Consider the following 72,089-nt stretch of genomic DNA (forward strand, 5'->3'; position numbering starts at 1 on the left):
AACAAATGAAAGAAAGGGATGTTTAAGAGATGTGTGCCATTAAGCCAGCGTTTCAAGTTGCTAAATAATAGGCAGCATTGTGAAGCTTCTCTAGGGAGGAGGCTTCTGGTGGTAGCTCTCTCTGTGCCTCCCTGCTGTGAGTCATTGTGAACTCAAGTTCAGAGGAATTGGTACCAAGGAAAAAGCATTGAGATAATAACCTTGAAAAATCAGAAGAGACGGGCAAAAGAAATCGGAAGATTTATACACTGAAGAGAGCAGAACTGCCTCACCCTAAAAGCATTCTGTAAATGAACACCCATGCTTCCCAGCTGTATGCCTTTATCAAAGCCACGATCTTCTAAGGACGGAGAGGCATGTGCACCAAGGTTTAAGGACTTTGCATATTGTGCCACACAGCCTAAGCCAGTGGTTGGTATGCTGCCAGTTTGCAACACGACTCATCAAGGCAATCGAAATGCTTTTAAATCTTATGCTTGCAATTATAAGGAACAGTACTTTCTACTGCCTCAGGAGAAATCGTGTGCTATGATTTCCTTTCTCCACGTATGCAGGTCTCTAGCGTTAAGAACACTGACATCTATTCAAGCATGTTTTACCTGTCTAAGAGCCATAGACAATGCCATGCTGTGTGGGAATTTTGTGGTGCTTGCTAGCTGCTGGGCCTTCTTCTTGGAGATAAACATACATTGTGTTATTAACAAGAACCCTTCAAGTTGCTGTTCTGATTTATATTCCCTTCTATGCTGTTGCATGCATTTATTGTTTGTTAAAGGCAGACTGCCCTGGAGACCTAAGCTCTTTATTTCTCCACAGAGTGAAATTCCTCTCTCTGTAGAGGGGATGCCAAAGGCATTAATTGTCAATGACACTGTTGCATGCAGAAAATATCCTTTCTCAATTTTCCAGCCAGAATAATTTTGCCGTGTGAAGGAGAATTTCTGAAATGGAAGCCAATGTAGAGAGTTTATCTGACAGAGGCAATGGGACTCCAGCTTGAGAACATAGACAAGCCCAAGTGGAAGTGAGGGGAAGAATGGTGGTGCTGTCAGATATGGGATTTTTTTTTTTTCTTATGCCTCACCTGTGCTCTGAAGCCAAAAGCTCTTTGCACAGCAATCTTGAGAACTGGGCTGTGTGGTCAGAGGTGACCAATAACATTTATTTGGTCAGTAGGAGCCATACGCTGACAGTGTCCTAGCTGGGTAAGCTCAGAGCAGATTAAGGCAGAAGCTCTGGGCATGCAGACACCTCCACATTAGGCATCATCACCATCAAGGTGCAGCACTCAAATGCCAAAGACTTTTGATTATTTTTTATTAATCTCAATCAGTTTAAAATCATATAATACAATCCGACAGAGCTGCTTTAGCTCTCTGCTTTCCTCAGCTCTGTCTGGTTTATTACATGCTTAGGGAAGAGGGGCTGGAAAGCTGCCTGGCAGAAAAGGGCCTGGGGGGGGGCTGGCCAACAGCCGCTGGGCAGGAGCCGGCCGTGTGCCCGGGTGGCCAAGGTGGCCAGCAGCATCCTGGCTGGTACCCGAACCAGCGTGGCCAGCAGGGCCAGGGCAGTGCCCGTCCCCCTGCACTGGGGGCACTGGTGCGGCCGCCCCTCGAACCCTGGGCTCAGCTGTGGCCCCTCACTGCCAGGGGGGCGTGGAGGGGCTGGAGCGTGTCCAGAGCCGGGCAGGGGCTGGGGAAGGGGCTGGGGCACAAGCCCTGTGGGGAGCGGCTGGGGGAGCTGGGGGGGGTCAGCCTGGAGAGCAGGGGGCTCGGGGGGGACCTGATCGCTCCCTCCAGCTGCCTGACAGGGGCTGTGGGCAGGGGGGGGGTCGGTCTCTGTGCCCAGGGAACAAGCGACAGGGCAAGAGCAAACGGCCTCAGGCTGCGCCAGGGGAGGTTTAGGTTGGAAACTGGGAAAAATGTCTTCACTGAAAGGGCTGTCAAGCACTGGCGCAGGCTGCCCATGGAAGCGGTGGAGTCACCGTCCCTGGAGGATTTAAAAGACCTGAAGATGTGACACTTAGGGCCATGGTTTAGTGGTGGGCTTGGGAGTGTTGGCTTGATGATTGGACTTGATGATCTTAAAAGTCTTTTCCAACCTAAAAGATTCTGCAATTAATAAGCATACCTGGTATCTGCTGGTCCAGAGATAACTCATATCTTCTATCCTTAAGCAGTTCAAAAATGTTGGCAAACCTACTGTTATTATTTTAGGGACACAAATAAAGAGAGGAAGTGAGACCTTATAACAGGAAAATACTTTTCTAACCTTGCATGTTGGTTTTAAATGTGGTCCTAACATATGACTGTATCACATCTTGCAAAATACCTTCTAAAAGCAGAATTCATAGAAGCTACTAGTTAGTTACCAACAGCCTATAAAGAGTAACATTGAAAGGAATTTTTATTTACTCATTTTCTTCTGTAAAAAGAAGGTGATTCTAGGGGGAAAACCTGAATTTAAGAAAAAGCTGAATTTTCATCTCTTTTACATTCCTTTAACAACCATTTAAGTAGGCAGCATCCTCCAACCTTACTCGTCTCTGAAATCCCAGAGAGAAGGAAGCTTCCATTTAATCTGAGGAAAGATAGTAGCTTTGGACCAGTGTTTATTCTGCTATAGTGTTCTACAGGAATGGCTACAGGGCATCTACTTGAGAAATGTGAAAAGCAGATTTATTTTAATTACATCAATTTATGTTCATTAAAAAGCCTCCTCAATAACTAAACCTTGTATTGAATTGTTTTGTATCTCTTCCTAATGCACTCAGACAATGTTTATTTAATTTAATTGACAGTAAGGGTGAATTTATAGGACTGTAATTCACACTTCTAGTGAAAGGCAAAAAACAATGTGAAACTATATTATTTGCTGCAAAAATCAAGTAGGTAAATTCATCAGAGCAAACTGTATATTCAATGTTAATAGTTTTCCTTCATCAGACTCTCTTAATGGGGTTTATTTTGCAATTGCCAACCACCACTGAACTAAATCCAAATGGTAGAGGAGTTTTTAGCAGCATAACCTGTTCACTTCCTTCTCTCTTTGATAGCGCTTTTTCTGAAGTAAAACATACCAAGTTTCCAAAAGATCTCCATTCTCCCCCACCCCCCCCCTTTTTTTTTTTTTATTTAATCAGAACCTTTCCTTCGCCATTTCAGCACAAGTTTTTGTTTTGTTTTTTTTTGAATGGACAATCAGACCACTTGTGTTTCCTGAAGAACCTGTCTGGATCACAAGTAAGAAAGGTGTCCAGAGCTAAGCTGTTGATAATTCTTGCTTAGCCTTTCTATGCTTTAGGTCTATGGGAAATAAAGGCTTTGAATAACTTGATTGAAAAAAAAAAAAAAAGAAAAAGAAAAAAGCCCTATCATACCCCACCAGCCTTCCTATTTTAGGAGGCTTTGATGTGTGAAGGTGGTATGTCCGGGTGATAAAGGAAGACTGGTTTTGTCAGAGCCCACATGGCAGAGTACCTCTGAGAAGCCTTGTGAGGCTGAAACCAGCGCTGCCTGCCTCCCCTGAAGGGCAGCAGCTGTCTTCTCACAGCTCTCTTGCGGGTGGACTCCTGTGAGCCAGGAGGCAACTGGTCCCTGCCCACTTTATTCCTAGGAGCAGCCACCCTCACCTTTCGGTGGGCTCATCCCAAGGTGCCCACCACATGCGTGGTGGGTCTGACAGTGGGTCGAGTGGGACACCTTCCTCCTGCTCCATCCTTGGGGAATGCACAGGCCCTGCCACAACTTCCCATGGTGGACAATTCCCCCAAAACCATCATCTAAAGAAGCTTAGTGAGCATGAGACAGCAGTGTGTAACCTTTCACTTGTTTCTGTTAAACCGCCCCAAATTATGAGATCCTTTTCTGGAGTCCGTGCTTTCGTGGAGTGTGTAGCAGAGTTAAACCTGGAAGTAAGTGTTTCAAAGGGGGTCTGATCTTTACAGGATCCAGCAATCAACTGCCACAAAGTCATAGCAGTTTTTTGGACTTAGGGGATGGAGGTGGGAAGCAGAAGGTGTTTCCATGGGGCAGTGCATTATATTAAGGAGTGCAGTGGGATCTGACCACACCAGCTACCTGCTCATGGGGCAGCAGGCTGTATCTAAGGCTCTGGGGTTTTAAGAAATTGCTCTGTTGCAAGCTGAGTATGATACCTTTGAGATGACAAGATTTATTCTTGGGCTATAATAAATAAAGGTAATTATGATGCTAAGAATTAATAAATGGAGTTTATTTGTCTAGATGATCACCTTTAAGCATAGAAATCAAAGGCACTGATGAACTTTGGCCTTACTGTGTGAAGCTTTTGCAATGCCGTGATTATTATCAAATCTCAATAACTTCCAGTAATGTGTAAGTAGCATCAACAACAGCTGTCGCACAATTTCATTGGGCTTTCAGATAAGTATCTAGAAGTAGAACCAGGTTTTAGAGGTATAAAGAATGCAATTACCATTTTAATATCTCTGCACAGGGAACAGGAAGATTAATTTTTGTAGGTCTATTTTTGTGATTTTTCACAGGTCAGAAGAGATACGCAAAAAGCTGGCAACAACACTAGAAATAAATTAAGGGCTGCTGATAGCTAATTAAAGGAGCACAACTAGATAGCAGAATTATTGGAAAAATCTAAATATCTTGTACTTTAAAATCATGCTGTACTTTTGATGGGGTTTTCAAAAAGAGAAGAGATGTTGAGATTCTTGGCTCTTGCTTCTTAATGAAGTTTAAACCAGCATTTTCAAAGCAAGACTGTGTCTCAGAAGTCCAGAGAATAGAAAAAGTATTTTTCTACGCCTTTAGGATATATTTATTGTTATAACACTCGTGAGTGTATTTATTGTTACCTGACAATTCCTGTATTCTAATACATGGATATAGTGTGTTTTATAGCTTCATTTCCAGCTCGTTCACTGCTTCCTGATGAGACTTTTAGAGTTGGTCCAATAGAAAATGAACTTGGTTTCTAAATGGTGCAGATATGTGACTGCTTTATTGAGATCCAGTTTAAGAAAAGAGGTATGAGCTGGCAAATCTACCAGAGAGCTGGACTTATTCTGGGGAAAAGCAGTAGTGTTTTGGCACAAAATCAGCAGGAGATTTGCTGCAAGCGGCTGGTGACCTTCTCTTTTTCCTTTAAATCTTGATCTCAGCTGAGCATTTGTAGCTGTGCTATGTCTGGAGGGTGGAGGGAGGGATGTTGTACTGTCTACAGTCTGCGCAGCAGTGTGCAGCATCATGTCAAAATCAAGATGGACTTGATAACTCTAATTAGTATTATCTCCCTATAGCATGCTGCCAGGGATGTTGGTAAGATGCTGTGTGGGTTGGCAAGGCGGCAAAATAACAAACGGCAATTGGCAAGAAAAATAGAAACAACCCCTTTAAAGGGCACGTTCCACGTTTTTCCTGTGTCTCAAGCATTAGAGATATTGAGCTTATATTTTAGACTGGAGATAAAGTATGGAAAATCCATGACACTTAGATCTTGCTACAAATTAATCTATTCACCAGGCAGAAAGTTTTAAAGTGAGTTGAGGCTTGAGGTGTCATGCTGATCTCTGCAAGCAAGAACAAAGTCACAGCGGCTGTACTGTCACATGCAGCCCATCATGCCTCTGACAGCTCACTGCAACAGGAACAGATAGGTGGCAAATTTTAATGACCTGTTAATATAACTGGCCACATTTATATAAATGCTAGGAACATTGATGTCTCCTGCAGCATGTTCCTGAGGTGTCTGGGGTTTTTTACCAAGTGTGTTGAGATTGTTAGATGTGTCACATGGTATTTTCTGGTTTGGGTGATGTGCAGAGGGAGGGAAAAGGAAGGATGCAAGATAAATGTACTAGGGAAACTCTAGAATATTTAGCTGTGTTTGCCTGAACTGGACTTGTCTTAGGGGTAACATGAAGACCATAAACTTCTTGCCATAATAACCTTGAAACTATAAAGTCACACAGCTGAATGAAGTCTGTATGCATCTGTATGCAAAAGATCTCTGTGAATTGAAACCAGCCTTACTCCACTGTCTCTCTTTGAGAAGCTACGGTTAGATATATGGCCACTCCATTGACATCTGTTTTAATGGGAAAAGTGTAATTTAATGACATGAAATTAATTTTAGCTCGTGGGAGAAAGGAAGGATTTTTCCCACCTATTTTCCTTTTAGTGAAGAGGGTAGCACCAGGAGGGATCCCCCCCATCCCCCCCCACCAGGTATTGCCAATGACACTTCAGAAATATGATTTCTTTTAAAGGCATGTATCTGAGCTTTCCAGGAGTTTATTCCATAGCAGCTGCATCCAGGGATTAAGAGACCTCCTGTGAGAGACACAGAGAGTCCAGAGTTATGAAACACAAGGTTTCTGAGAAGGGTTAAGGCCCTGGTTGCTCACCACCCACGCCTGCATCACCATCCATATTGCCCCACTGTCCTCTGGCATAAAATCAGTTGGGAGCCCACTTGCCATGCCTCGGCTGTGCCAGCAAGGAGCTTGTTCACCGTCTACCCATCAGGATGACTTGTGTGGGATGCTTTCTCCATGAAATGTCCTAACTCTGCCTGTGGGTTGTCACCCTGCCTTGACATTTTAAAGTGTTTTAGCTCTGCTGTCTCACAGTGAATTCCTCTTTCTGCTGGTGCTGTTGACAAGCTGCCTTCTGCACAGCTCTGCATCTCCATAAATCTTTTTAGGAGTCAGATTTAGCGATCAGTAACAGCTCCCTAGCAAAGCTGACCGCCACTGGCTCCTTGCAGAGCCCACATTTACCCTGTGCACCGGGGGTGGAAGCTGCCACGACACTGCAGGGCAGGGAGGGACCAGTAAGAACCGCAGATGTCTGTGTGACTTCGGGTACGTCCCTTGCCAGCCATTCCTGTCAGCTGGAAAATAGAAATAATACTGCTGCCATACAGAGGTTTTCTGAGAAATGTCTCTTCTTTTCAGAAATTATTTGAGTTTTACTTAGTCTTATTAATAAAATTAGCTAAATTGGATAGACAAAAGCTAACGGGTATCCCTGGCATGAATAGAATTATGTGTTTTGGTGATGCTGAGCACTCAGCAGCTCAGTCCAATCACTTGCATAGAATAAAAAGGGCTGATCTTAACTGCTTACCCCACAGCTAAAGAAACAGATACTGGATATGCTCAGGAAGCCTTTATTAAAGAAAACAAAACAAAAAAACCCCCAGGAAAATTGGGAAAGCTATAAATACAAGAGAAGTTTGCCTGTAATTTCTGTTTAAACAAACTTTTTATTTCCTTCCCATTACTGGGATTAAGGGCTTTAATAATGACACGGATCAGCATTGTAGTCACTGGCGATTTCCAGCTGGCACCTGTCCCATGGGGATCTCAATGTCCTCTCCATCTTCCTAACCTGTGGTACATGGCTGCGGTACCAATACAGCTGGTGGGAGCTGCAGCTGCAGTGCCTGAATTGCTCTGCTAGAAAAGTATACATGGTGGGATCGCAGCTGGACAGCCCTCCACCTACTCTGCCCATATGCTTTTAAGGTGCATTTGCTCCCATTGCGTTTGTAAATCAGGTTGATGGTATTTACAGGGCAGTATCTAACCAGGTACTTTCCAAAGCAGGAACTGAAAGTAAGCATATGGTAACCTGTAAGTATAAATTTATTATCTATTTGGAAAGGGGCAATAGTCTTACTAGACTGATAGAAAGAGAAAGGGGTTTCTTCCAGAAGAAAAGGCCTTGGTTGTTTGGGGTTTTTTTGGAAGGATGAGGACCAAAAGGAAAAGAGTAGATCCTTCTGTTTCATGTGTGTTTCCTTATGGAAGGGGGAAATGCTGACGTTTAACAGAAAAGTCAGAATTTTATACCCAAACCCAGTGCTTTCTTCAGTTTATTTATTTACTGAAAACAATAGCTATACATCAAAAAACATTCTTGGTAGAAATGTGTCTTTGGATATCATCTCACAGGAGACATAGGAGATAGAAATGAAAAATTCTTTTACCAACTGCGTTTTATTTTTTAACTTCATAGGAGGTTGTGCTTTAAAGAGAGCTTTGACTGGTACTAAAACAGAAAATGTTTTCGTTAAAAACAAAAAAAAATGTGAGAGTAAAAGAAAACAAACCTTAGAAAAAGCCTTAAAAATAAAAGATTGCTTTCTTTTTGATGGTTTCTGTGGGCCCATTTCATGTCCGTGTCCTTTGGACATTTCAGCAGAGTGAGGCTGGCATGGAGGCTGGGAAAGATCAGTTTGTGGTTGTATCTTGCATCGCACAGTGCTGTGCTGTGAATCACGTGTGAGTGAGGCTGGCGAGGTTCATCACTGGGCTAATCAGAAGGGAAAAGTGCCACACGGCTGAGATAAATAAGCATGGCAGAGCAAATTTTGACAGTTATGCCAAAGTGATTTGAATTAGGCAAACCTTTGATGTCTACAAAGCTGTACTTGATATCCTGGTGGGAGCAGGTTTTCCCATTATACGTTCATTTAATAATTTTATACTCTAGGTTGGGCAGAAAAAACACCAAAATGGCTTTTTGACAGACTCATATGCTTGCTTCTGAATTCCCAGGGAATACAGAGATCTAACCAGACAGAACCCTGAAGAATAATTGACACTGAACGGTGACTCTTCCTTGCTTACTTCTTTATTACTTAGGTGTGGGTTTGTGTGAAAAAGGTTCATGTTTGAAAAGTTATTCCAAATCCTTACTCAAGTTGCAATCCGTAATAAATACAAAATATAAAATGCGGTGTAATCTTCAAATGGTACAAGGCATTTACTGCTTTGAACGGATGGAAGAGATGTAAGTGCAAATAATAATCTGTGAGGAAGGTCAACACAGAGGAGGCAAAGTACATTTTTAATTTACACGCTTATGTAGCTTGTGGCAGGTGTTGAAACCGGCATCACTGGTGAAGGGAAAACACAAAAGATACAGGAAGATGTCTGGCTTTATCAGTTTTAAGTCACGCACTTGAAAACAATACCATGTGAAATGAAGAGACATAATGTAGAGAATTTCATACTTCAGCAAGAATGCTCCTACCCTGCTGATTAGCTGACATTTGCGGTCAATTATTTCCCAAAGGTAATGGCAGCTTTATAATTAGGCCCTCAGCGATGCCTTTCTGCTCATGCCTCACCCCGTACAGATTTGCAGCGTGGAGGTTTTCAGTTGTGGGTGTGCTGTTTGACGCGCACCGACCACAAGGAACTGGAGTAAAGGCAGAACTGGGATTAGTCCCAGTGTGTTTGTTTAGCACCGAGGAGTTTTTGAATCAAGCTTCCACTTCAGTGAATTCTTCAGGGTCATGAAGTGTTCATTAGATGAATGGGAATATGTATATCTGCAAGAAGACCTTTGTCACCCTGGGATAAAGCATGATCGTGTTGCCTGGGGACACAACAGGAATGGCCTCGTGCCTCCTGGCCCTCCCACTGTGCCGAGTGCTCACTGGGAGCAGCAAGAAGTGCTGGCCAAGAAAGGCTTTTCTCATCAGTCAACATTTTCATAATTTCAGATATTTTCCTGACAGCAAATTACTTTTGCGGAGCAAAACCTTGCTTTCCAGTGCCACCGAACAGAAATGGGTTGGGAGGTCTTAGAGTGCAGGGTGCCTGGCACCGCGGTGCTCCTCTCTGGCATGGAGTTAGTAGTGGCAGCGTAACGTGAGGCTCATCAAAGTGACCTTTCCCTCTGGTCGCCCTTACAAATGCTGTTGCCTGCCAGAGTCCCAATATCAGTATCTTCTTCAACGAAAGTAGGAATAGCTTAGTGAAGTTTTCTGCGGGGTATTTCTCACTGTGCCCAAATAAGACCCTTTCCCCTAGCTGGGGCATGCCATTCCTGCACAGCGGGAGGTCTGTGTGTCATAAACTGCAGTGGCAGGGAAGCTGCTGGGACTTCACTGACCAACATCAGAAGTAAGGTCTTAAATGCACTATCATGCAATGCCATCCTGGTGAAGCTCATGGTAAGTGGAAAAACATAAAAGCGGTAAATAGTGAATGATTTCCTTTGTTTTCATCCCATAGCAGATTTTCAGAAAAACTCAAAAATATGGTTGGTTTTTTTTTTCTCAAATGGTTTGTCAAAGTATGGCAAAAATATGAGTGCGCAGAGATAATTTATTGGGACATTTTCTCTACATTTGCATGTATAGATATACATATAAATGTGTATAACTATTTCTGCACAAGCATGCAAATATATAGATACATATGCATGTGCTTGTGTGGATATATACACACATATGTATATTCATGCATACACCCAAGAAAATAAATTCCCATTGCCTTTCTCTTGTTTAATAATAATACTGAAATACTGGCATTCAACAATCTAAATCCTCAAACGTGTTGAAGAAAGGTAGATTTTAATGGTGTTAAATGAGCCATTTAGCATAGAGGGCCTCTCACCTTCAGTGGCACACTTCTCAAAATGAAATCCAATGTTCAGATACAATAATAAAAAGAAGAAAAACAATATTACCTGTTTAAAGAGAATATAAAAATCCAATTAAGTTCTGAATTTTAATTTTCTTGCAAGCATGGGTTTGTTGCTCTGTGAAAAGAATGAAAATGTGTATGACATTCTGTGTGTTATCTACATAATCCAGAGGCTAGAATATCCTATCATGCTTATTTTGTCTAGTGATGATAAAACTAAACAGTTTTAACTGAATTTCCTGTAAATGAGCAAATAATCAAAAATGAACATCTTTATATTCTGATCTTTCATTAATTTATGTATAAATGCTGTTATAAAGAGATTAGCTTTTATGAAAGAGAATGAATTTTGCCTGGATTCTGACAGCAGTGACGGGCTGTAGCAGATGAAGTGCTGTGGGTGGAAGAAAGCTGAGGCGGTCACTCACTTCTGAATTGTGAATTCAACAAAAGAGAAGAAAGGAAGCTCTGCAATCAAGAGGCCCATATGGCACCAGCCATTGATATGCAGACGCAGAGCATTGTGCCCAAGTGTCACTACCCTCTTGTCCCTAAATGCGGCGGATCAGTCATGGCCATTTGCTAAGCTGTGTGTTGAACATGAATTGGTGGCACATGTTGAGGGGTGGCAGAATGAAAAGGTGGCAACCTGCGAGTGCAGGAGAGAGCCAGTGGGGCAGGAGGAATTTGCTTCTCTTCCAGCCATGGCTGGGGCAATAATGTCAGTGCAGTAAACTCTTTCTTCCCTTTGCCACTGACTAATCCTGCCTTTCTTTCTTTCCTTAGATTTGCTTTATTTGGACTAAACAACAGAGAAAAACACCTGTACCTGGACTGTAAGTATCCAAATCAGCAATTATATTTGTACCTACATAAGACTGTCACCCACCAGTCTTGCTTAGCCAAGAGAATGTCCTAGGGATAAAGCAACAGCAAAATATACCTCACTGCCATTGTGCCTCTGCAGCCTGGCATTGTTCAGCCGTGCCACACTCTGTATCTGTGCTCTTGCCCTCCAAGAAGCATTGCCTTTTCCAGAGTGAACCAGCAGATATTTGACCAAATTGGTAACTGGGTAGAACACAATGTGCCTGGGTAAGTGCAGAGGAGTAGGCAGTATATCCAGGCTGGTATAAATCAGGTTACTCTCAGACAGTAACTTTTTGTATGGTTTATAAAGATAATTTAAAACAGGCAAAGGCAAAATGTCCAAACCCACATTATTTTAACAGACCTTTGTGCCTAATGGTGCAATTAAGGACTCAGACAAAGGAGTCTATTGGGTATTGAGAAAGACTGGAAATTCTTGGTGTCTGATTTTTTTAATACCAGTCTTTGTAATGGTGGGTACCCAGTCTGAAGAGTATCCAGCCTTCCAATGTCTGGGAAATCTGTTCCTTCTGAAATAGTCAAAGAGGCTGTTTACACAGTCTCCAGGTTTTGATATTAGATCCAGAAGAAATTATTAAATTGTTCATGTGACCTAAAATTCTACAGAAAACAGGGCTGTAAAGTGCCAGATTTGCCTGTTGACAGGAAGCAGCTTTATCTGTTTTCCCATGTTTTTACAAGCTATGTGTACTGCTCCTGGCCTTTAATCTCACCACAGATTGGCATAGAATCATAGAATCATGTAGGTTGGAAAAGGCCTTTGAGACCATCAGGTCCAACGATTAACCCAGCACTGCCAAGCTGAACCATGTCCCTAAACGTTTCCTCAACACCTCCAGGGATGGTGACTCCACTGCCTCCCTGGTGGCTTATTCCAATGTTTGATCATTTGAACTGTTTGTTATGTTGCAGCGCTACAGCAGGGATGGGAACAGCATTGCCGACATCCAGATTCTTCTGTGCTTCACAAAGTCACGCACCCTGTTCTGCATTTCTGCAAGTTCAGAAAGGTGGCAACTTCTATGCCTCTTCATGTCCTGTAAAGTAATTAAAGGACAGCCATGTAAGTTTTAGATGGAAGTAAAAAACTAATCTTGTAGTTATTTTTCTGTATCCAGGATTATTTTTATATTATTAAAATTGTCACTATGGTGGTCCTACAGCAGGTTTCTTGTTGAAGGTTATGTTGCCTGTAAAAATAAAAACAATTAATTGTAAGTGTTTGCAGACATATAATACAAAACACTTTCAACATGACAAAGTTAACACTTTATGATTTTAACCTTGTTTCATTCAAAGCCTCAAAAACAATCTCAGGGCCCCATCTCAGTTTCTCACAATCAGTTTGTTATGCCAGAAACGTCACCTTCACTGTCTTATATTAAGCCACCAGGTGTTGTTCAGCCCTTTTATATTAACCTTCTTCATGTCTCTTCAAATTTGGCCCAGTGTCCGCCTCAAGGCAGCATGTGAAAATTAGCCACACATGTTTATAAACATACTACAAATCTGTTTTCTTATTCATAAAAATAAAGATAAAGGAATTCTGAAAAGCTGTGATGAAACGGATACCATTTCCCCCAATACTTCAGGGCTTTTCTTTCCTGCAAACACTCTTGTCCCTCAGAGTGATGCATCGCAGCAAACCCAACTGGTGCAGTCAGTAAGCAGAGCTGCTTTGCAAGCACTTCCCTGCTATTTATGCTGCTGGAATTTAAGGGCTTGATCATGCCCACATTTTAAAAGCCAAACACTGAATTCAATCAGCAAAAGATTAAGCAGTGCCAGTGCTTTCCAATACTGCTAAAAAAAATAAGAAATAATCAATCATAGTGTATGAGTTATTTGTGTTTGAATATTGAATCCCAAAGGGGTGGTAGGTATTTTTTGTAATCCTGTGGAGATGGAGTAAATGGTTATGAATAGCACAGTGGCAGAACAGGATTGATTACTAAGCTCCAGTCTGTTAAAAACACCTCAGTTTGCCAAAAGGTCTTGCAGCAGGACTCGTCTATGTAGTCTCTTTCTTCTAAGCCCAAACTCAAGTACGGCACAGAAACAAAAAGGCCTGGAAGGATTTCAGAAGAGCTGTTTGCTGTGTGCTGCCTCACATACTGTTTTTGCTACAGAAACTGCAAGTCCCTCCACTGTTTGTGACACAGTTTGTACAAATGGCATCTCATCCCGAGCCCTTGCTCTGCAATCTTAATGGTCCTTTCCAAGAAAGAGCTCTAATAGTTCATTGAAATTGTGTTTAGTCTGCAGGCCCCCTGGAGCTATTATGAATGCAATTAACGTCTGCAGATCAGGACAAAAATGGGAAGGACTCTATGCTGTATTGACTTAATATATCATAATGGCTCTGTCTGGGCCTGAACGGGCTATTATTCATCCAAAGGGCTTGGTGCATGCCACAGTTGCACAGTGCAGCTTTTGACATGGCTGGAGGTCCTGCGGGAAGGACAGGCCTGCGACGTGCCTCCTAGAACAATAAACAGGAGGCTGACCCCAGCTAACGGTGCTGGAAGCTGTGGTCCATTTCCCCATAAACCTTTGTGGGCTCCTGGTTTTAAAAGCTATATGAGAGGTCAGTGGGCAAAACCAGCTTCTAGTGCATCGCTAGCTCCTGGTCTACCCATTCCTTGCTGGCTCCTGGACCCATCGCTGCCCACAGGGAGAGATTTCTGTTGCTTCTACAGATGCTCACAGATGCCATGCAGAAGGCAAAGACCCCAGGGTGAGGCAGACCTGCTGGCATCTCAGCCCTCCTGGCACGGGCCAAGGCTAGTTGTCTGGGATCTCTCTCTAATAGTCTGGCACCTCTGGAGTGCTTTATCCTCACCTCAGACCCTTGGGACCAGCTGCTGAGATGTACATTTCGCTGCTGATGGAGGAGCCATTTCACTGTGTCCTGGTTGCAGTTGGGATAGAGTTAATTTTCTTCCTAGTAGCTGGTATAATGCTGTGTTTTTCGATTTAGCACAAGGATAATGTTGATAGCACACTGTTGTTTTAGCTGTTACTAAGTAGTGTTTACCCTCAGTCAAGGACTTTCCAGTTTCCCATGTGCTGCCAGTGAGCAGGTGCCCAAGAAGCTGGGAGGGAGCAGAGCCAGGACAGCTGACCCAAACTGGCCAAAGGGGTGTTCCATACCATAGAGCATCATGTGCAGGACATGAACTGGGAGGAGATGACTGGGAGGAGCTGATCACTGCTGGGGGTCTGGCTGGGTATTGGCAGCAGGGGGTGAGCAGTTGTGTTGTGCGTCACTTGTTTTTCTTGGGGTTTATTCTTTTCTCTCTCTCTTTGTTATTTCCATTTTCTTCATAATCTATTATTGTTATTGTTGTTATTTTACTCTATTTAAATTATTAAACTTTCTTATCTCAGCCCGGGGGTCTTGCTTTTTTCTGATTCTCTCCTCAACCTACCGGGGCAGGGGGAGTGGGCCAGCAGCTCCCTGGTACCCAGTTGCCGGCTGGGGTTCAACTACGACACGCTGTCATGTGTTTTGATTTCATGCTGTGCAGTAAATGCAGGGCGCTTCAGGAACTGTGATTATTTTCAACCAGGGAAGCCTGATTTCAATCACGTATTTTCCTGATTTTACACAATGAACACTAAAGCAAACAGATAAGCAAATCTATGTTTTATCTTACAGACTCTCCCAAGCGCCTGAGGCAGTTTCAGGTCCAGTGGCTGAGGTTAGGCTAGATTAAGCACTGCTGAAATGCAGAGTAGGCAGGGAACAGCTTCCCTTCTGAAGTCCTGGCGCTGCAGCTGGCTGTGCAAGTGGAAATCCTTTTAAATGTCAGAGAAATCTTTTCTTTTGGAAGCTCCATCATCTGTGTTATCTGTTCTTTTAACCTCTCTATCCATTCGTTCAGCACTGGAGTTTCAGTGTCACAAAATGTTCTCCCAGTCCAGTTCAGGTGTCAGATTTTAAATATCACCTTCTGAGTTCTGCTATTGATTGTTAGTTGCCTTTTTTTTTTATATATATTTTTTTTAAATCAAACTGGGATTAGATGCATGTAAACTGCAATGTGTTCATATGTAGTACAAACTCAAGAAAAATAAGAGAGGTTCATTCAATGCATTGCCTTTTACAGATGACCTATCTCTAATCATGGTGCTGCTTTTGATATGAAAATGCATATGTAACTCTTAACATTGATACAGCTGCACTTCAAAGAAAAATGAAGGAATCTGAGGTCTTTGGTGCTCTTCAGATTTACACTATTTCAGGACCAAGTGCTATAAACATCTGTTTATATGGGAGTGTGATTACAAAAGAAATCTTTTCCATGTGAGTATATGCTTTTTTAATGTCACTGCAATGTATTTTCACTTTAATGATATCATTCCACTATTTAGGCAGAAATTCTGGAATTTATTTCAAATGGGTCACATAATTCCCTGATCCTAACATACCTAAAAATATATTTGTAACACTCAGCTTTGTGTGCAACTTCAATCTTAGCATTAAGCTAACCTGTCTCAGAGCTCGGCACATCCCTAGGTGAGCGCGTGCTGACACATTTTTAACTTTTGTGAAGAACCCTTATTTTTCCTTACCAAATAGAGGCAGGCTTCCCACAGAAGTTGTGATCAGAAATGGATGTGTCAGCTGTTATCTCCAAACTTGCACAGTTGTAATCACAACTGCTTGTGTGTGCCAGAAGAGATTGGAATATTTACAGCTTTTCAGTGCAGCCGGACGGAAACAATTACAAGTGAATACAAACTTGTATTTGTTTGTATTTGAAAAGTCGCATATACAAATATATGGAAAAAACACAAATAATATGCACATTCTGTCTTACAGATAAACAAGATGCCAACAGGAGCAAGCAGAAAATGTGTTTGCAAGTAGAAAGCATTATCAAAGATGCAGAATATAAAACTGTATAGAAGCAGAGGGCAAGGCAAGTGTCTCGAGCAGAAGCCATGGTAGCAGCTTTTCCGTTCCAGGACTGATGTTTCAAGTTTGTGAGGGTGAGTCCACTCGAACAGTTCTGGCTGCTCTGGGCTGGGAGGAAGCTGTATTTACCCTGTGTGTGTGGCACTTTTTCACTGAGGCAGATGAAGCCAGGAAGAAGGTTTTGTTTTGAAGGAGAAATACACCACATTTTTTTGCAAAGTCTGATAGGAATATGATCAATTAAATTGATGCTGCAAGCAGGATGAATGGGTCTAAATGGAGACCAAATTTTGCTTATAAGGGTATGATACCAGGTGTGGGGGTGATCTTTAGGTTTTGGGACTCCTTGTCACCATCTTTACTGCAAGTTCATATATCCTCTTCTTATTCCTGAAATTGTGCTATTGAGTGCATCATCCTATGGCTGACCAGGTCATATTCCTTCATGAGCAGAGTAAATACCTGCATTTCTTCTTACAATGCTTACAAAGTCTGAATTGTTTAGTTTTATTCTTGCTAGGTTTTCTTTGTCTGTATGCTTCTTGGCAAATCAATGCTCAAAGGAGCAACCTGTGTATCTCTGACTTACACGCAGTTCCAGCTGAATGGCACTAGGCTTCTAGCAGAAGGATTGAAAGAACAAAGAAAAAGGTTCATTTAATTTACCTTGAGGGATAGTTCATTTTTCAAATAGAGACAATTTGAAAAACACAAAGTACTATGCCAATATCTTAGTCACTCTCAAAAATAAAATTAAGTCTTTCTTGGTAGGAAAATAAATGTCAATGCTATGTACATTTGCATCCAGCAGCAATTCTGCAGCTAATTTTGTAGTAATTGATACGCTGCTTTATTGCTTTATTATGAGTGTTGAAGCATTAAATATTCAGGTCCAAGCCAGACTTGGCATAACACCAAAGTGGGCATTTGCCACGTACTAGCAGGCTGACCAGTAGACAACAATAATCAGGGCTGGCACAGAGCTTAAACATTGATGTCCACTGCTGGCCTGAATACAGTTCAGAATATTATGGGCCAGAAATACTAGCTTACATACAGGGCTGCTTAATGAAATGAAGAACTGACCTGAACAATATAAAACAGATTAGAAAAGAAGCTGCCCTCCAACCAAGAGGCCATTAAGTAGTTGATAAATGGATGTTTCTATGAGTAAGATTTCAGGATGCTAAATTCAAACCAATGTCTTTTTTTGGGTGATGCTGATAAGTATCTTTATTATGTATGAAAGTGACTGTGAGAGTAACTTGTGAAAAGTGCATAATAGGTTATCTGTCTATTAAAAGGACATGTCTAGGTAGGCTTCATTCAGACATGTGAGAATTCCTTTTAAAATGCAGAACTACACCATCAGCTGGGGTAAAGAGGATTATTTTCAATGTCTGTCCTAATATACATGCACCGAACATTGCTGTTGTGCTGCAGGGGTGCACAGTAGGCAGTACAGTTGTGGCCACAGCTCCAGGAATCACTCACTCTAAAATGAGAAAAAGCAGCACTACTGGCATGACTCTAAAGAAATTACAGATACCAAAAGTGCAATAGGAAAAGGGAGCAGAAGAGCGTTTGCTGTTCTGGATAAGCTGTATTCAGACGTATTTATATTTAAGCCAACAGCTAGTTGTTACAATGACTCTTTCACGTGTAGAAACTGCCTGCCCTGCATAGACTTTTCCAGACTAGAGCTCCTGGGCACTGCTGCTGTAGTGGCTGGACAGAACATATTTTCTACACACGCTGCTGCTTTAGTGGTTCTTTGTTGGTGTGCTCTGTACCTGTTACCTGGTTGTGCAACGCTCTCTCTGCCTGTAGTATTTGCTCCGTCCACTTATGGCTCCTACAAGGCAATTCGCATGTTTATTCCTGTTTGTACTGCTGGGAATGAGGACTAATTGCTATCAGAGGATCTCATTACTCTTTCCAGAGCACATCAGCTGGACATCCCAGACTCCATTACCTAATGAAACCACCTGCTGATGAACTAATCTTTTTATGTTAACAAGATGGCTTTATAGTGACACTCCTACTGCAATTACAGTGACAGGCTTGGCGTGTTTAATGTCGGGATTGGAAAGGCACTGGGGCACTTGCTGAAGTCTTTCCTCAAGTAAGCACAAAGTGAAGGGCAGTGAGGTATTTTCCTTGCAGGACAGAGAAGGACACAGGAAGGGTGATGTGTGCTTTGGGCACAGGGGGACGCTTGACTCCAGCTAGGCTTGGCAGAGGGGACCACTTGGCCAGGCACCACTGAAAACACTTCCACTTGATTCCTGCTCTGAACTGACCCAGGCTGGAGGCTGTTTCTTCCCCCAGACTGCAGGTGAGCCTTCGACACTGCAAAGCTTTTGGGAACCTTCCTTGTGATCTCTGGCTTCAGCAACAGGGACTCTGTAGCTAAAAAATTACATCCATGGAACCTCCCTGAAACCTGGACCAACATAAGGATGGCCCATGGCGTTTTTCTTCACTTGAAATGTGTTCTTCACCAATTCACGTAATTTCCCTTTTTTTTAAGTTAGCAGAGCCTCTTCAGCTTTCTGCAGCAAGCAGGTATTTCTCCATATTTCCAGTCTGTGAACTTAAAGAAATTCTAAAATAATTTGTCATTTTATAAATAAGTTAGACAAGCTGTCATCACAAATCTGTCACCGTGCAGACAGGTGCAAACATGCGCAGTATGCAGAGAGAGACACTGACACCGAGATCAGAATAAAGGCCATCTAAAAGCAATTACATTCCCAGGTATTAAGCAAACACAATTATTTAAATTGCTAGTAAAAAATTGTTGATAAAATAGATAATTAAAAAAGATTGACCTGAAAGCTGATTTTAAATTATTCCGTAACGTGCATATAACTCATAAAATTGCTCTCTCATGACCCAGCCTCCATTAAAAAGAAATTTCACCTAGGCAAAAAATTACATATGCAGCACACGGTGATTAAAATAAATACATTTTCTCTCAAATGCTGGAAATGATGTGAGGAACTGTATTAAAAACTGGGAATGCATTAGAACTACATTGCAAACTAGTGTGGTCTGTCATTTTAATAAATCACACTCAAGAGGCACTGAAATAGAAAGTATGACAATACCTTAGACCACAGAAATAGTAGATGACCTATTGTATGTAGATATATAAAAGCTGTAGATATATATAAGCTGAAAAAAGACTGGAAAAGATCATAGAATCATAGAATTGTGAAGGTTGGAAAAGACTTTTAAGATCATCAAGTCCAATCATCAAGCCAACACTCCCAAGCCCACCACTAAACCATGGCCCTAAGTGTCACATCTTCAGGTCTTTTAAATCCTCCAGGGACGGTGACTCCACCGCTTCCATGGGCAGCCTGCGCCAGTGCTTGACAGCCCTTTCAGTGAAGACATTTTTCCCAATTTCCAACCTAAACCTCCCCTGGCACAGCCCGAGGCCGTTTGCTCTTGCCCTGTCGCTTGTTCCCTGGGCACAGAGACCGACCCCCCCCTGCCCACAGCCCCTGTCAGGCAGCTGGAGGGAGCGATCAGGTCCCCCCCCGAGCCCCCTGCTCTCCAGGCTGACCCCCCCCAGCTCCCCCAGCCGCTCCCCACAGGGCTTGTGCCCCAGCCCCTTCCCCAGCCCCTGCCCAGCTCTGGACACGCTCCAGCCCCTCCACGTCCCCCTGGCAGTGAGGGGCCACAGCTGAGCCCAGGGTTCGAGGGGCGGCCGCACCAGTGCCCCCAGTGCAGGGGGACGGGCACTGCCCTGGCCCTGCTGGCCACGCTGGTTCGGGTACCAGCCAGGATGCTGCGGGCCACCTTGGCCACCCGGGCACACGGCCGGCTCCTGCCCAGCGGCTGTTGGCCAGCCCCCCCCAGGCCCTTTCCCTCTGGGCAGTTCCCAGCCCCCTGTCCCAGCCTGCAGCGCTGCGGGGGCTGCTGTGACCCACGGGCAGGAGCTGATGCTTCTCCTTGTTGAACTTCATACAGTTGGCCTTGTCCCATTGATCCATCCTATCCAAGGTAATGTAGATGCTAATATAATCGGGAAATTTGTGTTTCTCATCCTAATTACAGTGGCTCCTAAATAACAATGAGGGTCCTATCATGCCACGAGCACATAGCTCAAGAGATAGCAGCTGCTGTGGTGAGATTGCATTTACACTAGAGTAGACAGAAAAGAGGCAAAGAGAAAAAGGGCAAGTATTGCAGCACAGACAGATTAAAGGCCAGTTTTCCAAATATGTTTAGTGCATCTTGATGAGGGAGGTGGAAACCTAGAGCAAAGGGTGTCTCAGATGCCCTTTGTGACCTGCCAAGGTCACGGAAGTCTCATGCAAAGATGAGAAGCAGACGTTGGTGACCTGAGGCCAAATTTTGTGTCCTTAGCACTGGGAGACTGGTGGATGTGTGGCCACCTGACTGAGCTGGACACATCTGGTATCAATCGTAATTGCTGGAAAAGAGAAGCAGCTCTTTGGCTTTGCAGTTGGCACTGCTCTCTGCTTCTGTGGCAGGCCAGCTCGTGGATGGCTCACAAGTATGGTTTGTTTGTGCAATGCTCTCCTAAAGAAGATAATCTCTCAGTGCCTCTGTTGTAGGATGTTGCTTCTAAGTTAGTTTTAATGGCTTGATGCTCAGCTGGAGTAAAGCAACTTCACTGCTGAGACAGTGAAACTACGGCCATTTATGCCCAGTTCTATTGCTCCTGATCTTCTTGGTCATGGTTGATGGTTTTTCAGTACCTATGGTCAAATGTATGCATTGGCAACACCAGCACCAAATAAAAACTAAATTAATTTTGACCTGTGGCTATCCATATATACAAAATTCAGAGAAACTGGTTGAAGAGATGGATAGCACCAAAGGACGTTTTTTTAAGCAAATCTTTCAAGACTCCAGTTTTAATAACGTGTAGCTCTGCCAGTCTCATTGCAGAAACATGAGAGCACCCGCTTTCAATTTAAAGTGCTCTTCTCCACACGTAGCACTTCTCTGAACCTGTCACTTCTCAGGAGGCTCTTTCTCAGGCAGTCTGCATTTTAAATCAAGCAGTTATGACACTTTTCACTGCAAAAGGGGACAAATTAGTGAAAGCAGCATATATAGAAACTTGGTTAGGATAACTACTGAACAACAGTAACCAGGGTTCCTGGGAAATAACTAACTGCCTCAGATTTTTGCAGTGACCGTCCATAGAAAAAAGAAAGTCATGTAGGAGTGAAACAGCTCACTGGCTTTGGTGCCTACAGTAATGAGTCACAAAATGGTGCAGAATGAGATCATTAATCCTGGATTTATTGACAAGTTTGAAAGCCCAGGTAGACCTTCTTTAGAAATTCAGCTGAGACTGCAATCTGCTCCCATGTCTCTAATACTCTTGAAGACCTCTGCAATTTCAGACATGTTTGTTTTCTCATGATGTCTTTCAGACAGAGCGATAGGAGTAGTTCCATTTTTGTCAAGGGGATGTTGAAGCTCAGAGGTAGCTATGCTGAATTATGGCTTGAAGCCAAATTTTCATCAATTTACCTGCATGTCCCTTCTTTCCCACATGCAGAAAACTGGACTTGCAGACTGGACACTGCTAATTTTGTGTTGCAGGTTTTTTAGATGCGTTCAGGCAGAACCTGTGACTTAGGGAGCAGCAGTGGAACAAAGTGGTTAGGAAGGAGCTTTTTTACTGATCTGGTCTGAGAGTCCAATTTTCACATCTGAGTCTTATGATAGGAGATCGAAGTCCCTCATTAGGGGACTGTATCCAATATTTAATACGCTTAGTGTCCACTACATATGCCTACAAGATAGCCTGGTTTCTGCAAAAAGCAACATCCAGGCTCCTTTCGGTGCCTAATGAAGGGACAGAATGAGTGTTTTTTAAGACTTCATTTTCTATGCCATTACATGGTAGTGAAGCAGGACTGAGTTCACTAGTTATGCTGTCATACAATCAGCCTGTCAAAAGCAGAATCAGTCTCCTATACTTTACATGAGGGGATACAGGAATATCCTTATTAATGCATCTGTCTTTCAAAGACTATCCTGTGATATCCTGCACTATCATCTTTGAAACATCTTGGACTTGGGGAATGCTAAAACGTAGGATATGAGTGCGCACTATTACTCTGTAAGTTGCATGGGAACTGATTAACCTATCAATCTCTATTATTCAGCTCCTAGAAATGAGACACATACTTCTGGGGATTTACCTGGAGTGAGATCAAAAGGAAACTGCTTTCTCCCTTCCCTGCATGAAGAATCAAAATTTGTTTTGACTAGTGATGTTAAAAATAAATAAATATCTGAAGTGACCTGAATAACTTGAGCAATTCCCTGGTGATTAAGGCGGGAAGCATTTGAAACATGAAAAGTTGCACCCGTGTTCAAATGAGAGAAGTCCTAGTTAATTATTTAGAGCAGCCGAAAGCTCATCAAAAATTTAACCAAGATTTATTTCTCCTTGATTGTGCAGGCACCACAATGTGCAGAAATGGAGGTTTTAACTCTGTTAAATGAAACTCTTGAGTTTTCGCCTCCCAGCGTGGCAGTGCTGGCTCGGTGGGGCCAGCGCAGCCTTTTCTCCTGTCCCCCCTCTTCCCCAAGCACCTACTGAAAATTGCCTTTGAACTGCTGGTGATGCACATTAGTAAGGTGGATTTAAATAGCATATCCAGGCAATTAAATAGCTTACAGCAGCTGGACTGCTGCCGTGGGGGAGCTGCGTTGGCCCACAGCAGACTGGAGCTGTGGCTTTTCAAGGCTACTAGTACCATTATACTGGGATAGGGGCTGCGCCGAGTGGCATCTCCATTTCTCCTCTTGGGACTCTATTTTTTTTTTTTGTTTCTTCCATTGACCCTTAGTTCCCAGACCCGAGAAGTCGGAGCCTTGCAGCACACAGACTATTTAAAATCCCGTGGTGCCTGAAGCATCCCCGGCCCAAGGTGCACAGTGCTGCAGGGGGCTCCGCACCCAGACCCCTGCCTGCACTGGTGAGCACCCACAGACTGCAGGTCTGTGCTCCCTTAAAAAAACAGTGCTGCAAACTGGGAGCTGTTTTTAAGCAATTTAGCTCACATCTCACTGATTTTGTGCATGCTGCTTCAGAGCTAGGTCTGGGCCATTGCCCTTTTCTTTGAAGTCCATTGCGTCTGTGATTTTCTTTGATCATTGCTGTGGAAATGACTGAAGTATTTTTCTCATAGGTTTGTATGCACACAGGCAGAAGAGGGCTGAGAACCTCAGTAGAGGTGAAGCATCTGACCTTATCTTGACTTGTTAGGATTAAAGTAACATTAAATAGGACAAAATTATGTTCTAACTATCTTAAGAGATTAATGAGGAGGGAGCGATATTATTCAACTGCTTTTATCAATATGCTCAATACATTAAATGGCTGTGAAAGAGCTTTGCCAGTAAGCTTAGTGGGTGTGCAGGGATCTAAAAATGCCAGACAGCACCTTAGGATGTCTAAGGCTCCTTCTTCTTTCACTGTGTTTCCAGTGGTGGCATTTCATGCCTAATATCTCAGTCCTTGAAAAAGATAAAAAATTAATCTGCTCTTTTCCCACCATCTCTGAGCAGAAAGGTCACAGAAGAGGGGAAGCTGGGTTTCCTGGAGATGCCATGGTGTTGCTGAATTCTCCCTGATTTCTGGAGCTTCCCAGAACTGCTCTGTGCACTAAGCCACGAGACAGGAAGAAACAACTTTCTGCCCCGTGTTCCTGTGCTGGTTTAGCTGATAGCTCAGTCTACGTGGTTTCATTATAAAAACTTCTTTAGGAAACAGATCTCTGAGTTATTGCATATATTTCTTGCAAAAGCCACTCGAAGTTTAGAGGTGATCAACTAAGTAAACAATGCTAGGAAGAATGAGGAAAGTGCTGAAGAATAAAATAATGGTATTTCTTAGCTTTGATTATATCAGTCTGTGGTGTACAAGCTTGCAAATCCCATTTGTGATCATTTTCTCTGAAAAAGGCTAGAAGGCAACAAGAAAGGATGGAGAGCAGGAAAACAAGGGGGGTCTGGAAGGAAGAAATGGTCCGTATAAGGTGAACTGAAAGACCATTGGACCCATTGGATATCCTACTGGGCTTTCAAATCACAAACGATATTGAGAACATAAACAGGGCATAATTATTCATACTTTCTCACAATATATGAAATACTTCTTATGCTGAAAAGATTTTTGGTGAATAGCTAAAATAAACTCCCAAAATCTAGCTGAATATTTTGATGCTTTGTAAATGGTAACTAGGGAAAGAAACTGTACAAGGCTTACATTTTCATTTGAAGTATTACTGTGTATTTTGATTCATTTGGCTCAGTTCATGATATAATGGAGCATAACTGATGTAACTTGGCTTGATGTGTCTCCTTGTTACACATACTGGAACAATATCTGCAGAAACATTTGAAATTACACATTTTTTCAGACATCTATTTTAAGGATCAGTGACTTCAAACAAGCAGAACACTTAGGCATATTTTAAAGGCTTATTTCCTGCAATCATGCACGGGTCATGGCTTAATCCTCATCAGAAAGCACACACTTTGGGATCCTGATTGCAGGAAGGGGTAGTGAAGGAAGGACATAGAAAGAAAAGGAACATTATCAGAGTTTTCAAAAAAGATTCCAGAGAACTTGCACCCAACTAGTAAATATTTGATGCTTATTTAGAAAAGAGCAGATTTTTATTTTATTTTTTTTTTAATTCTGAAGGAGAAACCCAAGAGGCAAAACAAAACTGATGATTCAAAATATCTGTTAGGAGAATTTGTGTCACTGCTCAGCACTGTGTGTGTCCATGTGTGATACAAAGGACAGGCTTTGGAAGAGTCAGCTGTACCAGCAGGGAACACACAGCCTAATGGGAGAAGCAACTAAATCCAGTATTTCTTACTGAATTTCTTAGTACTCTGTAATAAGGTTTTTAACAGAAAGGCCAGCCTATGAATTATTTTTGAGTGAGAAGGAGTAGGGTGGCTTTGCTTGGCCATATGCACAGCTTCTCTCAAATGAAGTGAGGTGGCAAAAGGATCCTGGTGTTTTACTTGAGAGAGTTAGAAATACAACAGCTTTCTGCAGCAGATAAGAACTGGATTCTGGGCCACTTTGAATAAGTTAAGCAAGTAATTACCTGTGAATAAATTACTTGGGAAGAAAAATGCTAAATATATTTATTAATACAAACCATATGTTTTTTGCAACTTTTAACAGAAGGCTCTTAAAAGTACACAGCTACATTCAAGATTCCCCAGTCACACACATTTTCTGCATATACTTTACACTTTATATACTCACCACTTAATAGCTAGAATATTCATTTAGTGGATATTTTAAAAACTTATAACCATCCCTTCAAGGTCTGTGAATATACAGTAGAAGTCTGTTAATTCCTTTCAGTCACACCTAGATGAAGTGTTAAACATCCAAATTTCTTAAGTAATTTAATTTAAGAATTTTGGATATTTGACAGTTGAACAGGAAGTTTTCACATTTTTGAAAACGAGGAAAGGAATTTCCTATGCAACTCAGTTTCCTTTCTGGAGTACAGGATTTTTGAAGATACTCTGTTATTACAAATTATTATTTTTTTCATAAGAATTCTTCCAAATGTTGTGTGACAGGTGCTCTTGCTCATTATTGGAAGTGTTCGCCTCTCTTCATACCTTTCTGTTTAAAGGTTTGTTTGCCAACTGATGTGCTTTACAGAAGCCTCCAGGCTGCTTTCGTTTGTGCTAGCAGAGTGACCTTGAACTGATGAGGCAAAAAAATGAAGGAAGCATGCCAGTATTCATCTTTGTTCCCACCTTTTATATTCCAGTCATTGTCCACTACCTCCCCAGAGACTACTCCAGCAACTGGGTTATAGTTGTTCTCCCCCTTCACATTTCCACCTGATGCCTGGTGCTGTCCAGAGCAATGCCCAGGGGTTTCAGCTGCACAGGCATAGGCTCTGCCTAATTGGCTCTGGTTCAGGTATATGAAGTGTGTGGCAAGCAGAGGCAGGATTTTAAGGTCTATTTAATCTGCCCAGTAATTCAAAATTTGATTTGAGCTCGAGTTGTTTATGTGCAAGAGAGAAGCCTGCTTCTGGAGAGATCCTGGCCTCTCTGCACGCTGTGTACATCAATTATTGGAGAACCGTGTTCCGAGCAACAGCAGTAAGAGTGGTGTAAGAAAGATAAACTTTTTCCAACGCTGTAAAAATTAGAGAAGATTTTAGGAGAAATTTCAGCTGTCTTGCAGGAGAGTAATGAGTAACCAAGCAGTTCCAACGGCCATGAGATTGGGAAGAAAAGCCCTTGCTGCGATGTGGTGAGAACCATTGGCTTCATGTGCATTTCTGCATGTGCTGAGGTGCATGCTGCTTTGGCTGCTCCTCCAGCACTAACCAAACTGTAGAGCTTTAATCCCTGGTGCAAGCTTTTGTGACCCACAAAATGCCAAGACTATGGCACAGGTATTTCTACTGCAAATCCTGTAGGAAAGGCTTGAGATCTTTTCTCTCAGAACATCGCTGTGCTTTGCCCGAGTTAGGCAGTGCAAGAGGCTGCGCAGGAGCCTGGGTGCTGTGTTCTCTGAACTCCAGCACGATGTAAGTCCAGGTGTGGTGACTGAGTCTTGTCTTACTGGGCAGCTGGTAATAAGGGTGTTTTCAAGCCTTCCATAAGTGGAGAAAAAGCAAAAAAAGTCCAGATTGCACATTTGATAAAACTGATTTGTAAATTCCCAATTCAAACATTTTGATTTTTAAGCTCAAATTTAATCTCACTACTGTTAAAAGCCCATTTCTCCCTACCTGTTGTTACACTCAGAAGCACTTCTGCAGATGAAAACCAGCTTTCCATCCTGCAACCTCCCACAGACATATGCACACACATTATGTCCCATGTTTAATTGCCTTTCAAAACTGTCTTATCTTGGCATGAACTTGTCATTGGTTTATCTCTGCTCAGGATAAATGCATACCTAATCTTATTACTGGATGCACTCAGAGCAGGCAATCTCATTAATAGCTACCCTTAAGGGATTTTTTTTATCCATGGATCAATTTCGTAATTGGAACGCAGCTACATAATATATAAATATATCCCTTCAATGGCACAACTGTTCTCATGCTGTTCAGTCTTGCACATCTCAAAAGGAAAAAAAAAAAAAAGAATCCAGAAAGAAAAAATGTATTTTTAAACCAGAGATCCTTCTTGGAAGCTTGTTAGGTTTTCAGATCACACCACAGGCTTACAAGCTTGATTTGTCAGGTTCATGATTGTTACTGGATATGTGAGTTCTATCATTTTTAGCCTGGATAGTCACTAAGAATAGTTTTCCCTATTCTTAGTGGCAGTGCACTGAATTCTCTATGCTCTTTGTTGTAGTATATAGAATTCTATAATGGGAAAACCCTAACTTGTAGCTACGTATAATTTTCAAAAGCAGCAGGAGCTATACAGCTTTTAAGAATTAAATGATGTTCATTTATTCAGTGACTGCAAAATATCCTACTAAGAGTGTAATAGCTTAAAGGCTTCCTAATCAACTTTACTTCATCATTAAATAATTATGCTTTGTGTATCTGAACTACACTTTTGTCACATCTCATACACAGGGTAGTTAGTGAATATGAGTCATTACTGAGGCTGAGTGAGCCGTTCATAATTAAACCTGAACCAAGGAAAACTGTCTGGTTTCAAGTTGTGTAAAGCTTCCAGTGAGTCTGGGCTAAGTTTCGAATAAACTTTGATTCAATTATATCCCAGCCCCAGCAAGAATTACTCAGTTTGGAGTTCAGTGGAGTCCCCTCGTCCCCTGTCACCCCCTGCCCTTCTGTCAGGATCATTACACCTCTGATCAAAAGGGATTAACTTTTCTTCTTCCTCCCACTCTGTAGGCAGAGAGTGAGGATGGGCATCACCAAGGCTCTCGGAATTACATACATGAGGAATTAGTGAGCAAGTATTTTACAGTTCTACGTATTTGTAGCTGTGAGCAATGCAGTTGTGCACACAATTTTCACAGTTGACACCACTGGGCATTGCTAGCCAACTAGAGAGAAAGTACTGCTGTAATTCAAACAGTGAATAGCTGTAGTAGTGATAAAGGCGATGTATTTAAAAATAGCTAGAGTATACGTTTACTGTGTTTGATTATCAGCAGATCCCACATATTACTAGTAAGACACCCGGTTTGAGTTGTGATGGCAGTTCACCATCAGACCTGCTTCCTTAGGGACCTGATGGGTTATCTGCTGCTTGTGGACTTCAAATCTTTCCAAGCTACATCTCAAATAAATGCAGGAAAGTTGGAAGGGTCGGGAGGGCAACTGATTGATAAGGAGATTTCTTTGGAGCATGCCATTCAATTGCTTCATTTATATTTCATTAAGCATGAAATTATGTTTATAATTGCATTAGACAACTGTGTGAGAGATATTAGCTCATAAGCCCAGACTGAATTAAAACAATTATTAATTAATTATTATTATGTTTTTTCATTTTTAATGGAATTATGCTTCTGAATTCAAAGTGCTAGTGAAGGTGTGGTTTTTTAATTCATAAAAATACTGCTCTGATGGTCTAGAGATAATAGGAGTAGCTGTTATTTAATGCAAACACCGTATCGCCCAAGAATGCACTTCGCATAAGTTATCTGGAGAAAGGAGACTCCAGAATGGGCAAGAGGAAAAAAAAAAATCCTGTCTGAGGGTTGTGCTGCAGGGAGACAGTGCAGCAGCCTCAACAACAGGGGGTGGCCATGCAGCATACAGGGAAGCCAGCGATGAGGAGGTGAAAAACAGGAAGAATTAAAAATAAAATATAAGGTAAAAAATTATGGAAAACAGAAAACAATATGCAGCTGCGGAAGGCATAAGAAATCAGCACAAAGCACCACACACTGAAGCAGCAGCCAGGTATTCACCTGACAGCCTGAATATGCTCTTCTGTGCTGGGCAGCGGTGCTGAGCCCCTTACAGTAATTCCCTGCTTTGCCGTGGCTTCAGCCAACGTGGTCAGACCTTACGATGGTGTGTCGTAGTGCCAAGAGTGACACAAACGGCCAGGCAGCTGCCAGTCCTTCTTGCTGGGATCCGGCCTCATCTGTGGACCCCTGCATGGTGGGAGTGAGAGCTCGGAGCAAAATGGGACCTTCTCTGTAGTTCATCCATACACAGAAATCAGAGCTGAGAGGCATTTTTTTTCATCTAATATCGATCAGTCAGGACTATGGCTCCCTATTACACTTTTCTACTTCATCCTGTGGTATTAATACATAAGCAAAAACCACTCGGATTTCAAAAGGACACACTTGGCTGGTGTAAGAGCTGCAGGATATTTCCTGAGGTGTTGCAGGCACGGACGGTTTTCCTAAAAAAAGCTCAAATCTTTAAGCCAGTGCTGTGGCACACAAAAAGTTCTTCAGTTCACCTTCACGTATTTTTCAATCGCTTTCCAGCTCTCACACTTATTCTGTTCATGATAAAGGATCTCAAGCACCTGAAAAACAAAGCTTTTCACATTTAGATACTTTTTCAGTCTGTGTGAGAAGAACAGGCTCCTCGCTGGCATTCATCTTACAATGTACTCTCTGGCATCCCAACCAAAAATATTTGGAACACGTTCCTTTTCATCTTGGAGCTTTGTGAGTGTCAGGTAAACCACTTTTTTATTTATTTTTAAAGGTTGAATTTTTATAGCTTCTCCTTTTCTAATTTCTTTTCCTCTGTATACAGCTGACCACATGGTTTCATTCACCGAAACAGCCGATTGCGAAATTAGACAAATACTTTGACTTTGCCCCTGGCTTTGGTGGTTGCTGTACCTCTGAAGACTCCATTCACCTCGAATTACACGTCCCTCGAAATCATGTGGAGAAGGAGCAGTGTAAGTCATTAGCCCTCCTAAATGAATGTGCGGCTGAGTAGCTAACAAAGGGATTAACACTTGACAGCAAAAGCGTTGCATGCTGAAGGAGCAGGTCACTGGGTGACTGCCTATTACACAGAAATAATTGCCACCCAATGCTGAGAGAAACTGATGTCCGCAGGCTGTGTTTACTGATGCATTTTCTCTCAAATCTTACCCCTCTGCTTAATCTGCCTTTGCACAAAGCAAGGCGGAGAGACGTTACTGGGCAGGGGATGGTGGAGAGCTGAGAGCTCGGGCAGCCAGAGCCAGTGTGGACTGGCTGGGGAGCATGAAAATGGGTTATGGAAATATAAGGTGGTTTGAAGCCAAAGAACATTCGGTAAGAACCGTCCTGCTGAACATAGGGCTTCCACCCCTGAACAAATCATGTACTTTTAAATTTTTAAAAATAGTGCTTTGCTTAATCCTCCATTGCTGTAGTATGGCATGCAGCTTTATACAAAAGGTTGTTTGTTTTGAGGTTATTTTTTCTTTAGATGTGTGTGTATATATATATATACATATTACAAATATTTGTCTTCTTCCCCTACCTAGCCTTTTCTTATTCAAAAGCACTTTATGAGTCAGGACAGTATCCACACTCCATGAGCCTTTTGTAGATTAAGCTGTCCCCAGACAGCTAATATTTTACTTTTTAAGAATACAATTCTTATTCATGGAGCTTAACAGATCTGTTAATTCTGCGGTCACTAAGAAAAAGTATCTATGGAGGATTTCAAAATGCGGTAAAAATTACTAGATACAATAGGAGGCTGGGTTAGGGGATAATGGTCATTGCTGTCACCATGGTGCTGTTAACAAATTACTGAATTGTGCTTGCTAAGACATGCCACCACATTAGCATAATGCAATATGGAAGATCTTTAGCAGTAAGAGTGATCTTACAGTTAGGAAAGATTTCGGGTAAGACTTCCTGCTGGAATAAATGCTCATCACTCTATTGAAGTCATTGCAGCTGTTATGATTCAAATGGGCTGAGATTTGTTCCTTTGTCTTGAAGCAGATAAGGACAAAGTAACAGCTACAATGATTGGGGAGCATTCAGAACATGTTTGGAGTTGAGCAGAAAGGGGCTTTGTGTTGGACTTCTGAGCAGGATGCATTTTTCTTTTGTGCTCTGCCTTGAACTAGTTGTAGGGCAAAACTTGTGTTCCAGCGCATGGCTGAAATAATTCCCAGGCAAGATCACACAGAGGATTTCCAGGTAAGCAGGGACTGGAGCTGGCTTCTGTTTGGCTGTTTTAACCTTGCCAACAATACATACATGTTGGAAAACTTTTTGACCTATTTTGCAAGAAAGGGTGCCATTTTTCATAGCAAATTGGCTCAAGCAAAGTAATTTAACTGGACTATATATAGATAAGCTTTGACATCTTTAGACCAATTTAAAGACAGCAGATTTTAGTGCAGGCATTTTAAGTTATCTGATCAGCCACTGAGATGAAATACCATAAAGGTACATAACGAAGGCTGAGAAAAGGCACATAGCAGTGGGGTGGTGTTGTACACTGAAAAGGATGTTTATATCCAAACATCACACGCATAGTTGAGCGTGAATTCAAATTAGATCAACTTGAGCTTCAAACATATATTTATTAGATATGGGTAGAAACAACTATTTTTCAGTAGAGGAGTACTAATATCACAAAGGTTTTCCTCTGATGAAATACATTAACTTCTAAAAACCCAACCATGGCTAATATTTCAAAAAGGTTATTGAACAACAGCATCTGAGCACAGGCGATGATACCATGATAGTAATCTCTGTTATTATCAATCTCTTATTTGGCTTGCTTGCTTTCTGCATCTTTAGTGGCATGTCAGTTTTGCCATGACATGCCCTGTAAAGATTTGTAACGAGTGAGGCTGAAAACATTAATCCATATTTACCCTACTGATGTTTGAGTATTTCATTCCGGTGCATTGGCAGAGCAGATGGGGTGAGCGCAGGTGCACAGCCACCACCTCCTCAGGGCACGCGGCCACTGAGCCAGCTGAACGACTGGTCCTTACGCAAACAGGAGCTCCTTCCACTGAGTGCAGTGGAGGTATTCGTACTAATGAGCAAAGGCTGGGGGAAAGGCCACAGAAGAAGTGATTATAGGAATAAAAGGAAATTTATGCATGAGACAATGGGCATTCCACAGACCATCTTCCATTCACTATGGAATACTCTTTCCTCTTGTCTGATAAAATGACATCTGGTTAGTATATTTGCCTGGTTATTTAGTTCTCTGCATCACTTGGAGCAACGTAATCTCTCTAATTGGTACAGAGAACTTTTTCCAGCATGGTTAGAACAGCAGATTCTGTATCAAGATTCTTTCATGGTTGTTTTTGCTATCAGCTTCAGAAATCATGCAAAAGGAGTCTAATTTTGCGTTTGTTCATTCAGAGAGTTACCATATTTGCAGCCTTAGAAACAGTATTTAGGTCTACATAGGAAGGAAATAAAATGCCCTAATTAATTTTCTGCATCACTGAAATGGAGATTCCATCAAATGGGAGAGGCAGGCATTGTGGATGTCAAAGCAAGCCACCCTAGGACCAGCCCTCCAGTGCTATTTGGGAGCAAAAGGTAAAATGAGACAGTAGATGACATGAAAATGCTAATTGTAAGAGGGGTTTGGATGAGATAAAAAAATTTTCTTCTAATCTCAGATAAATCTGAAGATTTCTTGTGTTCTCACCCGATCCCAAGTCATCATGCGTTTTGTTTCTGAAAAATAGCTCTCTGTCTGTTTTGAGGCTTCAGGTAATAATAGTCTGGCTGAAAAGACTCCTCTTGGTCCTTATTTTTTAAAACCCTTAAGGTTATTTGCTGGAGATAAGAGGGTGGTCCTTGCCTTCACGATGGCACTGATTTTTTATTTTTTTTTTTAATGTATATAAACCCAACTTGATCTATTTGGTCTGGAGTAATTTTTAAAGGCTAGTTAGTAATCATCGCCTCAAAGATGTCCCTGTCTTTCAGAGCTGGACCTACAAATCCATCACTTGTCTGGAAAAGCTCTTGGTCAGAAACATGCTCCCAAAAGGGAGACTTGGAGATTAAGTAATAAGGCAAGCTTGCTAGAGGTAAAATAAGCAGGATTGTGTGATGGTTGGTTTTTTGTGTGGGTTTTTTTTTTTTTTTCTTTTTGCTATAAGCAGCTGTTTTAAAGTAGGGATGCTACTGACAAGATCGGTATTTCTCAACAGATTGCATTAGCAGTATTAGACTTCCTCATACTTTAACTACTTTAAAATTCCTCAGGAGGCTTTTATCCCAGTAGGTCTAAAAGGTTTAGCAGCATTCATTAAGCATCGTGACACCCCAGTTATTGCCTAAGAGAGCTTTTGATGCCCAATAACATAGGGGTCATCCTGAAATACATCTAGTTGGTGAGAAAGGGACAGAAAGGGCTAAAGCACTAAAGTATCCTTCGTTCTAGGAGAGCAACAAGCATTATAAAGAAGTTAAGAAAAAATTCCTTTTCATAAGGATAAGACTGAAAGTGGTGAATCTGTAGAGCTTTGAAATAACAAGACGTAATAATGGTGGTCTTATTCTTAAAAACGGTGTGCAAAGAAGATGCTTATGAAATATTATCTTTGTCACCAAAGGGGCAACAAAAGTGCCTGGCTTCACATGCAGCAAAGGTTTAAATTAGAGATTTGGAAAGGTTTCCTAATGAAAGGTGCTTAATCAGTGAACCTGGCTGCTAAGCAAAGCTGTACAATCCAAGTTATGAAGGACCAATTAGACTAACACCTGTTTGGAATGGGCACAGCAGATCCTGCTTCCATGCAGTGGAAACAGACTTAAAGCTACTCTCATACTGTGGTGCTTTTTTTTTACGCACCAGAACCCCAGTTAGGACTGGAGATTTCATATTTGCTACACACATATACATCCTGAGACAGTATGCAAGTCCTCCAAGCTTGGCTGTGCATGCTTTCAGTCTGTTTCACTTCCACAGTGCTAGCCAGTCTGGAAAAAAAAAATAATCATAAACTTAAATTATATGAGATCAAAGTCCTCTCATAAGGAAGTCATATGGATTAAAACTGATTTCATTATTCTGAGTAGAGCAACCTTCCCTTAGGAAAGAGGTGTCTTCTTCTTGACTCTGTTGAGCTGGTACCTCAGTTAGAGAAGACTCTACCCCATAACCATCTTTTTTCTTTTTTTTTTTTTTTCTTTTTTTTTTGGGGGGGGGGGAGGGGGAGGGGAGGGCAGGTGTTCAAGGGTGAGGATCCTTGAGGAGAGAAGATATTTCCCTACAGTCTCAGTGAGGTATACAAAGATTCTTCTGGTTTCCTACGGATGCTGTGAATGCACTAACTTTGGATGGTTCCCTGCTCTGACAGATTTGGTTTCCTGGTGCATGGTATGAGACGTTGGACATGCTATTCACAGCTCTGGGTTCCCCTCTGAAAGCCAGGATCCTTCATGCCAAAGTCAGTGCTGCTTCCTAAGGTTCTAAATCCTTGAATTTAGTCTTAGTCATGAGTTGCAAGAATGATCCCCAGCACTGTAAGTCAGCAGTATCCCCCAAATAAGATGGTAAAGCAGCTGTGTTGGCTCTAGAGCAGCTTAACTTCAGGCTTCTGAGTATGACGAATTATTGTTTAAGGAGATGTATTCATAATTCTGTTCCTTCCAAGCAGGTGGTTGGTATTTTGAGATCCCTGCTGTATCAGCACTATGTATATTTGGCACAGAAACTGCATGAATATTATAAATTCTATATTTAATTTGGTCTCATAAAGAAATCCTGTAAATCATAGTCATCCCATCAAACAAAACAGGAAACTGATATGGTGAGGTATTCAGTAACATTACTTCTTTTTGTCCCTAAAGGTTAGATAAAAATTTGTTGTTTCCTTAAGAAGGAGAAAAATGATGATAGAGTCAGGTATCTTTGATGTAGCTCTGTTTATCTGAAAACAACACAAAATCCTAATTCTTAGTGCAGAAATCAAGTGATATGAGAAAGTACTTTTATATACAACACAAGCTTCCCCAAGCCAGCACTCAGCCAAAAAAGCTTTCTATTTAGGCTTTCAGCAAGACCACAATGCCACTATTTATTCAGGTTGCGTCCTAAGCTTTCCTGCTTCTTTATATCTTCCTTGAAATATTCCTTCCTGTTCCTCTGTCGCGTGTATTTTGGCAGAAAATATCACAGCATCTTTTGCTATACAGTAGGTGGTGAAACTCCTTCATTTACTTTTGTGAATGTTAGGTGGCATTAAATGGGGGGGGGGGGGGGGGGGGGGGGGGGAGAGCTACTCTTGTTTCAGCCTACCAGGGCTGTGAAAATCCTAACGTGTTCTGCTTTTCCTGAATGAGAGAGAGTCCAATAGTTCTTTCCCTAAAGATAGACTCTGAGGCTATGGTAAAGGAATTATTCACAATAAGTAGAAGTGAGACAGTTCAGACAGGTGTCTTACCTAATAAATACGGGCAAAATACACATACCAATGCAAGCAAAAGGAGATTTATATCTAGTTACCTTAAGCAGGTTGGAATCTGTACGTGACTAAAGCTGCTTTCATTTTTAGCATATTAGTTTGAGTTCTCCGCACCACTGGATTACAATGAAGTACTAGTTGCACCTATTTTATCTATAGTACATCTATTACATTAAATCAAAGAAGAGGTAAGAAAGACTTGTACGAAATGAATGCCATTCATTATTTAGCTGTATCTGGCAAACTGAATAAAGGGAGCAGGGGTTGATTTTGGCATATGACCAGCTTTGGCATCTTTTGCCTGCAGAGTGCTCATTGTGGGAGAGAATAGTTCGCTACAAGGAACAACAGACAGGCCAGTGAGCCTTCTGAAACTCATGTATGACCACATTTTCTTGACAGGCTGCTTCAAGTGTTCTCTAGAGTTATTTGATCTGGTCCTCCAAACCCGATTCACGCTGCTCTTACTGTGGAATTCATCACAGGCTATTTTATCTGGGTGAGAGCCGAGCGTACACATGGGTTTGAGTCCATGCAGTGCATCTACAAATAGATTGCTATACAAGGTCCCTGGCCTTGCTTATCAGAGTGGAACGGCTGGGGACTGGCCTTCTTGAGAGGCCAAGGTGATCGTGAAGCATCGCACCCCAGGCAATTGCAAGTCTCAGCATGCAATAGGCAAGACGTGCACTTGCTTGTCACAGGTCAGGGAAAGGTCCCATTTGAGATTGTTTGCAGATCTGTGTTGAAAAGCCTCTTTGATAGGAGTGGATTGTCCAGGTATGGCAAGAATGGTACTCGTGATAACATTTGAACATGACAGCTGTGTTGCACAGTACAACAGGGATGCTAAAGAAAGCCACTCATGTTAGCAGCTCCTGAGCTGAGTGTAAGGAAAACAACAGAGCTAAGGGTGATCTTCACTCCACCCGTCGAGGTAAACGATTGTCGCTGCCTCGGTTTTTACTCTCTACTGCAAATTAAAGCCAGTGACAAGGTGTGGTCATGTCTTTCCAAGATGCCTATTTCTCTCCTGTTCAGCAGCAAAGTGTACCTCATATCCATAAATCTGCAGAAACTTCAGGGAGAAAAAAGCAGTTGTGGAAGATAAAAAGGAAGCTGGTGAGAGCATGAGCAGAGGAAATGGTGGCTGCTGCTGGTTTCCAGTTTGCTCAGGGAAGTGGGAGATGGGTAGCACAATCTAATAGATTAACATAGTTACAGTAATATATGTGGTTTACTGTTTTTTCCCTCCGGTCTAAAATGATCCAAGACAAAGATTGGCCAACAGCTCACTATGGGGAGCAGGAGTGGTGTTATATGTACCAAGGAGTTCACTGCACGTATGAATAACTGTAGAATTAAGTAATTGTGAATAGGATCCTTTGAGCATGAACAAAAGTTAAGGAGGGCTGAAGTATACTGGAAAGTCAACTGTGCTCAAATTCAATTTCACATTTGTCTGTTATACAAAGAAAATGTATGCTGCTCACCAGAAAAGGGCCTGAGCTTTACCATTATAGAAGTCAAGAACTCACTCCACTGAAGTCACTAGCATAAGCTAATGAGGTGTGAACATACTTTCACAAACTAAACAATACCTGCACAAAGTTTACTGTTCATTTCAGGGGGACTATTTGTACAGCAAATTACTGCCCTGTATGAGCAAGTCTACGAGCATCCATGTTTCTGCTAAAATAAGATTACATGTCTATTAGACTACCCAGAAGCTACAACACTGCAATATACTGCATTACCATGCACTGAAGGTAGGTTCTTGGGAAATTACTCAATAGAAATTTGTAGGAGACCAATTTCCTCAGTAACAGCAAATCTCTCAAGCACTGCAGTTTAGGTGACGATTCAGCTCTTGGAGCAGAATCCATTTAACTTTGGATTTGGAAAGGACAGGGCTGGAAGTTAGGGAGCAGCAGATTTATGTGTCGCTGGATTGTAATGTGGAGGCTATTTTGCAAATAACCTGCCCTCCGAAACTGCTGACTGTAAGGTGCTTTAGGAATATTGACATTTTGCCACAAGTACAGAAAGCTCACAGTTAAGTCTTATCATCAGGTGACTTACCAACACTTTCCACTTCCATAAATGAAACAATCCCTGGTCCTCATAACAATTATCAGAACATCTTTCAGTTGTTATGCTACACAGCAGCAAGGAGAAGGGTATTGATCTAGGCCTGTGCTCCATTTGCAAACCATATCTGTATCATGACTTATTGAGAGCTTTTCTAGGGAGAAAACAGAGGGTATGACATACTCTTAAACACTAAGAAAACAGCTTCATCTCAAAGAAAAAAAACATCCTTTGAAGAAAAGTAAAATGTTCAAAATGACTTAAGAACAAGGAAGCACTATTTCATATTGCCGTCATAATAGGAGCTCAATCTAGGGGCAATCTCCCTTAAGAAAAACAAAACAAAAAAAATCACGAGAGGTCACTTCTACTCCAAAGAGGTTTATGTGTTTTGTGCATGGGGAACTCAACAGAGAGAGGCTGAGTTCTTCCCCTGTGAGTCAGAGCCCTTGCTGGCATCGGGAACTGACTCAAGATTTCCACAGTCTCTATTCAGTCCTGCCATCCTTTCTTCAAAAGCTAGGTCCAACAGGGGATCTGTAATGATGGTCTAGTCTCTATACCATTGATTTGGTAACTTTTCCAGTGCTGTAAAGCATTTACTCCTGACTTTGCCTCTTTGAAGGTAAGAGAACAACTAACAGGCAGTGCAGCATCCCCTGGGAGACCATCCTCTCTATTTTCTTTTCAGCCTTGCTCCTTCTCACAGCCAATTCTGTTGGTATTGGGTGAAAAGAACTGGCTATAAGCAGGGACAATGCTGTTACAGGTGAATTTAAAGAAGGGGGGAAAAAGTTTCACAGCGGGAAGTACTGCTGAGAAACCTGAGATCTGATACTACGTTCGCAGACCTCACGCCAACGTCCTTTTGAAATACTGCGAAGTACATGCTGCTCTGCAGCCACCAGCTCCATCAATGGCAAGTGGGCAGCCACTGAGAACATGAAGTGCTGCCTGCCTTTTCTCAAAGGGTGATTTGTTCCACTAATCCAGAACATTTCAGTATTTTTATATTTGGTTTCTGTCTTGTCTTTTCGTGTATGCAGCTATCAATGGCCAATCTGGGCTCTTTAACATCTCAGAGGTGGTTTAGTCTTACTGTTATTCTCTGTGTTGCTGAACCTTCAAATCACAATTTCATTTGTTGCAGCATTTATTGCATTCAGTTGTCCTCTTTTTCTGATCTTTAGAAAGTTGCTTTATTTCCTGAAACTCAGAGACAAAATCTACTCAGAAGGCCAGAGTCGTCCCTTGTGTTCTAAATACATAGGCAAAAAATATCAGCTAATTAGTGCTAAATTAAAATGCAAAAGGAATATCCATTATTTTTAGGTTATATGTATACACCACTTACTTCCTTTACTATTTCTGAAGAAAGATCAGCCACGGCATGCTGTTAGTACCACTGAGAATACTGAAAAAGCTGTCACAAAATGATGTCTTGATAAAACAAGATGACCTTTAAAGTTGAAGCTGTGGAAGCAAACCAGATAAAAATGTTTTCAAAACGCACACAAAAAGCTCTGCAATGAAAAGAAAGCTGATTATTCTCACATTCTTAATTATTTTAGAAGATTGATACAATTAAAATAGGTATTATTTTAAAACAGTGGGAATTCATACCATGTTGGCTACATTATTCATTTTTGAATGGACTTTGATTTTCTTCCATTTACGAAGCAATGCTGATTTTTTTTTATGCACACTTTTCATTTTACCACACATACTGTAAAGTCAGGATGAAAATTTTCGCAGCAGGAGTTGATTACTAACTGGTCACTTTAAACCATGTGGTCTTCCTTCCTTGTAATTAATGAGTGACTCTATATCCTTATCCATTTAAAAGGTTTCTAACAGCAGACAACAGCTGGGGTGATTCTTATTGCTCTTTAATCTTGGTTGATAAAAATATCAGAATTAGCAAAGGAGCCATCCACTATCTCAAGGTTTCTGTACACAGAACCTCTTATGCATTAAAAAAAAAAAAAAAAAAAAATCAGGAAAATTCAAAAACGCCTGCTAGCATCAGTTGTATTTTGTTCTCTTCAGATTCTGGTCCTGATTTTACAATTACATAGAGGCAGACTCAAGGGGTTTAAGCCAGGGTCAAAGTTGTACTATATTTTTGCATAATGCCTTATGGAACGAATTCCTAATCCCTGATTCTGACTGGGTGGGTCATCTGCCCTAAATATAATGAATAATATTTAAATTAAAGCTTTGCTGATGCCAAAAAGAAATGAGAGACTGTGAGGATGAGCAGAGTTGGGGGGTGTGTGTGTGTGTGTGTATGTGTGACCTTTTCCTGTAATCCCAGTTTGGATCTATAGATTAAATCTATTCACTGAACAAACACATTATGGTAAAGAAAAAAAAAACAGCCAGAAAATCCACAGCATCAGCATTACAGGGTTAAAGTTTGAATTGGGTTGTGCAAAAAAAAAATAAAATATCAATGGGAGAGGGTCTATTATTAATTGAACTGAAATCCTGCTCATGGCTACAAATCTTGTGAAACATCCAGCTATGCTTTAAACATTAGTCACATTCAACAAGGCTTTCCTGGCTCATGTCAATTTAAAAGGCAGGGGAAGGGTAATGAAGTGACTGAAACGTGAAGTTAAGACCCGCATCTGTTGACAGCTGCAGAATTCTTGTGGCCAGGGAACTGAAGCAGGAAAAACTTACCCAGCATGTGCCACGGCAGGAAACAAATACGTTTTCACATGCACCCCACATTAGTTACTTTTGAAAGAAACTGGAATTGAATCACAAGTAATTTAGCAGTCAACTATATCCAGTATATCCTACCTTCAAGTTCCATACTGCTGGCATGGAGATTTTCCTGGAAAAAATGTCATTTTGATATGCTTCAGATGATCTGCTGCAGAACTCAATCACCATATGCTTTCCAGATTCAGGGAGCTCCTTGGATGAAGTCCTCTTGCTTACTTTCTTTTTCCTGGAAGGATTTCTTCCCCGTTTTCTCCCTCTGAGCCCCATGGTACACCTTAAACTCCCGCTTGGCCAAATGAAGCTCACCAATGGGATTGCAAGAGGGAGAAAGAGAGGTTGTTTATCTGCAAAAAAAAAAATAGGAGTAGGAAAATCCTGGTTTCTCTGCTGCAGGGCAAGAGGGAGGTTTTTTCCTCCCATAAAACTGAACAAAAGTTTCCTTCTTACCTGGACAGGAGTGGATCCGTGGTCCCTGGAGTCTCTATTTCTGCTGAGGCTTCTGTTTCTCAGGGCCACGTACAAAGTCCTTTCCTCGCCTGTCCAGGAGACTGAAGGTTAGAGCAAACTTCCCACGCAAGTGGGGTCTGCATGCAATGCCATCTATTTTACTCGGAAAAGAGGATTTGAGATTTCTAGCCCCAAAGTCTCAGTGGTTCCCACAACCCTTTGAGTGTGGGCTAATGGCAGCCTTGCAGGTAAACAAAGTTTAATCTTTCTTGAAAGGATGGATTTTCCAGCTTGGATTGCTTTCTTCGCCCCATTCTACTTCTGTCTGTGTTTGATAGCAAAGGGAAAACAGAGAGAGGGAGCTATCTGGAGAATTTGATATTGGGATAATTTTTTTATGGTCTTCAGGTTAGTCAAATAAAGACACCAATGTTAAAAACAGGGGAAAATATTTGATGAATACTCACAGGTTTCCAAAGCAAATGTCTCAAGTACAATCCCAGATTTTTTTACAGAGGGTCTGATTTTGAGAGGTATGGCAAGCTCTTCATATCCCTTTGCAATATAAGTTTAAAGTGAAGGAGTCTAATGAATAACACTGAGAGAAGATTAACTCTTTGATGTTAAAACTCTGATTAACTCTTCCTGTGTGGGGAAGTACAGTTTATGTTGTCATAGAGAAAAGTAAGTAATGTTAAGAAGATAATTGTTCTTAACATCATTACCAGGGAGCTCTAGAAATACTTAACAAGAAATGGTTCTTGACATGGATGCTGCTTTGAATTAATAAACCAGGAAAAGATTTTCATAGGCATTTTCTGACACACAGTCTCACTAAACACCCTCAGACTTCTTTGATAGCCATAACCCATATAAATAAGTAATACATATTTTCTTAATCTCAAAGCTGATTGTGTATTGCACACAAATCATCCTGGAAACTAGACTGGTACCTACTTGGATAAATGTATTTTTTGATCTATGTACCTTAGCGGTTCATACAGCTCGATATTCTTTACAAAACTATCATTCATTTAGCTGAAGTAACAGCTTCTTCTCTTTTGACATCACTGCCTGTTCACTATGCTATCCTATCAAACTGACTGACGAGTGCAGTCTCTTGGTCTTATATATTGGAAGAAAATAAATGGTTGCCTATGCATAAAGAAGGAAAGGAAATGTTCTGCTTGAGGGTTATTTTTTCCTGGTTGAATAACCATCCACTTTCAAGGTGTGCTTACAAGTAAGCGCAGACTGTGCTTTGCAGAGGGTTGTAGGATTTGGTCTGCCATGGATGCAGGAAGAGGCAGTGATTATTTGCCACCTGGCAGCACTCATTTCCCATTTCAGCTTCATCCAAAGGCAGCACTGTGTCTCCCAGGACAGCCCAGGTCAAGCAGATTAGTGAGCAATGTGGGTGGATTTTAAACTCTGAACACCTCTCTCCAGAAATAAGCCACTGCTGTTCATCAGAAATGTATAGATTATATTAAACATAAATAAATACACTCTTCCTACAAAACAGGACATGTCTTCCTATCTCTGCCTCTCTGAGCACATTGCCCGTGTGCTGTGGCTCTCGGTGTGTTCAGTTAGTGGTGGTGGTGTGTTTCTGCATTTGGACTGTATGGCTAAATTTCAGCCCATATGTTACAACAAGGCCATTGAAGGCAATTTGGAAAGACACTTTAATTAAACAGCACAGTTGGCTAGCTAGGAAATTCAACATTGTGACTTAAAATCACAGTATGAGTCAATCTGGAAAGGTAGTTTTGTCTGGGGGAGCTCAAGACGTGTTTGATTTTGATAGCTGAATTAAGCATGCAAAATATAGAACCCATATGCATAGGGTCATGTTTAAAAGAACTTACCTGTAGGAGGCAAACTTCAATTTTGGTTGCAGACCATCCACAGATATGTTCTAGAGGAAGACATCATATGTCTGCATATAATTACATATGGCAAACCTGATGAGATCATTGATGTGAACTCCAATTCACATCACCTTGAATCGCTCAAATAGAAAACCCAAAAGAACAGCTTCCAATGCAATTTGCTGCTGAATGTACATCAGATAATGCATAAACTGGCTGAAATGAGGCCAAAAGTTTATGGAAGATTTAGATCTTTGACATTCTGTTCAACATAGGTGGCAGAGTAATCCAGCGAAATGCTGCAATGCAATCTCTCTTCATTGCTGAGGACCTGCAGAAAAGGAACAAACAAATGTAAACTACAAGCCTAACTACACTACTGCTTCTCTTAGGATTGCAATAATTAGGCCAGTCCAGGTCATGAATGAAAGCTGTAAGTCATCTTCTGCAAAATAATGGGTCATCAGGTCAAGCCCAATAAGCATTAATGCACAGAAATTTTCTACTACCCCACATCCAAATGAAGATGATGGCTGAATTGCAACTGCAATTCAGAGGAACACAGAAAACAAACCATTCCCTCACTGACAATGAAAGGAAAGAAAAACTGCAAAAACACAGGGGGCACTGACTTTGAAAAAATATGGTTGTTCTTGTCAGCTTCATTTGACTTAATCTTTTGCCCTCATCTTCACAAGGAGAGGTTAGAATCAGCACCCACTAGCACTCCCTGGCAGTGGTGCTCAGCCTTCTTTTGGGCTATCTCTTATTGCAGTCACTGAGTAATACCTTAGTTCTGTTAAATGCTTTCATTTGTTCAAAGGGAAAAGAAAAGCACAATAGGGACTATTACAGAAGTATCCTGGAGTGATATTTTATCCTTCTTCTGTCATGAGTTGAGAGGCAAAAGAACAAGAAAAAAAGAGAAATGAGCCCTAAAAAAATGAGCAAAAGATGACACTTGGATCATTGCATGTCAGAAATGCCATACAAGACTAGAATATTGTCTTCAGTCAGCAATGACATCGGTATGTCAATGTCTTCACCATTGTTTTACTGGGTCCATCAGAGCTAACTGGACACAGCACTACTCAACTATCACCTGTCAATCACATTCTAAAAATAAAGTTCACCTGTCATCAAGTTATTGGAATTTTTGACTATTTTATATGCTGGCCACCCTGTCACTTTAATCCCCTGCATCACTCCTGTGTGAGACAAGGATTTCAGGTAAGATGCAACTGAGATGTAGTGAACCCCAGGGACCAGATAACTCAGGGAGTTTTGGTAATAACTGTAACAAATATACAGTGAAATAGTGGAAAGGAAGATTTAACCAGCACACACTAACATGGGTTTTTATCTATACTGGTTTCCTGCTTTGACATGTCCTTTACCAAAACCCTCTTGCGGTTTACAGAATATGTTCTCAACATTTTTACCTCATCCTTCTAGATTCCAGCTGGGATCAAATACCGAGGTTCTCAATGTAGCGGTCTCACATATAAAAACTTGCCAGTTTCTGAAAAAAAAACAAAAACCCCCAAACCCCCCCAAAAACCAAAAAAACAACAACCCAAAACCAACCCAAACACAAAACCACCAAAAAACCCCAACAAAAACCCCACAGTCTGGATAAGGGGTTTTTTTTGGTGGGTTTTTTTGTTTGTTTTTTTTTTTTTTTTCTGTGTTATAGCTATTATCAACCTGTAGCAAGAGAGAAATTGCATGAATATTGTACAGTGACCTTGGTATCAGACACTGGCTTGCAAAGTCCTAATGAGTTGATGGGAACTTACCAAGGGATATCGGACTCGGGGAGCAAAGGTGGAAGCTAAGAGTAGCTGAAAGGGAAAAAGCTCCTCTTTGAAGCTTGCAGCAGCTCCAAGGAGGAGAGACTGATGGATGACTATTTGCATTATTTTGGGGGAATTCCCTTGGGATTTTGGTTGTATGGGGCTGGTTTAAATGGTGCCGGCTTGCTCCCTTCTCATTCCTTCCTTTTGGAGGAACCAAGCTCAGCTGACTCCTGCTGGAACTCAGGTCCCACAGCAGTTCATCACAAACCCCAAAGCACCCACAGACACCTGCAGGAAAGACACTTGTTATATCCAGCCAAAGGCAAATAGCGTAGATAATCTTGCCAGAAGCAAAGTTCTTGCTAATTCTCCTATTTCACTCCACACATTATTAAACATAAAATACCAGCACAGCACAAAACTCACAAAAGAACAGCACAACACATTTCTAAGATGCTGGGAAAAAAAGGCTTTAGGTTCACTTAAATTACTCAGTTCCTGAAGGAGATGCAGCATGTACTTCTGTCTCTCTGCATACTTACATTATTTCTATCTCTTGTGCCCTTGGTGAGGTATTCAAGCAAGGTAGCAGAAGGTTCATCTGAAAGGCACGGAAGTTTTGCATTCAAATTTTCCTTCAATATAAATTTGTGAGACTGAGTCTTTGAACACACCCAGTTGCCTGGATTTATTATTTTTTTTTAACTCTGATGTCTTGCTTTCTTCTTTATCTTCTCTACAACAGCTGGCAGCAATACTGCCAGATGCCACCAAAGTCTACAGAGCATTAAAAACAGGCTAGCCCTAACCCTGGGCTTGAAAGAGTGATGATGTCTCAGCAGCCAGAGGACACAGAGGAAATGAGTGAGACAGAAGGAGCTTGTCAGAGAGTTACAACTTCAAACTAACAAAATAACAAACCTGAGATTCAAAACGTAGCTTGGTAGCTCCAACAACGAGCAGATGCACACACATTTTTTTTTTAGTTACTGTTCTTTGGTGGCAATTAATTTTCTTAAACAATTCTTGGACTTCACACGTGACTTTGCAGAATATGTCTGAATTGTATAGTCAAGGATGAAAATGGGTCTGGAGGTGTCACGCACAGACAAATCCTTTTCTGAAGTCACATACAGGCACAATCTTCTTCCTTACTAATGGTTAAAGGCAAAAGTGTGTTATTTTGATGAAGAATCCAGTCTGGCAGACATCCATTTCCACACTGGATACCTCTCACCTGTCTGGTGAGGTTAAAGCATGCTGGCCCTACAGTCAGTAACATCCAGGGTGATGCAGATGCACAGGTATGTCCTCTTTTAATCAACCACCTCCATGACTATGCATCCTTATGCCTTCTCTGCTTCATCAAAAGCTGGTGTGGTTACACCTGTTTGTGGCAACAATATGATACAGCAGATTTTCTGGCAGCTGATTCACAGTGATGGTTCATTTGTACTCCAGAAGTTTCTGGAAACTTCCACAGGCTTGTGGTGGAGTTACTGTTTTTGATCCCCTCTCTGAGCTGCATCTTGTGGTGTACCATTGAAGCCAAGTGGCCTGAAAGTTAGCAGAGGATTATTTCCAGGGTATTGGCTATTCACCGAGAGTTGAAGCTGAGGCAGTGGCTACTGAGAAGCCAGCTGGAACAGAAATGGTAAGAGCCGAAGCCAAAGCAATCCAAGCCAACAGGTTCACTAGAAGCCAGTGAGAGCAGTCTCTGAGGACTTCCCTACTGCACATAAGTTTGGAGCTCAAAAAAGGAGAAGAGGATCTCAAGGGACATGAATCAGACTAGCTGAGCAACACCGGGAACTTAAACATTGCTGCAAAGCCAAACTTCTTTGCCTTATCATATCCAAAGCTTATTAAAGCAACATACTGCAAAATGGCAGAGAAACAAAGTCTGATCCAAATCAATATTTAGAAGAAGCAGTCCACAAAGAGCATAATATATATGCCAAGATCCTCTTAGGAGCAGAGTAATTTTGTGCAGACATTCCTGAATAGGAGATACATTCATAAATATGTCTTGTTATGGGGTTTCAGAACAGCATGGGAACTCCTTACTGAATTAGTTTCCAGGCACAACTCAACCCTCTCCTTTTTCTCCTTCTCCCCCTATGCCCAGTTAAGAGCAGCTAAACCTCCTCGGTCTCTCCAGAGGGGTTAATTCATTCATCAGTGTTAATGCAGACACTGGGATTGCCCTGAGAGTTTCCAAGGTAGAAAGAGAAAGTGGAAATAAAAAGCAGCTCCTTGCATGATTTGTGAAACATGCAAAATACAATAGCAATAAAAATAGTAATGAGCTCATTACAATAGAAATTGTCTCATTAGCAGTGCAAATGCCAATCATACACGTGGCCAGGTTTCTGATGGTGCAGGGAGTCCTTTAAACACTGTCCTTTCCTGCTCCAGCAATATAAGTCCTATTCAAAACCGTGTAACCCTTCCAGTCCTTGGCCTCCTGTCCCTCCCTTTGCTCCCCCAAAGGTCACCGTGCGGTACATAACGCCTGGCACCATCACATACGGGGGTCGGATGCCCGGCTGAGGTAGCGCACAGCCCCTGCACCGCTGCGGCAGGGATCGGTCCTTCCCGTACAGGCTTTCCCTGCCACAGGAGGAGGGCGGCTCTATTTGCTGGCCAGAAATGTCTTGAGCATACAATGGGAAAAGGACTTTGGAAATATTTTAAGTAGGAGGGAAACAGTTTTCATCAACATGCTGCTAATGAATTCAGGGCGTTCGCAGATGAACAGTAAGAATGGGGGTTGCAGCTTCAGAGGTTTTTGGCCAATGCATTGGAGCAGAGCATACAGAGAGTGCATGTCCTGCTGCTTGAGACATACCACTCAGGAAAATGCAACAGACAATGTCATCTGCCTGTGGCTGGAGCACAGCTCCATTTCTCCTCTTCACTACAGCCAGATGGTGTGGTTTGTTTCGAAAGTTTCAGGCAGAAATATCACCTTAGCTGAGAACGTGCTGGCCGGTAGTCATACTGGGTGAGAAAGAGCAGTTAGTAGATGGGAGAAGATAGGGGCAGGCACTGAGAAAAGGGGTGGGAACAGCATCACTCTGGGGGCCTGGGAGCCTCCTGCAGAGGAAATGCAGTCACTCCAGTTCTGGTTACTCCTAGATTCCTAGTATTGAGCAGGGAGAGAGCATGCACAAGCTCTGCAAAACATTCTGTGTGGTTATTAATCGAAAAGAAAGAGTCCATTTAAGTCTTTTTCTATTAAGCGTCTGCCTATGCATCACCTGAAAAATAGAGCTGAGCTCCTTGTATTTACCTGTGTACATGAGAAGATGCTTACTATCTTCATTTTATAGATCAGAAATTGTAGCAAAAAATGCAGAGCAAAATCAACAACGGGACTCAGCAGGCTCTTGGCTGGAGCTCCCAGAAGGAGTTCCACGCCTTTCTCTGGGCAGCAACGAGGCTGACACACAGCCTTTTCTGCTGGCTACCTTCCACAGTTCTTAGTCTTACTAACAGCCTCTCATGGCTCACTCTTTTTCTCATCACACATTTATATGCCTCAGGGATCAGGCTCCACAGGCCCTAGATTTTAGAGGACCTCAAACAGTAGATGGTGCAGCACCACAGTCCCTCCACACATGAACATCTCTGGCATTCCCACGATCGTGCAAAAGCCTGCAGCAGAGCAGGGAGTTAAGCCTTTGCCCCTGCAGGCCAGGCTGTGTTGTAATTGCCAACCAGTACCCCCGTATACAAAATTCTTTTTTCATTTGTAATCTAGGCTACCAGAAATTTACAACTCCATCAAGATCTGCAAGGTAATAATGAGCCACCCTCTTCAAAACTGTACTTAAGGTTGGAAGTGATTAAAGATGCTCTAGCCTGCAATTACCTATTACTCACTGGTGCTCTAAACGGTTCATTTTTCACATCATTCCAGGAAGTTGTAACTTCTTAAAGCAATGTTTCTGGTAATTATGGGAAAGCAGCAACAGCAGCCACTGAGCATTATCTAATGCTGCAGCAGTCAGAAATGCTGCCTTCTGCAGATGATATAATGTGTGCAGGGATGTGACAAAGAGGGACTGCTTGGCATCTCATTGCTTAGGACTGCTGATGGCTCACCAGAACTTCATTTTGGAGAAAAGCTGGACTTGGGAAGGCTTAACCCTGCTTGGTCCATGTTTCTGAGACCAGCTTTGGAATCAGGACAAGGGAGCTCCTGGTATGGTTCAGAAACACAGCACTCCCTTTTGCTGGGTCTGGGTTAAAATCCTGCCTCTCCAAAGCTGGCCTAGGAATAAGAAAAGGCTTTTAGCAATGTATTTTTAGGATCTCTACTTTTTAATTTTGAAATGTAGTTGAAGTAGCTACGACAGACACATCTGACCACTAAACCTCAACAATCTCCCTTCACCTTTACGGCCTTTATTCTGTTAATGTTTTTTATTTACCAGTTTTAGTTTTCAGGCATTTAAATGAGACCTGGTTTTCTTATTGCAAAAGTAGTGCCGCTTTGGTCTGATAAATGTATTAAAGAGATACCACAATGCTTAAATAAAAATAGAAATATAAATAAATAAATAATAAAATACCCCAGGCATTTGAGACAACCACTCCATAGCAGATGCCGTAATTGCAGGATCAAACGCTGTGGTGCCTGGCTACCTCCGTGCATAACCCAGGGCAGGGAACAAACCCTAACGATGACTATATTGAGCTCAACAGTTTGTGACAGTGAAGAACAACTTTTATGGGCTCCTCTGGCTGGAAGGTGCCTCGCTTTAGAGACATACCTATGATATACAGGGCATTAGGTTTATGTCTGCTCTGGTGAACCAACTTTCGGTGGTTTCACTTTTGCTTCCCGTTGTGCTGCGCAGCTTGTCACCAGGATGTCCTCACCCCACTGCTCCTCAGGCTGCTCTGGCACAGCATGATGGGGTCATACCTCCTGAAACAAGAAAGAAGAGGAGAGAAAAAGGAGCAGTGAGCGCTAGCAGACCAAAGGTGGGCTGGTGCACCAGGGCTCCAGGCTCTGCTCACTGTGCCTGGGTGCAGCTGGGCTGCGACATGTTGCTGCATTTCTGATGAAGACAGCCCTATGCTTCATCAAGACAGCTGTCACTACATGGCCATTCGGTGCCTTTCACTACTTTGTCTATGAAGCTGAAAGCACGAAAAGAAATGAATTATTTACTGCTGGTTCTGCTACACATTTTGACTTGGAAAGAAAAATGTTCAGACACGTTCCCATCGCATGTCCAGACTCAGCACCAAGCTCTAGCTTGCTCCTCCTTGTATCGCCTCCTGTGATGTTTTCTCACTCATTTGTTTGCCCTCCGTTATACTTCCCAAATATGATGTGATCAGGTGTGCTTCCAGGTCCGAATTCATATCTTGCCTTATACGTGCCTCTGGCTTGGAAAGTGGCATGATGCTGCATTTCAGTTTGGAAGAGGATATTGTTTTACACAAATGTTATTTCACCCTTAAACAGAAGGCAGTGATCACAGCCGCTGAGTTTGTGAATTTTATCTTAATAAAAATAACAACAATAATTTTTACCTATTCGGAAAGTACTGTGCACATACAACACCGTATAAACAGTAAATGACACTATTACTAATAACTGCCCCTGTTACTAGTGACAGTAACTTATCTCAATAATAATGATAAGCTTTCCTAAATGACTTCAGCTCATTTAATCTCAAGAAGTCATCTCAATGATATGGGAAAAGATACTAGAAGTAGATATAGAAAAAAAAAATACGCATAAGGATCATGGAAGCACTGTATGTCTTCCTGCATGATAACTGGTTAACAAAATAAATGTGCCTTCTTGCTCAAGTACGTGTCTGGAAAAAAAAAAAAAAACAACTAACAAAGCCTAACTTATACATGATGTATTTATGCAAGGAAAAAAAGCTAGAAAGGCAAGGGTGTACCTTGGCTTTACAGGTACCTTGAGCTGCCCAGCTGGTGGCACGGCAGCCTGCAGGCTCCTACGAGCAGCACTGGTACCTGCCTGTGAGTTTGGGCGGGCAACAAGTTTCCAGTTCAGGAGCAGCATCCCAGTGCTGGCTAGGTCCTGTGCTGCAGAGGCACCAAACCTGGCAGAAATGGGTTTACCGGTGAGGGGATGGTGATGTCTGGAGCTGCCCCACATTTCAGGCACAGCTGACAGCATGGCCCCTTGCAGCAGTGGCGGGTCTCCCTTCCCATGCCCAGTCTGAAGCTGCCTCTTTTTCCCCCTGCTCATACAGGTCAGTTGGAGACCTCTGCCTTCAAAACAGAAAAAAGACAGCTGAGAACACAAGTTAGCAAAAGGAAATGAAGGAACAGCAACTACCAGATGATTAATGCTACCCATACGAACCTTGCTGACAGCTCAGAGCCTGGGCACCTCTGCTGAAACAGATTGACTTCATCTCTTGAGACACAGGAACTAAAGAAAAAGAAGCTGCCCGCTGGGGAATGTCTAAATCCACAGAAGAGCGATGAGCATGTTTAGGCTGAAGGAACTGGTTGGAGAAAATTTCTGTCAACCTTTGCCACTTCATCTGGGTGCTTAACATCCCCTCAGCTCAGCGTGCAGATTTTGGGCTACCAGCATCACATCCATTGGCTGAAAAGTCAAAGGCAGCAGCACATGAATTGATCCTCATTTCCCGCCCCCCCCCCCCCCCCCCCCCCCCCAAGTAGTTTGGAAACATTTCCTGAGTTGTATTTTTCCACCCCGACCTATATTTCTGGTGATGATTCATTTTTCTTTTCCTTTTTATTTTTTTTTTCCCCCTTCTTTCAAAGGATGGCATGCTGCAGCAGCTCTGCCTTGGCTGGGGTTTCCCACTCTCACTGGTGGCCAAAAGGCAGCAGCCCTGGGAGCAAATTGCTTCTGGACCACTGGCCTCCCATTTTGCTTACAGAGTCAGGTGATGCTCTGGAAACTTCAAAGGCATAAAGAAAAGTCAAATACACATTGAAATACTTTTTGCACAAATGCACGTGGACATTGGACATGCCGAGTTTTGTATCAGGGATTTACGGCTTATTTATTCACATAATAAAAAAGCTTCCTAGCAGCAGCAATCACTCGTGGGTTAGCCCTGGTGTGAAACTTCCCACAAGAAATAAATGAGGGCTTTCTCCAGGCCTTGGGGTTACAACAGGAATCTGCATCCTGCTCTGCCCGAGAGCACTGAACTCAGATTTTAAAGTGATCTGAAATAAAGGTCCTGTACTCTGCTGCCACGTGGTTTGCCTGTCGTGTCTGCAGCCCAACAAGCACTTTTATAAGCAAGGGACTGTTTTCACTCCATGTGGCCAGGGCACATGCACCCAAGCAGAGAGACAGAAAATTAATTTTATTGCCTATAATATTTCCTTCCCACGTTACACTCCCATTTCACTCTCCTGAAGAAGTTACAAAACTCTGGTATTGTCTTGAAACACTGGAGACCAGCAGGATTTTAAGGCCTGATTCCTAACTCACAGCAACATCAAAGGAGAAGCCCCCGTTTGCTGCAGTTCTTTTTCTCATCTTTACATTTGGGGTCTGGTCACAGCTGATTTTCTGATAAGCAAAACACCCACAGCCCAAGCAGGCCGACTTCAGTGGCATCCTATTGGGCTGAAGCAGAAAGACTTGCACAACTTCTTCTAATGACTCATATTTTAGGGAGGAGGAACATCACCTCTAGGAATTGAGATTTATTGGATACTCTAATCCAGAAGAGATAAAAGCACTTTCTAATTACTACTGGGTTTTGTTTCTTTGAAGAATTGGGTTAAATCTCTTTTGAAAGTAGATGGCTGTTTGTGCTCGTTAGATGTATAATTTAATTTGTTTAGGACTTTTTCCTGTTTTAGGGTTTCGTTCTAATGATATCCATGCTTTTCCTCCTCTTCTTTCCCTCTCTTTTCTCCCCAAGGATATGAACTTTTGATTCACTTTAGATTTCTTTTCTCTAAGTTAACAATGAGCATCCCCAAGTTGACACATCTTCTTAGGGGCCTTCTTTTTTCTTCTATTTTCCCCCACTTGAAAATTCATTCAAAAAACAAACAAAAAAAAAGTGGTGGTGGTGCTTCTCTTGCTTGCTTGTTTGATAATTATGAGATTTATTTGTTCATGGATATTTCCTGACTGAAATCTATACTCATGCTACACTGGAGAGGGAACTCAAAACATCTACTTTAGAAAAGAAAAAAATTAAAATTGTAATATTATAATTTATCTGCCAACCACTACTATGCAACATTACAGAAGCAGAGGAAATTGGACTGTCATTTAATTCATACTTCTTCCCCAAGTCAGGACAAACTCTGCCTACATCATTCCTGACAGATGTTTTTCTAACCTGTTCTTAAAAACCTCCAGCGACATCAGATGCACAACCTCCCACGGCATTTCTATTAATATTCAACTGTCCCCACAGTTGGAAAGTTTTTCCTAATGTTTAACCTAAATTTCCTGGGAGGCAGTTTAAGCCTGTGACTCCTCATCCTGTTCACATATATTTGATCTTGTTAAGTCTATCCAGCTGAGGGAAATGGTCCAGCTGAACTCCCAGGAGCTTTCTGCACTTGTGTTCCTCTGCAAATATAAACTAATTTTGAAAACCCCATCACTGAGTGCTATGCCCAAAATTCAAATAGAGACCAGCTGTTTGCCCTGCCCATGCCTGACATCTGTTGAGATTTTTGCTGCAGGCAGACGCTTATAAATCACACACTGCACTTATTTGTGCAACTCCACTCCCCTTCCACGCCACCACGTAGCACAACAATGTTCTTTGCTCCTGCTCTGGGTCACACACTGAGCTATTTCAGTATTGACCAGTTACTTTTGCATTGAGCACACTAATATTTGGATGATGTATTATAAAGGAACTCTTACCCCCACCCTGAAAACATCACCCAAAAATAAGTAATACTTCTAGTTTGCTATACAAATAAAGAAACACTTTGATTAACTCTCCTGTTTCTTATCCATAGGATGGGAATATACACACTGCTAGTGATTCATAGATGCTCTCATGGTTCTATAAATGAAGACTAATGTCACAGTCAGCTTTGCCACTGGCCTGGTAGGCTCATTTGGGTCAGCCAATTAACCCTTCTTTTACCTGACTTCTTATGTTAAAGGGAATGATTTAAAAAAGGATATATTTGGGAGATGTATGCCTGAGCTGTGCTCTGCTATATTATTCTCAGGTCTAGTGATTGCCATGTGAGTCTATAAACTCCTCAGTGCTGCAAAACACTGCGTAAGATGTAGCAGCTCAAAGCTTCACGGCCAAGCAGCCAAAACAGTTTCTTACCTAAGGCAAGAGGGCTTACACTTCTGGCAGCCACTGGTGCCCCTGAGCCGGTGCCCCCCAGCCCCTTTCTGAGGCTGCAGCTGCAGCAGCGTTGGCTTTCCAGGGCTCTTACACAGTAAAGCAGGCATCTGCTCACCGGGGCAGAAAGCAGCTGCGTCACAGCTATTTTGCTGCTCCCAGCAGTTGCTGTAATTTTGCCTGCCCCTAGCACTGGCTCTGTATGGTTATTAATATTTTTTTCATCATCATTATTATTATTTCTGCTACTGTTCTAAATAACAATGGAAAAAATTCCTTCTCAGAGATTATTTTTCTTTTAAAAGTTACTACATCCTGCTGCAATGCAAAGAGAAATAGTCTTATTGTATTAGTGGGTGAGGTTCCTTCATGCTGGATGATGGGGGCATGAGGAACTATGGTCGGAACAAATTGGGTGTTGGAGTCAGACAGCACAGGGAGCCACTGCCTCAGGCGCCTGGAAAGGCTGGCTTCTCCAGTCCTGCAGCAGTTGTAGCCTGGAAGGCACAAGCCCTGAAAATGTGGAGGTCCCACAGTGTGACAGACCAAGCTGGTAGGAAAGCAGGGAGGATCTATCAAACCACAAATGAGCAAAGAATTGAAAGCTTTTTGCTTTTTTTTTTTTTTTTTTTTTTTGATTGATGCCAAATGATTGTGTTGCTGGCCTCAGGAAAATGGAATACTAACAACAAAACACCATCATTTGGTGCCAATCAAAGATTCCTTGCTCAGTCCCAAGCTGAAACACTTTTGGTTTGTTTGATCCCCTGGTGAAAAAAAAAAAAAAATAAATCACAGACACATTTGAAAATGAGGTATTTTGGACTGGAAAAAGAGGGACGACTAAAATACTTTGTTTTCTTCTCCAAGTTTTGACCAGCTTTCTTGTGTGAAACTTTGCAAATTTGCCTCAAATAGTTTTTGTCCAAGAAAAAAAAAATACAATTGTAGCATCTCTTGCTTTAACTCAAACTTTTTTTTTTCTTTAGCATCACATCATAAATATGATGTAAGGACTGCATTTCCATCAGACACTTCACTTCCAGTGAAGCAGGCGCAGATATTGAGAAGCTGCTGAGTTTGGCTCAGCACTCCGTGCACCTGGGACTGGAGTGCAGTGTCCCTGGCTGAGAGGACCATCAGCTGCTGTTGGAGGACGTTTCTGAGGACAGCTAACAGAAATAACAGTCAGGAGCTGTGCAGACACAGCTGAGCAGGCCTTTAGGCATGACTCCACTGACCTCTGGCTGATTCTTGCAACCCCTGTGATCCCCTGGTTATTTGGGTGATGCCTCAGGTCCCCCGGTGCAGACTGAGACCTTGACACACCCAGAGTCACGGACAAGTGACAAAAGAAATCCTGGCCCTAAGGAGCTCACATGCTGTTTTCGCTGCCTGTTGAAAGGCGCTAATGAGCTTTGGCCTGGAAATGCTGAGACTCTTCTCCAAAAAGATGTTAAATTTTGCTGTCCTGCAGAAGATGTAACTGCAGCAGATGCTGTGCTGAGGCTAGAGAGCCAGAAAGATCTCGACTAGTAAGAAGGATAGCTTATCACTTCTCCCTTAAGTGACAGATCAATAAAGGCTCTTCAAAGTTAGCCCCGAAGGTCACACAGCATCAACAAGTCTGTGAGCACAGTCGTGGCTCTCTATCTCACAGCCAGGGTAAGGGGCCCAACGCCATGATACAAAACTCAGAAGAATACAGCCAAGAAAAAGCAGCATAACACCAAGAAATGCACGGTTATTTCCACAGAAACCATTTAAAAAAAAATATCATCACTTTTTTTGTGTTCTTTGTTCATCCTCCCGTAAATCAGAGAGCAGAGTCTGTAAGAAAATAAACCCCAATACACCGTCAAAATCTCTTAACTTATGCATCAGCAGCCTCCACCACTATTCAGCTTGCAGCCCACCCCTGAAGCAGGAAGGTGCCAGGACTCCTTATTTACAGACAGAAAACAAACCCACCGTTTCTAGAAGGTAGCAGGTCCTGAATCCACGCTGCACAGCTGCTCTGCTCCAGGTGGGCTGACAAATACAAGCAGAATACAGCAACTGGCTAAAGGGCAGCTTCAGAAACAAGATGCCTCTGCAAATGAAGGATCTTAGGTAGCTGTACCTGAGCTTTGAGCATCTCAGGGTCCACCTGAGCACGTTTAAGAGCCTGATTAACTCCCCTCGAGGAGGCTGAACAAGTCCCTGGTTCACACCTGAGTCAGGCTCTTCTCTCCCACCCACACGGCTGTGCCCCACTCATGGCATCACCTCAAGCAAGCTGGCTACCCTGGCTTTCTTGAAATTGAAGTGTTTAGCAATCTTTTGTAAATACTGAAATAGATTTAATTATTCACATGATGAAGGGGAGAAGACCCCCCACTGCCCTTTCCCAAAAAGCAGGCAAAGTGGCCCATTGCAACAATGCAGGAGAGGAAGGTGTGTGCCACCCCAATCCCATATGAAGTATGTGCAGCAAATCTCTCCCTCTGCAGTCTGTTGCCAGCCCCACATGCCTGTTTTCAGAAACGCTTGTACAGCACAGAAGAAAATTGAAGATTTTTTTTTTTTTTTTTTGCTACTCAATCAATCAAGCCCAAGCAAGCGAATTCACCAAATCCAAATGGTTCTCATGCAGAGCAACCCAGCCATAACCTCCTCCATCAGCTGCCTTAGAGGAGGGTAAATCACAGCTGTGATGAGACGTCCAGGCAGCCTGGTTCCCTCATCCTCCCCTCACGTTGCTTCACTCCTCTGGAGCTCATGGAGCCGAAAATAGGAGTGATGGCAGCATGAGTGGCATTGCTGTGTGTGCCCTGGCTTCCCAGCAGCTCACTTAGGCAGTAATGAATAGAAAGTGAAAGCTCCTTGAGCTGACAACCTCACACGTGAAGTGTGGAGCTGCAGGTCTCTTGTATACCTATTAGAGGACAGAGTGCAGACATTGCTTTTCAGCACCGGGTGTGCTACCAGATCCCCTCTAACTTACGCGGGGAAGATGGGTGTCTGGGTCAACGGCTCCTGACAGCACTGCCATTGCTTCTCCCTCCACGAGCTTCCTTTCTCAGTTTTGTTTCTCATTATTTCACTTTCTTTCTCCTTTCTCCCTGCTGCTGTTTTTTGCACCAGGGTGCTGTGGCCTCCCAGCCCCCCTGCGTGCAGGGACAAGCTCTGTGTCGATGGAGCACACCCCCTTCCCAAGGGAGCAGCATGTCCCTGTCCCCAGGGAACCCCTTCCAGCCTGCTGGGGGGATTAGGAGAGCCACGTCATTTTCTTTTCCTTTCCCCCTTCTTAATGAATTCTCTTTTCCAGCCTTTGGGTAGCACAGGCTGTTGAAGAACACCTCGCCGCTCCCTGCTGGTGTTTTGCTTTGCCCATCCTTGCGTGTGGCTGAGTGCCATCCTCCCCATCTGTGCCTTCATGCCCACAGGTACCCCCATGCCTGCGGATCCTGGGCTGCTCCCTGGGTCAGGCAGAGCAGGGGGAAAAGAAAGCACAAATCCTGAAACGTGCCATCAGCCAGGACCATGAGGCGGGAGGGGATTCCCCAAGCAGGTTACAGTGCTGTGCACCAGCAGTTAAACTGAGGTGGGAGGCAATAAAGGTGTGAAACTCTTTTTCTAGCTATAGCGTGAATCAGCTTGGTCACATCGAGGAGGAACGGTGGAGCAGTTCCAGCAACACAAAGCACAGACAATGGACTTGCCTCTGTAGCAATTGCATTAACTCCTTTATATCTTGTTTTCAAGCCCAGAAATAATCAATCAAAGCTATGGAACATACTGAATTGTGTTTTGCTTATTTTTCTAAAATTATGTACAACTTTATGAGCTTGTTGTCAGCAGCAACTGCCAGAAAGTCAAACTATCAGAGTCAGTAACCCTGGCTTCAAGAATTTGACCATCCTCAAATTTCTTTTGAAGTCATGACATTTTTAAGGCTAACACAGCCTGTGGTTCCTTTAATAGTTTTAAAATTATTATTTCTCAGTTTCTCAGCTATTCACATAGCCCAGTGTCACATTTTCAGGCTTTTCTCTGCAACCATAAAGGTAAAATATATATATATATATTATCGTTACAGCTTTTATTGCGTGTTTTAGAAATGGATGCTGTCAGTCAATGTTTGAAAGTTCACAGTAGGTTTGTGACAGAGCAATCCTGAATCATCTCTGTTTCTACAGGAATTCCAACTGTGTTTAGTTTACTCCCATTCAGCAAAACAGATGTTCTTATGAGTATGGCCAACTAAAGTCATAGCTAACAGGTAAACAGTTATTTCAGTCCTTGAATTGGGGCTCGGTACCTTGCTGGTCACCAGCCTGGGCGGGTACCATGGGACCACCCTCAGATCAGCTCTGCGCTGTTGCAGTTCACAGATGCACACACATATTCATCATGGGTTGGATCAGATTCAAGTCTGAGCCAACAACAGTTGCAGGGGAAGCAAAAGCCTTTTCCTGTTGCATACGCAGCGGGAGAGAAGTTGGTGCTGTGGCCCAGACATAAATCAGTGCTGGGAACTTGAAATTAAGACTTTGCTCCAGCGATGAGTAATCTCTTTGCATAATTGCTCTCTGGATGTTTTGGATACAGCGACATCTTGTTTCTCCTGTAGCAGCAGATTTTGGAGGGTCTTTCTTACTAATTCACATCAAGTCTTGTTGGGCTGCAAGTCTGTCTCAGTAAAGTAAAGAAATTGCTCATATTTAGAGACTTAGACAAACATACAAATGTTTGTAGAAGAATGAGTCTCCCCTTTTTAAAACATATGTGTTTCCTTCTTTGTATCTGTTTTGTCTTTGGTTTTTTTGCAAACTTCTTAGCAAATGCGTTGGCACAAACAATATGTTTCAAGCAAAGAGAGCAAATACTTTCAGAAAACAAAGGTTTTAAAAGTCATAATGGTTGATTCATCGTAGTAAACATCTGATTTATGCATTTAATGTCCCTCCAGTGAGGGTGTTAAAGTATTGTCCAAGACTGAAAGGCGCAATAAAAATCGTTATAATCAAGTTATAATCTTGAACAAAAAATGTTGTAAATTATCTACGTTCCATAAGCTACAGCCCAAAAAGTGTTCACAAAAGAGTTTTCTATGATGACTCATTTCCAGGGAAGTTATCATCTGCTCAGTAGATTTTCAGGTGGCTAGGGAGGTGGGGGGAGGTGTAAAATGAATCAAAGAAAAATTACTAATTATTCACTCTTTTCTGACATCCACAGAGGTGACCCAGCTGGCTGGATACACCTCACTCATGCCCTATGGGAAGAAAGAAGAGAGGTAAAAGTAGAATAAGATGTCTCTGTTCCTTTGGAGCAACATTTATGTGTACTTTCCAAAACCATCCACCTGCCAGCATAATAGTCACTTATGTCTAAGACTTTCCATCTAAAAGCAGATCTGCTTCAGGAAAAGGGGGGTGAACAGAGCAGCTCTTTAGTGCAGGAGGGAACAGGGATTTCTGAGCCTGTTCTGCACTGAATGCTGCTCCAGTCCACAGAATCACAGCATGATTGAGGTTGGAAGGGACCTCTGGAGGCCAGCTGGTCCATCCTCCCCACTCCAGCAGAGCCACCTAGAGTCAGTTGCCCGGGACCGTGTCCAGGTGGCTTTTGGATATTTTTGATGGACAGTCTACAGCCTCCCTAGGCAACCCATGGCAGTGCTCAGTCACTCTCACCATCGCACTGCCTATAGTTCAGATTTGCATCAGCTATGAAGAATAGGTGACAACAACAGGGTTGTGAGAGAAATTAAATGCACACCTTTGTTCTATCACCTTCCTAGGCTACAGCAATTGGCTGTGGTCAATAAATCAGCAATCATGAATTTGGTGCGTTTAGTCAATTCCTCTTCTGCAGATTCAAGCCCGCTTGAGAGATTTGTTATTATCCAGGAAATGCCTCTAGGAATCCTTCCTTTAAAATCCTTAAAGATTTTATCTGACATGGTTTAACAGGGCAGCACAGGGTCTCTGTTGTCAAAATCCACTAAAAATGTTGAAAAATAAGGCTTATGTTGTGTTCCAGCCTAAGCTGATCTTTTGAATGGGAGAAAGTTTCCTCCTAAAGCAATTTGTCTGAGGCCCAGCTCAACTCCTGTAACTTTTTCCAGCCGGTTTCCCCACTCTGTGCTCTGGATCGCACAGCTGGTTATGGGCTTGGTGAGTGGCAGAATTTCCCTGTACACTGTTCCCTTCCGAAGAACACCACCTCAGCCCTGTTAGAAACAACTCTGCCATCAGCCGTTTCATTTCCACCAACTGTATGCTCCTGAGCACCTGTATCCCAGGCTTCAAGTTTGGCGTTAAGAGTTAATTACACTGACAGTGCTGCCTTGCTCTAATTCATTGCAAAACAATTGAACTTCTATTTGATCTCATTTCTTGGAAGTGAAACCAGGCAGGGCGGGTGAGAGGGAGATCTGTAAAATGCACTCACGGGTCAGTGGAGTTAGTTCCCGTCGTATCACCGCACACACGATGCTGCCCACATCCATAGGCAGGCATGCCATGTGTGTGCCGCCGGAGGGCTGGACGTCAGGTAGGACGGGAGCAATTTGGTATGAAGGTGTGAGATGGCTGCCAGGTACTGCATCGGCACCATCCTCTGCAAAGGGTCAGTTCGGGCGAGGAGATATAAATGCAGGAATTCACTTGAGACTGAAACACTGACCCGGCAAAATCCTGTTCAAGAGAGTTATTTGAGCTCTTAATTGGAATCAGGAAGAAAAGCTGGTTTGGGCATTTGCAGGTTATTGTTGGGGTTTTTTTATAGTGTTTAAAATCACAGAACTCAAAATTCCTTTTTAGTATTTTTTTGCATGAAAAAAAAATATTCTTAAATTACATAGCAAGAGAGAGACACAGATCAGGTACTCAGGAATTATCTTTTCTCTGCTAACATGGGCACATTGTTGCTGTTGTAAAATCACAGCTTGACTGAGCATGGTGGGGTCACTGTGCTTAACTCGCAGCATCCATATCTGTGGCGCTGTGCAAATTTCTTTTGAAGTGAGCTGGTATTTCGACTCAGTGAGTCAAAGTGAGCTGATACTTGTTTCTCAAAGAACAGAATGACATGAAAAACTTATCATCATATTGAGATAATAGCCAGGTTTGGGCAGGAGACAGTTCTTCTGTCAAAGTCAAGATGCAATTTTATAATGTCAACTTACTTCTGCAAGTAAGGAAAAAATCTGAAAAATAAGAAAAAAACCGAACTTGGTCCATATTTATCAAGACGTTTCATTTTGTACATAAAAAGCTGCTTGACTTGAATTGAAACTTTTTTTAAAAACCCAAATAAATCACTGTCCCTTTTTGCTTATTTTGGTCTCATGCATCTGAGAAAACTTCAAAAGATTTTTCAGGTCGAGAGATCCAGCAGAGAACAGCCTTCTTTCTCAACAGTTTGTGTGAGGCAAGAAAAGTTTTTCAAAAAGTCCTAGCAACTACAAGTAATTACTAATAAAGCACCAACTATCAGCATGATCAAGCCACAGCTCTAACAGTCTTAGGAAGCAATTCTCTGTACTTTTGGCTTAACGAAGCAGCAACAACAATCACAGTCTTTAACTCCATGGAGTAAACAACCTCTCTCCTCACGTGCTTGGCTACGAACAATGCCAGCCTTTGCACAGCAAGAGCTCAGGTGCTCATGGGCGACCTACCCATCGCTGCTTTGACCATAGCTATGTGAGGTCCACCTTACACTGTAATATCTGAAACTCAGAGAAGAAATCTACCCTATATTAACGTGCTAACACTCTTTAATGTTGTTTAACCATTGTCCGTGTTGCAAGAATGTCTTTCAGTCCCGAGCACATTAATAGCCTCTGCTTGTAGCCGTTCTCACCGCACACTGGCCTTGCAGCTTACAGGCACTTACAGCCATACGTGGAAGCAGCCGCAGCACTATCCTGCCAATTCCTATGACCCCCGAGGCCCAGGGTGTTTAAGGGAAAGTCTTTCACTTCTTACATTCCTGAGCAATTTTGGCCATGGCAGTGCTTCAGCTCAGGGACTGCAATCTATTCTTCCACCCTTTCAGCAGCTGCAAAACCAAACTATTTACAGGGTGCCTAAATGCTTCCAACTTCTGCTTTGCTAAGGTCACATTTTTTTCCAAAGAGTTTATTTGTAAGAACTTTCCACTGTGCTGTTCACCACCCCTTCTGACTCATTAACATTTTCCCAATAGCTGAAGATGAGGGGGGGCAAAAAAAAAAAAAAAAAAAAAAAAAAAAAGCCTGCTTTAGGCTACTGATGTAAGATAGTATAAATCAAGTTCTATTTTCACTCTGTACTGGATCCAAACCTAACAATCCATAAAGGTAAAGGTACCTTTACAACTACAGTTACTAATATATATAGTTACTAAACAAATAACTGGAATCTAAGATGACAGGTGCATAAATAATGACTGTGAAGGAAATAGCATAAAAGAATGGTAGTTTTCTACGTTTACATTACCATTTTTACATGACTAGCTCATCTAGTATTCTAAGTGCTATTTCAGTGTCTTGCTGCAAAAGGATTTTCAACCATATTGCTCTGTAGACTATATGATTTCTTTCCTTAATATAGCATTCGAGCTGAATTAACTATCTGTATGATCACTTCAGTAACAAATCACTGCCAGGACAAATTGCTCAAAACATGCTTTGTTACAGGTTATAAACACAGAATTTAAGAGGCAAACCAGGGTTTTCAACCAAACCTCTAGAACGCTACAGTAAAGGCTCTACCATGATTAAAATGCTGCAAGACGGCCACATCCCTGAGCTGAGGACCCTTAAACCACATCTCTGTTTGGTTGTAGTGTGCCCCCACAAGAAATTCTCCATGTGTTTTAAGAAGCAGTCAGAGAGATCAGGTTATTTTTTTCTTTAATCCTTAAAGCAAATGAAGGCATGTGTCAGAGCTGTGCTCTCCAGTTGCCTCTGCTGTAACTGGGATGGCGAGGCTTGCTGGGAGAAAATGATTTCGGCTTTATTGCTTTGCTGAATCAGGGCCTTAGGACTGACTGGTGAAAATGAGTAATTTGAAAAGTACAAGCTCATTTTGTACTTCTGCTAACTGACACAACAGTGTCCTTGCTTAATATGGAAACTCATGATCTCAGGGGTGTCTTTCCTCCTCCATCTGAAAACCAACAGGGATGACTGTTCTTGTGTGCCCTCTATGAACCGGTGACACTGATTTAAATAATCATTTCCACACCTTTATTGTACTTTGTCACACAAACTTTTTCTACAGATGACCTTTTGGAGCTGGAAACTCTGAACATTGTGGAGAGAACATAATTTCCTACCTGCTACTGTAAGGGAGACTTGCAGCGGCAGCCCTGCGCAATGGCCCAGGCAAATAAAACATGTGAATAGCAAGATCAGGTGCGAAATTATGGTGAAATGAACAATGATCAAAGTAAGCTGAAGAGCTGGATCCTACAGGACAAGAGGAGCTAGCCGCCTTCTTCTAACTCAGTTTTTAACTTCTGCTGTTGGGAGCAGAATTTCAGGCACCTTGAAATCAAGAAGACCAGTAAAAATGGGGAGACACTCTGTCCCAGGCAAGGGAAAAAAGTGAAACTGCTGAAGTCTTCACCGTTGCAACAGAACAGGTACTTTGTAATTTGTAAGATACCTCTTAGTAGCCATCATGAAGCACTTGGGTCCAGATGAGGGAGATCCCGGCCTTTTATGAAGCATTAACGCAGTGCATGTGAGAAATACAAAGGTCTATGGGGAAAAAGTTTAATATTTTGGTTCAAACAGGTACAAGAACCGGAAGACAGCACCCCACTGCCCGTAACGGTGTATCTCAGCCGCAAGCCTGCAAGCAGAAGGGGAAGGAACTCCCATAAAGGACAGGGTTAGTGTACCAAGGGCAGGATGGCTCCAGCTAAGGACAGTGCTGAGCCAGGGGCATGTGAAAGTATCTGTGGCAGATATTTGGAAATTCCTCAGCAGATCCCTTCTGCCAGGGCACAGGCTCTGGTGTATAACCTCACTCCTGGCCCCGTGGGCTGGGACGCAAGGGTGAGTGGAAAGACTGTGCTGCTTTGATAGCGCTGCACAGCCCAAATGGGCTTCCTCTTGGTCTCTGAGACTGGTGATGGAGAACACAAGAGGCCAAGCTAAAAAGCTTTGAAGACAGAGACAAAGAGGTCAAAGAATCAGCCACGGTCTGCGAACTAATGGCTTTTTGCCATTGTACAGGATGAAGAGCACGGTCTGTCTCCACCAACACGATCAGCATAACAGCACAGCAGTGGGCGCTGCGCAAATTAGGGCGAAATGCTGATGTCCGCTGAGACGTCTGACTGCAGTGGGAGGGCTTGTACTCCCTCTGCCTTGAAGCCTCAGTCTTTGAGCACCACACTGGGGATTTCTGCCTTTTGAAAGCCTGCTTTGAAGAGCCGTACCTGAATAAAGATATCAGATACATACCACGGATAACTTGCTAGGAATACCTGTTCCCAAAAGGTCTAGTGTAGTCTCCTGATGAAATAAATGTATTTATTCCATAGGTGGAGTGCCAGAGATGCACATCAGGAGTATTTAGACCCATGAAATCCTGAGAACAGAAAACCAGCAAGTCAGCTGTGAGTCCTGACACTAAGCGGCAGGGGTTGTACTCCCCAGCAGTGGCACCAAGCAGCTTTCCTGCTTAACCCCAGGGAGCTCTGCCTACTTCAGGGCAAAGAGGAATAAAAGTCTGTTTGTCATCATGGGGCCAAAGCAGTGGTAGGCAAGTTAATCCATCTCACAAGATTCCTGTCGTCATCTTCTCTACAGCTTTTAGGTTTTCCCCCTTTTCCAGTACAGGTGTACAGAGAAAAACAGCAGAGTGATGAAAGATTAAATAAGAATAAGTTGAATGACAGATTCAATGGATATTATATAATGAACACATTCTTCAGAATTCTTTAGAAGCAAGATTTGTCTCGTATAAATAAGATGGAGTATTTCAGCATGGCATGGGACCATTTCTGTCCATCTGGCTTTGCAGGGAAATTATGTGGGGAAGCAGAATTCACTTCAAGCACTGGGAAAAAAGAAGAACTGAAATGATATTGGTAAAAGAAACAAACAAAAAAGAATCCTGACTAACGCTATTTAAAAATGTGGAGCTGTTCTAGGAAATTTAAAAAGAAGTGGGAACTGATGGAAATGAAAGAACTAAGCTTTGAATTTAGTAAACGATGCTTACTTGATTACACCCATATGCAGTCACTGATGAGCTCTTGAGCAGAACTGATAAAAAATTGGATTGTTTACATGTATTAAACCAAGCAAATGGGAATCTGAGTTCAATGCGCCAAAAAACCTTGAGAATAAAAATGCTAGCAATAATTGCTACATTTTATGTGCCAATGGCATGCCGGCAAGGATTCTGCATCAAATTCTGACCAATGGAAAAAGGTTGGGTGTGTGAAACTGTAATATCACTTATCTACCAAGCAGGCCACCTGATGACTGACAACTTTAATTTTAGCGTGAAATTGGCTGACTAGCTGTTGAAACATCCATCCCTTTTGACAGGGATAGTAGTCTCCGGATATTTACCACTAGAAACTTCCAAAGTCAGCCTCCTGCTCTACTCATCTTCATTTCAAGCAGCAAAGAAAGCAGCCTTAAGTGAAATTACAGCTCTCCATTGATGAACAGGGCAGTGATTTTCTCATGCTTTTGTTGGCACATACTGTGCCTGCCTCTATGGAAACATCCATGTGCTCCTGAGAAAATATAAGTACTGGGGGGCTGCGTACCTGGAAGGCAAAGTGCAGTCTTTGAGGTAGAGGTGTGAGTTAAAATTAAAGAGACTTTATTTTGTATGGAACAGATAGGTGGATTGGGAAGGCAGACTTTTGACCAGAACCCTTTTTGTGTTCACAGCTGAATGCAGGCCCAGCAAAAGAAAAGAGCTTGAATTTATTCTTGGGTTCTATGTACATGATCTTACATAAGAAAGCTATGAATATAATCTAGTAATGGGGTTATAGCACACAGTACCTTATGGCACTTGCACAGAAAGCTACAATCTGTCTTTTCAAAATAATTAATTGGGAGAGAGAATAGTCAAAATAACCATGACTACTGTACATTCACTGTATTACTAAATACCCCGAGTATTACAGTGCTCTCCTGCCTGGACAGAAGAGATATTTGAGTCTGAAAATAGCTGTGCTTTGGTAAGCTAGGAGAAAAGCGTCTCTCATTTTTAAGCTGCAATCTCATAAAGACCTGACGTGTTTCTAAAGCCTTTGCATTTGTGTGTCTTTGCTTATTTAGGAATGTCATTAGTACTTGCAATCATTTAATTATTCTGATTTTGATATTTGCCATCCAGTCTGGGTTAAGGGAGTGTTTACAGCTAAACAACAATTAAAACACAAGCCAGATAGCAAATTCCCAAATCCTTCCAAATCAGCCTTGAATTGTGAGCTGTCTTCCTCCAGGACTGTTTTCTACCAGAGAATCCACCATCAATTCCAGGGACTTTGCCACAGCACCATGTGCGGATTTTTTTTTCCCTCCAATTCTATATTTAATCATAATTGGAGTTCTCCAGATCAGTCCATGCACTTCTAAAATATTTGCTTTCACAGTGAAAAAGGTCCACAGTGCACATCCCTTCATCCACTGCAACAAGAGACTTTCCAACAGCCTATGGCCAAGAGATCAAGACAGCCATTCCATAGGGAAAGAGACAACATTAAAAGAAATCAAAACCCCATAAAAGTATCTGCCAAAATACAAATATTTCTTACAGATTTCTGGCTATTAGGATGCTATTTGCCATTTTGCTTCTGCTATTTTGGCTGCCTGGTGCCCCAGAGTAGTTGTAAACCTTACCCATAGCAGCTCTGGAGTGACTTTGCTGTGCCAAAGCAGGACACAGGATACTAATGGTGTTTAACTTTCCTAAAAATGCCATCTAAACAGTGACCTAAGGGAACGGTAAAGTACATATGAAGCCTGAATGCTGCATTGACTTTTGGATTGCAACAGAAGGCTTCCACAGAATTGAAGGATTACTGCTAATTTTTATGCAAAAAGGAAAAATAGAACTGACGAGTATAACTTGTACACATAGAGTATGCTGAATGCTGCATCAGCCCAGAGACTATTAGCACATAATTAATTAAAATGGTTTGGCACTTAGGCTTATGCTACTGACACTATGAGAGCTGATGTTGGCCCACTTTCTCTTCTCATTACAATCCATGTCAGTAGGATAGACACATCTGAAACCATTTCCTGCTCTTTGCTACAGTATTTGCCAATAACAGGAGAAATTGCGGCTGTAAAAGTGAAAAAGCATCTCCAGCATTGCAATGGAGGAATAAATTATCCTCTGGTGCCGATTACAATTGCAACGTAATTTGGTGAGAAAAAATTAACTCCTCCTCCTGATGTGGTCAAGGGAATGGTTTTGTGGTGCTACGAAACTATGCATTGATTTGTGGCGCTCAGTAATGAAGGATTACCATGAACAGTCTTTAAGACATGCTTGGGTAAGCTTGAGATGCTCTCTCACCCCAGGCTTATGAGTTTACAAGCTTGCCTGCCCTCGGTGAAGTCATCCATCAGCAAGAAATTGTTCTTTCCAGAATCAGACCTTCATTAGTGTTTTCTTAAGGACCCATTCCTGAAAAAAAAAAAAAAAAAAAAAAGGAAAGAAAAAAAGTGAAAAAAGAAGGAAAGGTGTGCAGTCAGCCCTCAGTGCCTGTTTAAAAGCAGAGTGACATGCTTTTGCAGGTGAGCGCCCCAGGCAGCTGCCAGAACTTCTCACCAGAGCATACCACCAAGATCAGCCTTGCACAGAGCTGAAGGTCTCCTGCTTTGGAAAACAAAGCAGGAAAGGTAGATGTGTATAATAATGAAACAGGGAATTAAATAAAATTTTTAAAAAGTCAGATTTTTGTAAACTTCAAGAGAAAAAGTTTCAGCTTGCATTTTTTGGGAGATAATTTAGCTCCTTTAAAAATCCCCTGAATTAGAATAGGTTCTCTTTGCCAGAAAATATTTTCTTCCAAACGACTGTAGTCCAAGACTGTAGGAAACCCAAAGGGCTCTTTCTTTCTTAGGTTTAAGGACAAGGACTTGCTCTGACTTTGCACGCAAAGGCAGATCGTCAGTGTGGGTAAGTCCTCCGAGCTGCTTCGACCTCAGCGGGGCTACACTGTTACCTCAGCTCAGGCTCAGTCTGCAGCACAACCGTCTTGACAATACCGTGGTCTGTGCCGCTGCACGCTTTCAATGCAACTCTTGAGGATTTATTAGTGTTGCAGTGTCACCATGAGCTGATTAATTATCAAGGATTTCTGCAGAGCAGCTAAAGGGAGAGAAACATGCTTTGAAGAACAGCATCATCCGTGCCAGCCTTGTAGCAGAGAGCTAATTATTTCTGCCTATGTCATTGTTGTTGCCATCAGAGGGGAGAAGCTGGCGTTTCTCCAGCTTCTAGTACTTTAAGGTAATAACGAAGAGTGTCTCAGCATGCTGGATGTTAGAAGGAGATTTAACGTGCTTGCTGAATTTTGTATCGAGCTCCTGATTTGTGTCAGCAAGACCTGCTAATTCATAAGGAGAAGTGTCATCGGAACTTATTTTACATACATTTAGACACAGGTAAATTATGCTGGAGAAAGTCTGCCTGTAGGCATTAGTACCTGCCACAGATCCCATCTGACTTGAAAGGCTGCCAAGGGACCCACTGAGGTACAGTAGACCCCAGCGGGCAGTAGCCTGCTCACATACACCCCTCCAGGACACCTGCCCGTCACCCTGGAGAGAGGCTCGTGTATGTCATTCCTGCTGCCTCTCTCTTTGCAAAGAAACCTCCCAAGACTCTGTCCCTACCAGCCTGTGCTACCCATTCCTGGGATCCCTGCACAGGCCTCTGCTCTTCCAGCATCCCCTGGACCCTCCAGAGGCTTTGCTGACCCCATGGTGCTGCTGGGAGCAGTCTCCAATGGCTTTCGCAACTCCCCTCCCCTCTCCTCTTGTGTTTATAAAACAACCCCCCCATTTGCCATCTAAAAATCACTCAAAATATGTAGGAACTCCACTGATATACTGTTTTCCCATTTACTACCAAAAAGGAAAACCACTGAAGCCAGATGTAGGTGGATCAGCAGTTGGGCTCCTCAGACAACATGGGGCTCCCACTGCACTGGGGGATGAAGGGACCCCCCTGCTGTCAGCTGTGGCTGGGGTGGGCACTGCAGGTCAGACTGAGGGGAGCAAGTGGCTCATATGGCTCCATACTGGAGTCTCCAAGGCTGCAACATGTATTTTGATACCATGAAATCCCAGAACCCTTCATAAAATATTCATTGCTTTTTTAATGCCACATCTTCTAATTTTAAAATTCAGCCCCTAAATAATTTAGTAGATTTATGGAAAAAAAAAAAAAAACCAAACAAAAAACAACAACAACAAAAAAACCTCCAACAAACAAAACCCCCACTGAGGTTGTGGCACAGTTACCCAATTAAACTGGTCAAAGATTCCCAACTTATTTATTGTGAGAGATTTATAGCTGTGCCCGCTACCTCCAGGCACGGAGCCTGTTTGCCATCCAAAAGGCAGCAGTTAGCGGCGATGCCCTGGTCCTGCCAAGAGCAGGGTCATGCCTACGTGACGTGCAACAACACATTTGCAGGTTTGTGAAAAAGCAGCAGGTGAAACTCAGCCACAGCCCTGCCATCACTCTCTGTACCTTCTCAAGCTGCCACAAACTCTATAGCTTTGCACCATACATCTCAAAATGTTATTCCTCCCTGGATGTGCCACCTCCCTCCTGTCCCACATGTGTCCTGGTCACAGTCTCTGGGGGCCATTTGATCACCTAGTCCGGACTCCTGCATTACAGACATGAAGACACTGAGAGATGGAGAGTTCAGATGTTCCCTCAGCACTCTGCTGCATCATTGAAGGCCCTGGTTTGGTTTGAACTGGTGTGCTTTCAGCTTCCAGCTCTTCAGCCTTGTTACAGCTTTTCTATGCTAAACACAAAAGCCACCGTACCCCAAACTTTCTCTTCTTCCTTGTGCAGGAAATGCTATCCCACAGAATCAATGCAAGTGGGCTTCTCATAGCTATTTATCTATATAGAAAAGACTGACTAGTCTTAAAGATGAAATTAAAATACAACCCCCACTATCTATGTACCTATTTCTCGATAACCAGATTTTGTCTCTGTGGTTTGTCGCTGTTTAGGGCTGACTTTGCATAGGTGACTCTTCTGAATCCAAGCTCAATTCACCTCTCACTGCAAAAATGCAGTATGTCCCCTGAAATGGTAAATGTGCCAGCTAGCTTTCCCAATTTAATTAACTTTTCCCCAATGGCCTTGCTTAAATAGACTTCAAAGTTCAAAAGGAAAAAAAAAAAAAAGAAAGAAAAAGAAAAAAGAGAAGAATTGCATTTTAATAATGTGCTTGACAAAAATGGGGAAAAAAGGAGTTTTCATTATTTGGTATTGAAGTCATGGAAACTCCTGTGCCTAGCGGCTGTTTTGCCTTTTATAACATCAATAATTTAAAACTTAATTGTTGTGCATTATTTGGTTAAAGAAGATTATGACTCTAACATTTGCATTTATTTATCAGTAATGGTGAGATAGCTCTTCCTCAGTGAAAATGTATTTGGAAATTCATTCACCCTGCAAACAAAACCACAGAGTAGCTCATCTCTAATGCTACTATTTAACCACCAAGAAATTAAGCCTCTCTGTTCTGTTGTATGATGAGAAATGTCTGTTTATTACCAAGCCATTTTGGTGACTTTTCTGCAGTGCACTTGCAAACCATTTAAAAGGCATATTTTGAGGGTAATCTCTGGGAATAACAACCCCATTATATTGTGCTTAAGCTCAGTGAAATTTCTTGGTTGTATCTTCAAAGGGCAGGAGACATTTCTTAATGCCTTTCATTTATCAGAAGAAATTAAACCTCCCCGGAGCAGTCTGGGTGCAAAGGACAACGCTGTCAACCTTCAGGACAACAATGCATGCAGTGGCATGCTGTCACTTGTCACATCTTAAAGGACTTTGCAGGCTGCGAGGCTGAGCTACTGCTTTCCGTCTGAATTAAAGACCACACAGAGCCCACAGGCTTTATTTGAACCTGGTGGAGGGCAGGGTGAAAACTACCGAGTACCGTGAGACTGTCTCAGGACGAAGACAATCCCCACCATGAATCTGCAACCCCCAGAGGGAACTCGCTTGTGTTTCCCAGTTGCCCCAGTACAGGCAGTTTGCTCTGGGGGCTTCTGCTTGCCCCCCCTGCCCTGGCGTGCTTCGTGCCGGCCCTTGCCAGGCAGGCAACATGCAGCTGGGCAGCCCTGCACTGCGAGAGTGCTCCCTGATCCTCTCAGCTTTTAAGATTATTGCTGAAAATCCCATCCACCATTAATTATGGGGAATTTTGACGTGTTCACCTCAGAAGAATGCAGGCTTGACTTCACTTTCCAACAATACCACCTGCGGTCCTGCAAAGCCCCAGTAGTTCACACCCAGTGCTCAGATGACCACCAGAGCAGCAGGAACGACAGCAGGGATTCAGGAGGGAGGAAGGGTCTTTCAGGATTAGAAAACAAAATGTGAACTCTACTGGGATTAAGTGGCACAGAAAATTCAGCTGCTCTTTTAAATCCAGCAATCTTGTAACATAGAGCACTCTTGAGAGCCTAATCAGAGCAAATCACTTTCAACTGTTGATTTAAAAAAAAAAAAAAAAAAAAGGACAGGAGCAAAATGGACTGTAATACCTTCTTTCTTTTACCAAGATGCACAAAAAACCCCAGAGAAAGTGGGAGGTAGAGATTTCAAAGAAACTAATTTCAATGCTCAAATCCTGTGGACTATTTCTATACATACACGCTTTGGAACATACCCCTGATGCAGAAAGGCGAGCACTAGGGACAATGACATTGGCGTATAGATATGTAAATTAGAAAAAAAATAATAGCTTTGAAAAGTTTACAGGTTCAAGAAGACCACCAATTCTGTGACACATTTGACGAGACTTGAATCTGCAAGCGTTTCCACGCAGAGTATAACATTTTCCACTTCCACACTACACACAAATCTGTGTTCTGCAGAACTCCGATGAATTCAACGCTGACAGCAATTAGTCTCACCACCTTATCATATA

General features: G+C 42.3%; 3 long non-coding RNA genes across 3 annotated transcripts; 1 reads left to right on the forward strand and 2 right to left on the reverse strand.

The window, feature by feature from the left end:
• The first annotated feature begins 15,985 nt into the window (after positions 1-15,985).
• On the forward strand, positions 15,986-50,954 carry LOC114010666 (uncharacterized). Its single transcript, XR_003552243.2, has 3 exons — positions 15,986-16,330; positions 29,987-30,137; positions 50,841-50,954. It is a non-coding gene; the product is annotated as an uncharacterized LOC114010666 (long non-coding RNA).
• Positions 31,521-49,522, reverse strand: LOC114010654 (uncharacterized). Its single transcript, XR_003552230.2, has 10 exons — positions 49,371-49,522; positions 47,441-47,592; positions 45,511-46,146; positions 44,233-45,190; positions 42,788-43,121; positions 40,917-41,005; positions 40,545-40,813; positions 39,088-39,206; positions 37,725-37,887; positions 31,521-34,155 (listed from the first exon to the last, which is right to left on the reverse strand). It is a non-coding gene; the product is annotated as an uncharacterized LOC114010654 (long non-coding RNA).
• LOC129784613 (uncharacterized) lies at positions 50,232-56,401 on the reverse strand. The gene is made up of 3 exons (XR_008747549.1): positions 55,890-56,401; positions 50,954-51,098; positions 50,232-50,859 (listed from the first exon to the last, which is right to left on the reverse strand). It is a non-coding gene; the product is annotated as an uncharacterized LOC129784613 (long non-coding RNA).
• Positions 56,402-72,089: the final 15,688 nt, after the last annotated feature.

Source organism: Falco peregrinus, chromosome 5 (genome assembly GCF_023634155.1).
Source record: "Falco peregrinus isolate bFalPer1 chromosome 5, bFalPer1.pri, whole genome shotgun sequence".
Taxonomy (NCBI): Eukaryota; Metazoa; Chordata; class Aves; order Falconiformes; family Falconidae; genus Falco; species Falco peregrinus.